This window comes from Amborella trichopoda, chromosome 2 (assembly GCF_054954075.1).
Source record: "Amborella trichopoda isolate Santa Cruz 75 chromosome 2, AtrichopodaSantaCruz75HAP2 v2.0, whole genome shotgun sequence".
NCBI lineage: Eukaryota > Viridiplantae > Streptophyta > Magnoliopsida > Amborellales > Amborellaceae > Amborella > Amborella trichopoda.
In genome coordinates this window covers 60,833,415-60,905,503 of record NC_142337.1, presented here as the reverse complement: position 1 = coordinate 60,905,503, position 72,089 = coordinate 60,833,415, and the positions used below count along the sequence as shown (strand labels likewise).

General features: G+C 34.0%; 3 protein-coding genes and 1 non-coding gene across 13 annotated transcripts; 1 reads left to right on the top strand and 3 right to left on the bottom strand.

Annotated features, from left to right (window-relative positions):
* The first annotated feature begins 852 nt into the window (after positions 1-852).
* LOC18445161 (uncharacterized) lies at positions 853-10,483 on the top strand. 9 transcript variants are annotated; one of them, XR_016049895.1, is made up of 4 exons: positions 853-1,042; positions 1,670-1,757; positions 1,921-2,053; positions 10,167-10,483. It is a non-coding gene; the product is annotated as an uncharacterized LOC18445161 (transcript). The 9 variants fall into 9 exon arrangements; XR_016049893.1 differs by lacking the exon at positions 10,167-10,483 and adding an exon at positions 1,158-1,251 and having other exon boundaries at positions 906-1,042; positions 1,921-2,304; XR_016049887.1 differs by lacking the exon at positions 10,167-10,483 and having other exon boundaries at positions 854-1,042; positions 1,921-2,304.
* A 14,465-nt stretch (positions 10,484-24,948) lies between these two features.
* On the bottom strand, positions 24,949-26,141 carry LOC18445160 (uncharacterized). 2 transcript variants are annotated; one of them, XM_006855303.3, is made up of 4 exons: positions 25,664-26,141; positions 25,490-25,564; positions 25,305-25,389; positions 24,949-25,175 (listed from the first exon to the last, which is right to left on the bottom strand). In XM_006855303.3, the coding sequence occupies exons 1-4, from the start codon at positions 25,803-25,805 to the stop codon at positions 25,076-25,078; spliced, it is 402 nt and encodes a 133-aa protein (XP_006855365.2). In that variant the 5' UTR covers positions 25,806-26,141; the 3' UTR covers positions 24,949-25,075. The 2 variants fall into 2 exon arrangements, with proteins under 2 accessions (XP_006855365.2, XP_011627384.2); XM_011629082.3 differs by having other exon boundaries at positions 24,949-25,158; positions 25,664-26,060.
* A 6,388-nt stretch (positions 26,142-32,529) lies between these two features.
* LOC18445159 (putative protein phosphatase 2C 34) lies at positions 32,530-39,167 on the bottom strand. Its single transcript, XM_006855302.4, has 5 exons — positions 38,563-39,167; positions 37,496-37,837; positions 34,601-34,718; positions 34,199-34,422; positions 32,530-32,976 (listed from the first exon to the last, which is right to left on the bottom strand). The coding sequence occupies exons 1-5, from the start codon at positions 38,791-38,793 to the stop codon at positions 32,695-32,697; spliced, it is 1,197 nt and encodes a 398-aa protein (XP_006855364.1). The 5' UTR covers positions 38,794-39,167; the 3' UTR covers positions 32,530-32,694.
* Positions 39,168-61,076: 21,909 nt separating this feature from the next.
* LOC18445158 (putative galacturonosyltransferase-like 7) lies at positions 61,077-63,588 on the bottom strand. Its single transcript, XM_006855301.4, has one exon. It carries the CDS (start codon positions 62,552-62,554, stop codon positions 61,418-61,420), a length of 1,137 nt encoding a protein of 378 aa, XP_006855363.1. The 5' UTR covers positions 62,555-63,588; the 3' UTR covers positions 61,077-61,417.
* Between the last annotated feature and the right edge of the window lie 8,501 nt (positions 63,589-72,089).

The window sequence follows — 72,089 nt, the reverse complement described above, 5'->3', positions numbered from 1 at the left end:
TCCACTTTAAAATGATCTACAATATAAGATATCAATCGTTTTGTTTGTTAATCACATTATGGATGTCCTATTTCCAAGAAATTATTCGTTCAAAAAAAAAATATTTCCAAGAAATTAAAAATAAAAATAATAAAGTAATCGTTAACTTATGAATTGAGATGCCAAAACTTGGTTTCAACTTATTATAGCCAAACAAGGGATTTGTTATATATTGGGATCTTCCATAAACTACACAAGCCGCATTGTTTCAAAACTAGATTTTCAATACATAGGTTTATTTATTATACGTATAGAATTTGTGAAAGATGCAGTTTCTATAAGGCCCAGGCCTTATAAAAAAAATAAAAAATAAACTAAAGCCTCACCACAAAATCTCATTCGCAAAATACTTAAAACATAAAAAATATCTATGATGGCTCTAAAATCGATGTCCACCAACACTTGAAAATAGACCGTCTAGATCATATATTACATTATACACTATTTTTAGAGCTTAAATCGTGCTTTTTTTCTGGGCATCCTAATTATGCCACAACTACAATTTTGGTGAATCATGAGGTCAGGTTTTACTTTTTTATTAAATAAAATCTAAGCTTTATTTGAACCTTACCGTATCCTATTGGGATATGCATAACTACATAAAAAAAATCTACATGCGATGCGGAATTTGGGCCACTTGACAAGATGCGGTGGCATTTCGTCCCTTTCAGTTAATTTACATTTAGTTCGGGACGGCCCTACCCAGCAAACGACATCATTCATGACTCTACTCGACCTACTTTACAACCGTCGTCATCCATGACCCTACATGCCTGTTATAATTTATTAATTTGGCATGGGTATACCATTAACAATGATAAAAATTCCCATGGGCAACGCCTTAAACATCAAATGAAATGCTAGAAAATTCACAGTGAGGACGAAGAGTATATGGATATAGAGAGACCCGTCACCATGGCAAGAAATGGAGAAGAACCTCGCTGTCCTCAAGAAAACGAAACAGAAGAGCAGAGAGAAAACGAAATTGACCCGACGGCCACTGGTAAGCTGCTCTCTCTCATGGATACATTGGTGGGAAGCGGTTGCAATTCTCTCTCATGTGGGGATCGGCTGCACTCATAAAATAATGGCTCTCTTTCTCTCTCTCATGTCTTCAGTGAGTTGGGATCAATGTTCGCAAAATCGAACGGTTCAAATCGAAACTGGTCATTAGTCGGTTCTAGTTTCAGCTGGTTTTAGTGATACGATCAGGTATTTTTCTAAAAATCAAATAATTTAATATAAAATCTCAAAAAATAAGAAATTTGTTTGTATTCCTGAATGTTTTGGCAAAAAATGAAAGTTGTTTTGGTCATTAAAAACTATTTTTACATTTTTTCATCTTTGTTTTTTGAAAAATTTTAGAAAAAACCTTAGGCACAAATCGAATTTTTAAAATTCATTGTTTTCACCAATTTTCAACGATGATCATACTTTAAACATACTTTTTATTTTTTTTTAATTCCTTTATATTTAAATTTTTTTAAACACTTTTTTGACCAACCGAGACTTGTCCAATTAAGCCAGTTGAGCCAGCCGGTATACTTATTATTACTGCCCTTAGGCCGTTTTCCCAGGCAAGCACAAGTTGGGATTAATGGAGGTAAATAGGGGGTTTAGTTGTTTTCAGGGAGGAGGTGGGAGGTGGACTTGACGAGCGAGATATCGGAGGACGAAGAAGATCTCATAACCAGGCTCTACAAGCTCTTGGGTGAAAGGTCTTGCTTCTTCAATCCAAACAAATATAAGCTTTTTATCTGTTTTTTTTTCTTTTTTTAACAAACTCTCCCAACTCTCTATCTATCTCTAGGAGAGCTTAACGAACCAGAAATAAGAAAGAATCTCTTTCTCACTGAGACGTATGAAATAATTGAAAGTCAGGTGGGATCTGATAGCTGGGAGGCTACCCTGGAGGACCAAGGAGCAGGTCGAATCATTTTGGAGGGCCAAAACTGGGAGAGAACATCAAGAGCAACAGCCCACCTGCAACCCCGAATGATACTCCCATCTCGAGGTCGGTGTCGGTTATATGAATCATGTTATGCAATTCCACTTTATTGATGGCGGTTTTCTTAATCATGTTCCTCCATGTAACTGTCTGAATAAATCTTTACTGTTTAATTGTCCTTGTGTACTGCATTCTTGCCTTTGATCTTGTGTACCTGAAACTTTGAGTCACGATTTGCTTTTTTTTTTGGTAAAGAGAATAGTATCGGTGCAGCAAGAAGGTAAAATTACTTTGAAATGGATGGCTCATTTACACCACGTCCCGTCCTCCACCGATCGTCACTGAAATGTCCTCCTTTGTTTCTACTCTTTGTATCTAGAATCCTTGGCACCGCAATTCATCCTATCTTTTTTTTTTACTTAATAGCAAGATAGCTATGATTTGAAAAAGCAAATTTATGGAAGAGCACCAATTATATGTTTCTTCGGGAGCATAGTTTACATCTACTCACTTGGGTTTTTTTTTTTGGTAATTAACTATTCACTTGTTTGAAGACCGACTTCGGAGGATCTTTTTAACCTAAAATTTTGAATCACTAGACGATTATTTATAAAAAAAAAAAAAATTGAAATTTGCAGTTTCTAACGCTTAGATCTCATCATCTAAAAATTGTATGGTCTCTATTCTATCTCGAGGCACTATTTTTTCAATTGCATAGAGGGTGCAATTAGGGATTTTTGTTATTGAGGTTAACTTTTGGGTAAAAGATGATACATCCCCAAAATTTTGAGTCTTAAAATTAATTTTATGTGGGTTTTTATCCTAGGGAGTAAACAAACAATACTCCAACGGGACTTATCTCTTTTTTGAAAAAAGTTTATTGAAGGTTGCAACCTTATATGTAGAACTACGGATACACCTCAAAAATCCATCGGAAAAGGTAGTTTTATTATTGTAACACCTTTTGATTGATCATCTCGACATCGAGATGTATGACCATGAAAATAAAAAGATTTTTAAGTCTCATAAATAGTTCATTTTACAACATATTATCTACACCGCCCATTTTCAAGATTTTCATATGTTTATAGATCTATTTGATTTTAACCATTTTTAAAATTTAAAATTTTATAATTAAATATAAAAATAGATTTTGATATAATCCTAATAACATTTTATATCAAAATTATATACCATGATAAAGTCTGAAGGTGCATCTTACCTCTACAGCTACGGATTTTTAATAGATTGTGGTGTTCCCTTTTCAACACGTTTATTATGGTATGGATGGAAAAAAAGATATACGGGGAGACGACCCCCGCCATGTGGACCTTTCTTCATTGTTGCCCACCTGTTCGCATTTTCAACACTAGATAGAAATCCCATAAGTTTTTTTGCCATATATATTAGTAAGCGCCTACCTGGTATTACCAAAACCAAAGAGGCGCGTTGTCTATTGTTTCTTATACCAAATAGCCCAACTTCCTAAACTGTCTAGCGTTATTAAAATCATACCAATTATACGTAATTATTATTATTTAATAACTATAATAGAATCTAACTAATGTAACTAATTTTATTTATTTTTATTTGTATTTGAATGCATTTTATTCTTCAATGGATTTTTTTTTTATCTTTTATTTGATATTTTACTTATTTTGTCTTTTAATTTCTATTCTAATATATATATATATATATATATATATATATATATATATATATATATATACTACAAAACGCGTATAGGCGAAAATGAATAGTGATTTCGCCTACCCTCATTACCATCCAAACTTTATTGCATGGTCATAATTATCCAGTAGTATTTTATTTTTTATTTTGTATTTTACTAATCGGAATGATCTGAAATTTGGAGCGTATGTACATCTTAGTTAGGTTCACCTAATAAAAATATGAAAAAAAATAATTCGTAAAATATAAATTGACCATATATTTATATTTTATGAATTATTATTTTTTATATTTTTATTAGGTGCACCTCACTAAGATGCACTCACTCCAAATTTCAAGTAATTTGAATTTGAAGAAAAACAAATGAAAATTGAAAAACTACCAGATAACTGTGACCATGCGATGAAGTTTGGATGGTGATGACGGTAGACGAAATCACTGTTCATTTTCACCAATAGGCGTTGGGAAGAGTTTTTCTATATGACAGTTCATTTTCACCGATAAGCGTTGGGAAGAGTTTTCCTATATATATTATATACAAATAATAATAAATAGAATAAGAAATAAATAAAATTAATAAATTGCATAAATTTTATTATACTAATTAAATAGTAAAAATTTAAATAATAATAATAATAACTTATAATAGGTATGGTCAGTGTTTAAAAAAACGTCGAGTCGAACCGGACTCGCCCGGTTCGACTCGGGAATCGCCATGGACGGATCGAATCGGCGAAAAAAATGGGAATCGTCCGGTTCTAGAGAGAACCGGATGATTCTGCACAGTGACTCGTCGATTCACTGTACGGAATCAGCGAGTCCGTACAGTGAATCGGCGAGTCCCGTACGGAATTATTATTATTATTTTATTATTATTATTATTATTTTTATTTTATTATTATTATTATTTTTTTTTTTGTAATCCATGATAGATTTTTTTGTAATACTTGATCGATTTTTTTGTAATCCATGATCGAATTCTTTTTCTTTTTTTTTGTAATCTATGATCAAGTTTTTTGTTTTTTTTTTTTTTTTGTAACCCATGATAGAATTTTTTGTAATCCATGATCGAATTTTTTGTAATCCATGATCGAAATGTTTGTTTTTTTTTCTTGTAATCCATGATCAAATTTTTTGATTTTTTGTTTTTTTTTTGTAACCCATGATAGAATTTTTTGTAATCCATGATCGAATGTTTTGTAATCCATGATCGAAATGTTTTGTTTTTTTTTTGTAATCCATGATCGAAATGTTTGTTTTTTTTTTTGTAATCCATAAACGAATTTTTTGTTTTTTGTTTTTTTTGTAACCCATGATAGAGTTTTTTGTAATCCATGATTGAATTTTTTGTAATCCATGATCGAATTGTTTTTTTCTTTTTTTGTAATCCACGATTGAATTTTTTGTTTTTTTTTGTTTGTTTTTGTTGTAATCCATGATTGAATTTTATGTAGTCCATGATCGAATTTTATTTAATCCATGATCAAACTTTTTGTAATCCATGATTGAATTTTTTGAAAATTTGTGATTTTTTTTTTTAATCCATGATCGAATTTTTTTTTGTATTCCATGATAGAATTTTTTTAAAATTTGTGATTTTTTTTTTTTAATCCATGATCGAATTTTTTTTTGTAATCCATGATAGAATTTTTTGAAAATTTGTGATTTTTTTTTTTTAATCCATGATCAATTTTTTTGAAAATTTGTTTTTTTTTTTTTTAATCCATATTATTCAAAGAGAAAATGAGAGAGATGATGATTCTGAGGCCACCCTATCCCAACCATATTATTCACATATCGAGTCCCAACAGCAACAGTGTAGGGATGAGCACGACAGTGCAGGTGAGCATGAAGGATGGACAATCTTCGGGGATTTTAGATTGGGAACACAATAAAACACTAACACTCAGGGATTTGGGAATAGTCAGACACCTGCTAATATCGATGATTCGTTTTTTGATCGAATCAATGAATTGTTAAACAAATTCAATCAATGGCACCAGCGTGACCAAGAAGAACAATAACGTCTATATCATTTTATTTTTAGATCATATGTTACTAATTTTATGCTTTATTGTAGTCCATGTATGTTGATATACTTATTCCATAATAATTCTATGTTTATCCTTTTGTGTGATGTAAATTAAATGCTGAATGGCGGTTCATGCAGGGAAAGAACATATCAATATTCGCATATTCATTCAAAAACATGAAAATTCTTAATGGAGTACCCTCATTTCTTATTGAATTCCTAAAAAAACAATATTTATAATAAATTTTAATAATTTTTTCGGATTTTTTTTTAAACTTTATTCTGACCGATCACCCGATTCTCGATCCAAATCGCCTATTCGCCTATCCAGATCGGTTTTTTGGGAACCCGATCCGAGTCACCGATCCGTTTTTTAAACCATCGGGTATGGTATTTCTATTGGCAGATGGACAAGGAAGTTAGATGTTCGACATAAACACCGAATAGCAAACGTTGCAAATATCTGACAAATCCTAAGTACGATTTATTTTTTTATAACTTTTGTTCAGTATTGGTAGTTACATACAGGCCCTTACTACTACACATGGTTGAAAACTCGCATGATTTCTCAGCTATCCAATATTAGAAATTCCAATATTAGAAATGCCAAACATGTTTTTTGCAATAAAAAAAGGTCGCGGGTGGCGGTGGTCACCGCAAATTTTTTGCAAAAATATGACCATACCAGAATAAGCACATTGAGAAAACCTGTCCATATGTAGTTATCCGTTTTATATATTTCGTATTTTACTTTTGAGATCCTACTTTTATAGAAAACATCATATTATACACAAATTTTGTTAGGATTTAAGAACCTTTTTAGATGCCGAAACAAGATCTTCAAAAGCTGGGTTTTCTCTTATTTGGGTATTTTTTATTTTTTTAATTGTTGAACCCTTTTATTTCTTTTAAAGGGTTGTGATGTCGAAGAGCATGAATGCCATAAATTTAAAATTCAACCGGGTAAATGGAGAAAATTTTAAAAATTTAAATATACTATACGTTCTCAAAAAATTAGACATTAGTGCAAATTATAATATATAAAAATCAATTATTGAAGGTAAGTGCAAATTATAAGATAAAGTGCCCATGTTAAACAATCAAGGTAAGATGCACCTCCAAATCCTCTTGGAAGATGCACTTCCGGTGTTGAATACTCTTACAATGGTCTGAAAATCTGTTTCCACACTAATTATGAAATTTAAAGCTCCAAAATAGGTGTGGATCGAGTAGATCTATAAACACTTTAAAATCTCAAAAATAGATAGTCTGATTAAGGTGTTACAAGATGCGCTGTATAATTTCTCATGTCCATACATCTTGAGGTCGAGATGATCGATCAGAGGCTTTTTTAATGTCAAAACAACATTTTTAATAGATTTTTGAGGTGTGTCTCACTTTTATGGTATAAATTTCACACTTTATATAATTTTTTCTATTTTTATGAACTTATAAATAGTGGGAGGCTGAATTTTATGTCCACAAAGTGGAAAGTATGTATAGAAAAAGCTTATATAAGGTTTCAACCTTATACTATTGAAGTGTTCCTAAAAAATCCTCTAGAAAAGAGTATTTAAACATTAAAAAACTTTATTTTTGATCAATTCGATTTCAAGATGTATGGATATAAAAATATAATAATTTCAAGTAAAAAATAGTACAACATATAACAAGTTATTTGAATTGTCTATTTTTAAATTTTCAAATATTTATAGATCTTGGATATTATTTAAAAAAAATTAAATTTTGTAACTCGGGATGAAAACAAATTTTCAAGTCCTTACAATAATATGAGTAATTATATAATGAGATCATTTATCTTTAGTATAAAGTGGTCACAATTGATGTTGACCACTAGATGCAATATTGGGTAGCTGCATTTATTTTATTGACCAAGCTCAACATCCAAAAAAAAAAAATTCAAACTTTATTATACATCCAATAATTGTGACCTCCTTGTAAGAAGAGTAATGATCCTATAAGACCTTCCCCCACCGATATATGTAGAACCCCAAAAGATCCCTATTAAAATTAACATAGATATCTAAAAAAGTTATCATATAGATGTGAGATTTGATTTTTCTATAGATTCATGCCAAATTTAATGATAATCCTTTGAGGTCCTATACAAATTAGTGGGGTCAAGACGTGGGTTGGTCCTATACAAATTAGTGGGGTCTAAGACGTGGGTTGGTATATTAAAGGGTCTGGACGTGGGGTTGGTATTTATGAGTGGAGGGGAAAAGTGTGACGTAATCTATCCTTTGATTTGGATCTCGCTAGGGTACTGACCCTCCAATGTAGTACTACAGAGACGTATCTATCGCACCCTAAAGAGCTCACTCTAAAGCCAAACGTTTTCACGCCATGTGATGGGTTGGAGACATGACAGGTTACAAACTTGGCTTTTTGGTAGGTACAAATTCCACTCACTAGAAAACAAATGCCCCTGCCTAGTTTCCAACTTTCCACTATATTTCTTCCCAGAGTATTCTCACTGGGTAGGGGTGGCAATCGGATAGGGTCGACTGACTGGGGCTGGGCGGGGTCTATGTTTTGGACCCTACGGCTTGGAGCCAAGCCCCAATGACTTGGACCCGACCAGCCATAAAATATATAAATAAATAAGTATATTAAATAATATATAATAAGTTTTTAATCTTTTAAAAAACTCAATTTGGCTCTGGGTCCAAAGGACTTAGACCCGAACGTAGTAAGTCCATGTCAGTTGGACCCGACCGGGTCTAGGTCGGGTATAAGCTATGAGACTTAGATGAGTTAAGGTCGACTAAGACCCAACCTGACCTATTGCAGCCCCTGTAACTAAAGTCTTTGCCGTGATGCTATCGAGAGAGAGGATCAAAAGATGTGGGGTAAGGAGGGCGTTAGAAGCTCCATTCCCTTGGTAATAGGCTGGGTGCTCGGTCCTAGTCCTACCTAATAAAACCAAAACCTGGGATAAAAAACGTCACCCAAGGGTAAGAAATGCCCTGGCCGGGCCAGCCTTGGCCCTAGCCTAGCCCTTATCCCCAAAGGGCCACACCAAGCTAGGCCGGGCCAAAAACAAATAAAACAAAACAAAAAGAAATAACATGAAAAAAAAAAAACAAAAAAAGTTCGGGCTAAGCCAAACCGCGCTAGCAATGGCCTTAGCCTGGCCCTTGGACTAGAGTTTGTGGCCCAGGCCCGAACTTTTAGGACCAAGTCGATAAGACCAGGCTGGGCCGCCCCACCCATTGCTAACCCTACCTGAGGGCCCCTTAATGAGTATGGCCTAGGGCACAACCCTATATTTAAGGAAGGAAAATACTTTGATAGGGTTGCAATCCTATCAAACTAAATAAACCCTCACCTCATAATTCATGGAAACTTGCAATTGGAGCATTAGAAATCTTTTGCATCGAGCATTAGAAAGCCTTTATATCAATAATGTCTTATTGAGCATTATGGTTATAAAAAAAACGAGGATTTTAAGCTTTTAAAATAGTATATATTATAATAAATTATCTAAACCGCTCATTTTACCTTAAATATAAGTATTAATAAATCCGCAAGAATTATATTATTTTTTTAATTTTAAATTATATTATCGGTATTAATAATTGATTTTAAAACTATCATGAAGATTTCCGTCTCCCAAAAATCTATTTCGAATGAGGATTTGAGATTACGTACATGTACAGAATTGAATAGCCTGTCCACGTTATGTCATCACAATCCATGATGCATAGTTGATTAGGACCAATTATCCACACCACCACTTGTAGAATGACATGTTTCGCTTTTATGTTAAGGGAATTTGTTTTATGCCGGTTGGACCATATATGTACTGCAATTATCCACACCACCACTAGTCGAAATGACATGTTTCGCTTTTATGTTAAGGAAATTTGTTTTATGTCGGTTGGACCATATATGTAATGCATTTATAAGAACCAAATATTAAGGTTTTTAGATATTGAGTTTTGTTTATATTATAAATCGGAGAGATTTTTAGAGGAAAATCCCTCTTATCCATACCATAAATTAATTTTAAAAGTGAGATAGAGTGGAGAAAATAAAATTTTGATATAAGGCCAAATCTATTAAAAAACAAATATATTTGTTCTCATATTAGTGGCAGAACCAGCATCAATCCAAAAAACACGAAAGATTGAATAAAAAAAATCATAAATCTAACAAAATAAATTAAAAATAAGAAAAAATGAGATGGTAAATAAGAACCACGTATATTTCGAACCACGTATGGTCATGTTGTTTCTCCTTTTCTATTATTGCAAATTCTACATGGTATTAAAACAAGCCGATTTGTCAATAACAATTTGTTGCTCATCAGTCGTTTTTTCATCTCTCTTGATGGTGGAGATTTTTTTTTTATGGATATTTCATCCATTGATTTCATGGTGTTGTTGGTGTGCCATATTTCTACATCTTACGTCCCGCTTATTCATCTTACAGTTGTCGTGCCGTTATTGTTGCGTCTTGCATCTTGGAGGGACAATAATCATCTTGCATCTTGCCTCTTGGGTTTGCAAATTTTGCAACTTGGGCGAGATGCAAATTTAGAGGGTATGTAATTTTGCAAACGTGATTTGCAAAGGACACTCGGAGAGTGGGTTCAAAGATGTTTTTAATCTCCAGAAGATACTTCGAGAAGTTATCTAGTACATGAATTGAAAACGGGATTGGTTGTACCACTTTGTTGATTTTGAGACTCAACTTCATTATCTGGTTTACCAAAAATATCTAATTGTAACTTCTATCACCTTTGGTCTTTGGCTGGTTTCGATTGAGGTATTTCCCTTTTTCTTTTCTTTTACTGATAAAGGTAGTATTCCGGTTCCTTTTAGCTCTTGTAATGGAAAACTCTAAATCTAACTTTAACATGAAATTTACAATTGTCTTTTTGAATGGGCTTAATTATTTTGTTTGGTCGAAAGCTGTTTTTCATTCTCTCTTTGGAAAATTTAAACTCGGATACATAATTAGGAAGAAAATCACGAATCTTGATTCCATAACCTCTAAAAAAAATGTTGAGAAATCTTTTTTGATTGCTAATAATGAAAAATATGAAACAAAAATGCCTCAAAATAATGGTGGAGGTAGAGACTCCAACAGATCTACAGCTCAAATCGCAACCATTCAAACTCATCACTACAACTGTGATCATTATCGGTAACCAAGTAACAATAATGACCCTTCCTCCACATAAGATCATTCTTCTCTATTCTCGGACACAAGTAACCCTTCTACTTCTATGTCTTCTTGTGATACTTTTTATTGGATAATAGACTCAGGAGCTACAGATCATATGACTAATAATTTACAGTGTCTATCCAACCTAAAAAATGATGAACATATGAACCTTGTGTCTATCGCCAATGGTTCCTTGATTCCTATCCATAGTGTTGGTAAGACCAATTTCTTCTCCAAATCTCAAAACTCTGAAATTCTTTTTATGTCATCATTCTCCTCTAACTTGATGTATTTTAGAAAAATTATTCAGAGCATAAATTGCAATGTTATTTTCTCTCCCAACTCTGTGAGTTTCCAAGACCGGGCCACAGGGAGGAAGATTGGTGAAGAAATACTGTCTCATGGGCTATATTTATTCAATCAAGAGAATAAGGCTTTGGTTGTCAGTCAAGATAATTCTGATATTAATAAATTGTGGCATTGGAGATTTAGACACCTTTCAGATAAAATTTTGAAAAGTTTAATGTCATCTCTATCTTTAAACTCTCATTCTTATGAAGTCTGTAAATTCTCAAAAAGGACAAGACTTTCTTTTCAGTCTTCTATACATGTTTCAAATGAACCCTTTCATTTGATACATTTTGATGTACAGGGACCAGCCCCAGTTGATTCTTATACCGGTTTAAAATATTTTGTTGCTTCTATTGATGATTGGTTCGGCGCTACTTGGGTATATTTATTGAAATAAAAAACATAAGTTTTTCATGTGTTCAAAGAATTTTCCAAACTGTTTCTACTCAATACAATGGTAAAATTAGATTTCTGAGGACTGATAATGGCATAGATTATGTGAACAAAGCGTTTTCTGAGCATTTATTGAATTTTGGTTTTATACACCAAACATCATGTGTTGGAACACCTAAGCAAAATGGAGTTGTTTAAAGGAAAAATACATATCTTTTTTAAGCTCTAAGGTCTTTGATGTTTCAGATGCATATTCTAAAAATTTATTAGTTTGAAGCTGTTTTAACTGCTTGTTATCTGATTAACAGAATTCCAGGTAAAAAATTTTAAGGATAAATCTCCCCTTGAAATTTTGAAAAATAAAAATATTAATTTGCCTCATTTGCAAGTATTTGGATGCATTTTTTATGTTCATGTGGCTGGGAACAACCAGAATAAACTTGATAGACGTTCAAGTAGATGTATTATTCTTGCATACTCCTCTATTTAAAAAGAATACAAATGTTATGATCCCACAACTAGAAAAATGTATATTTCCGTGGATATTCAATTTGTTGAAACGTAGACTTATTTCCATGACACATTAGAAAGTAGTTTAGAAAATAGGACTCAAGGGGAGTGTTCAAGATGTCATTTCCCTTGCCTAATATTGGTACCAGTGATGTGTTTAACACACTTGGAACAAGTCATGACGATCAAGTCAAAGCTGAAGATATCCCTGAAACGCATCAAACTGGTTTGGAAGAAGAAGACTTCGCCATAGTCGTGGCCCTACCTGATCCCCCCTTGTGCAGGTCTTCTCGTACCTCTCAACCTTCATCTAGACTTTAAGAAATTTATACTTACCATGCAGTTTCTTATCATGTTCAAAATCATATTTCCTATGAAAATATCTCTCCTGCCTATTTTGTTTTTTTTAGTTCTATTTTTAATAATTCTGAGCCAACCAATTTTCAAAATATTATTTCTCAACTTGTGTGGAGGAAGATTATGAAAGAGGAACTTCAAACACTTGACAAAAACCATTTTTGAGACATTGTCAGGCTACCTATAGGGAAGAAAGCAATTGGATGTAGATGGGTTTATAAAATCAAATATAATAGTGATGAGCTTGTTGAAAGGCATAAAGTCAGGTGCCAAATGATTTACTCAAACTTATGTAGTTGATTATAAAGATACTTTTACAGCAGTTGTCCAGATGATATTGCCCGTGTTATTTTGTCTTCACACTTAATTGTGGGCGGTCTCTACATTAGGTGGATGTTAAAAATGCCTTTTGACATGGTGACCTTGAAGAAAAAACCTATATAAGTCTTCCTCTAGGCCATTCTAAAGAAAATGAGAAAGACATTGTATGCAAATTAAAGAAGACATTGTATGGACTTAAACAATCACCTTGCGCATGGTACGCCAAACTCAGCTCAGCTTTGATAAGTATCGGGTTTCTTAAAAGTTCATAAAATTCTTCGATGTTTATAACAAAGGGGACCTCAGGTACAACAGTTGTACTCATTTATATTTATGATATTATCATTACAAATGATAATAAAGAAAGAATCATGCAACTTAAAAATTATCTTCACAAGAAATTTGACATCAAAGACCTTAGTCAACTAAAATATTTTTTTCGGCATTGAAGTAGCACATTCAAAAAAGGGATTCTTCATTCCTCTAAGGAAATATGTATTAGTTATGTTGAAAGAAACTGGAAAACTAGGAGTCAAACCCGTTGACACTTCTATTGATATTAATTGCAAACTTAATTCAACAAATGGAAAACCTCTTGAAGATATAGGCCCCTTTCATAGACTTGTAGGCAGATTGATTTATTTGATTATGACGAGACTAAATCATTAGTCTTGTGAGCCAATTTAAGCATGCTCCTAGATCATGTCATATAGAGGTTGTCGATAGGATTCTTAGATATCTTCAGTCGTCGCTCGGTAAAGGTATTTGGTTGAAATCGAATGTTCACACTAATATTATTGGTTATTCTAATGTTGACTGGGCAAGTAGTCCAATTGACAGAAGGTCCACTACTGGCTATTGTACAATGGTCGGAAGAATCTTAGTTACCTGAAAAAAAGAGAAACAAAATGTAGTTGCTCAATCTCTTGCAGAGGCCGAATATAGAGCTCTGGCTTCTTCTACAAGTGAATTGATATGGCTAAAATACTTATTTCGAGATATGGGGTTTCCAACGGTCAATCCAATGACGATGTTCTGTGATAATCAAGCAGGTATGCATCTAGCCGATAATCTAGTTTTTCATAAAAGAACCAAGTACATAGAAGTTGATTGTCACTTTATGAGAGAAAAGGTTCAGTAAAAAATTATTAGTACTCCTTATGTTCGAAGTGAAAACCAATTTGCAGACGTGTTTACCAAAGCTATGACAAAAACAAAGTTCCATCAGATATTGTTCAAGTTGGGCTCGATTGATATCTACGGACCACCTTGAGGGGGAGTGTTGACAGTTATAGGAACCAAATATTAAGTTTCCTATCTTGTATTTTAAAAGATACTAAGTTTCTTATATTGAGTTTGCTAAGTTTCCTATTTTGTGGGATTACTATTGTAATGTGATTTGTTTCCTAAAAGGCAAGAGTTGTAACTCTATAAATATTTGGTAAACCAAGGTAATCCCGATTAATGAGATACTGGTTTATCCTCCATGGAGGTAGGCACCATTGCCGAACCACGTATATGTCTTGTTGATTCTTCTATTCTATTATTGCAAATCTACAATATGCAGTCTAAAAAGTGTAAAGCATCCATCTTAAAGATGGATACAAGTAGGTGTTCCATCCAAAAACAATCGAAACTAACCGTCTAAATGTTTTTTTACGAGAATTATTATTTTTAGGTGTTAAAATTTATTTATTTTTTCATATTCAAGATCTCCATGTTAGATATTACATGTCCTTAAAAATAAGTCTTAAAATCCATGTAAAAAATATAATTATTAAGACGCCCACAGGAGCACTGCCTTGCACGAGATTTGTTGATTGCAATTGAGAATGGAAAGTGGATGTCATGTTGTACGTGAGGGGCGTTTGACAAATTCTCAGGTGCTGTGGTTTTCACATGTTTGAGAGCAATGAAATTGGAGAAAGTCTGAATTGTTTTTTTCTCCATTTCACTATTTTCTTGAGAAAAGTGGCAGACCAAAGACACCCCATCATTGAATCCCCGACTCTTTTATTCGGTGGTTTGACGACCATTTTATTGATAAATCATTCATTTGACTTCCTTAAGCAATTATTGGGTGGTTTGTCATTTTAACAATATTTTATTATAAATTTTTCGATTTTGGGGAGAGATAGAGTACCCCAATTTTTCAAAAAAAATCTTAACCCATTATTATCTCTAGAGAGAGCAAAAACTTTGATGCAACCGTGATAAAAAGATTGGGCAGTGGCATATGGGATTAGTACAAAATTGGGGCAACAAGTGGCAAAAATTTCATAGATATGTGATCAAATTTCAATATCAACCATACATTATAAGAAACATGTTAGATGGGTGTAGCAAGAAAATTTTATTTAAAATATATATTTTACATAATAAATCAATGAAATACATAACGATCGGTTAAAATAGGCAGTTCTTTGCTTTCCCACAACTAAACAAGTGAAAATAACAATATCACAATTTATCAAACAGGGTTTTCAATTTTTAGACTACCAATTTTCACTTTTTTCCCTGATTCTAAAAAAGTCAGCATCAAGAAGAATTCCGGATAAATTACAGAAAAAGTTATCAAACGCAACCTTATCAATGTCGGTTTGGCAAGCCGCTCCTATCCCTAGACCAAAAGATTATATGGAATCCTCCGGTGCCTGCCTGTTTTAAATTGAACTTTTTGATAGAATTTCTCTTAGATAACCAAAGACCTGTTAGTACAGGTGGTCTTAGGGATTCTCATATAATTTTTTTTATTATGCTGGGCCTTGTGGTGAAGTAAAAGCAAATTTGATAGGACTCAAATTGGGTTGTGAAATATTGGAATTAGGATACCTGGTTGTGGAGGGAGATTCGTTGAATGTTACTAAATGATGCGAAAAAGAGCAAAAGGTTTCGTAGGCTATAGATATCATTTGCTTATATAGCATTATGTTTTTTCATATCTATTAATTGGACTACTTATGTTGCATATAAAATTATAAATAATAATAATAATAATAATAATTTTTTAGAGAAAATATAAAAATTAATCATGAATCTCAATAAATTTTAAACATCACACTATAAAATATAGATTCTTTAAAAAACTCCTAAAATATACAAAGTTGAGTTCCTACTTTGTGGTAAAGACAAAAGAATATTTTCTAACATTCTAAAGTATATAATAATAGTAAAAATTAGTTATGAATAATTATGGATGCATAATAATTCATAAAATTATATTTAAAATTTTGAAGTGATGATATGCAAACTGTAGAAAATTTTAAAAGATTTCTAAAGTAAAATTCATTAATTTAAAATGTAAAATTTTCATACGAATTTTTAGTTGTGGAAATTAGTGTTCGTAAAATCGAATCAAAACAGTTAACGGGACATGGGCCTAGAAGTGGTTTAACCGGCCTAACCGGTAAACCAGCCGATTCAACGGCTCTAATCGGACAAGTCCCGGGCTGTCAAAATAGTGTTGAAAAAAATTTAAAAATACAAAAAAAAATATACTAAAATATGATAAGCATATAAAGAATGATTAAAAAATATCACATCCTTTCTAATGATCTAAATATATATATATACATATATATATATATATAAAATAACCCTATAGAGTAATAAAGCTATAAGTTCATAATGTAGTTTTATAAAACATAATCTTAAGCTTATCTTAGAAAAAGAAACGGTGAGATTAGTCCATTGTTAGTATAGTTGGAATAGGAAGGCTTAAGTATATACAACGAAATCAACTCATGGTATTTACCAATGTTGGCAAAACCCGTTGGGTTTGAGTAATTAGGAACCGGCTAATTGCTATGGTCAGTTTTGGCCGGTTAGACTGGTCAAGCGAAGAGTACTAAAAATAAAAAATAAAATATAAAAAATCCAAAAAAATAAGAAATTTATTTATAATAGTTTTTTAATGTTTCTATTGTTTTGGAAAAGATGACAAGTATTTTGCTATTTTGACCACAAATACTGTTTTTTACTTTTTTTTTCTTTTTAGTTAGATTATTTTTACAATACCACTGGGTAAAATTGATTATTTAAAATCCACTTTTTCACTACTTTTTTAATATCGTTTGAATGTATTTTGTTTAATTATACTTTAAGCACACTTTTCATAGTTTTTTTTGCTTTTTTGTGCTTTTTTTATTCTTTTTAATCTATTTTAGCCCGGCCGAGACATACCCGGCTAGAGATGGATACCCAAGATTCCGTTCCCGGATCGTGTTTTCTAACACGGATAAGAAAGAAATGAGAGAAGACGCTTATATAGAGCAGATGACATGCACGGGAGAGAGTGAAGGTATTTGTGGCCTATTTTGTGATGGAAATCAATTGGATGAAACGGGGCAAGAAAAATAAAAAAAAAACCAATTAATCAAACTCCCTTATGTATAAAAAAAAAGAATTCGTTCTTGGGATACAAAAATATAAAAGGTCTCTTGTTGCACCTCCTTCATAAGTACCAAAATTTTGCATTTTAGTGAGAGAAACATAAAAATCCTTTTTTATAAAGGAAAAAGTTTATATAAGGTTGCAACCTTAAAATGTAGAATTACATATGCACCTCAAAAATCCATGAAAAAAGGTTGTTTTAATGTTGAAAAACCCTCTAATAAATCATCTCGGCATCGAGATATATGAATATAAAAAAAAAAAAAGATTTTGAGTCCCAAAAATACTGCACCTTGCAACACATTATCTAGACCATTCATTTTCAAGATTGTCATATGTTTATAGATCTACTTGATTTTAATCATTTTTAGAGTGCAACACATTATCTAGACCATTCATTTTCAAGATTTTCAAATGTTTATAGATCTACTTGATTTTAACTATTTTTAGAGGTTCAAATTTTATAATTAGAGATAAAAAATAGATTTTAAGATAATCTTAAGAAATTTTAACGCCAAAATTACACGTTTTGATAAAATTTGAAGGTGCACCTTACCTTAATTGGATTGTTTAAGATTGCAAACCACACCCTTTTGTAAATCAAAAGAATAGGATCTTGTATTTTTGAGAGAGAAGAGAAAAAACCTGCCATGATCGTCACAAAAATCGGCCCTTCACGCCCCAGGCACACTCGGTGCTATGAATGTACAATATCATTCTCACCCGTGTTCTAACAATTTAAACTATGAGTATGCCTACACTAAATTACCACTCAATTCACACCCTTTATCTTCAATATGGGACAATAAACGTTTGGCTCTCTTTCTCTTATCTTCAATATGGGACAATAAACGTATGGCTCTCTTTCTCTATAAAATAAAGCTTTAAGAAAACTAAAAAAATGCTATGTTATTTTGAGATACATACGAATATATGATAAATTAAAAAGTACACAAGAATACTTTATAAAATAAAAAATATTGACACTTTGCACAGGGCATCTGGTTCTCTATAAAAGGGCTTCCCTTCGAATATACTGAATTTGTGCCACTATATCTCTTTTATACTTCATACATTTTACGCAACCAAAAATATTAACACTTAGAACAATAAAGCAACGATTTATGCGTCCACCCGAAATAAAACAAAGTCAATGAAAGGGCATCTGGTTCTCTATAAAAAGGATGCAAGTTGACATTCATATACACTGAATTTGTGACACATCACTCTCTTACTTTATTGCAAGCGTGTGCATTCAAACAACTGAGTTTCGTATTTCGATCATCTATTTTGTTTTAGAGTGACAAACGTAGGGACCATCAGTTATTCAGACGGGTATCGTGCAACTGCCTAATTTTGTTTTTATTTTTTATTTTTATTTAACAATGATATTTACTCGAGATCTAAGGTATTTTCGTATTTTTATATTGTGTATAAAATAAAAATTATTTTGAACAAAAAAGTTGATTAAAATAATATAAAGACATTTTGTTCAACTTTTTTATTCAAATTATTTTTTATTTGGTTCAACAGATAAAGAAATTTATAACCTGAATTTTAAATAAAAATCATTTTTAAATAAAATTTATAAATTCTTTTAGGGAAAAGTTTATGTAAGTTACAACCTCAAAATGTAGAATTACAGATGTATCTCAAAAAATGTATCGAAAATGTTGTTTTAATATTGAAAAATCCTCTAATTGATTATCTCGACATCGAGATGTATACATATAAAAAAAGAAACAAGGGTTTTTAAATTACAGAAATAGTGCATCTTGGAACACATTATCTTGACCGTCTATTTTCAAGATTTTTATGTCTTTATAGATCTACTAGATTTTAACGCTTTTTTTAATTTAAAATTTTTTAATTAGATATGAAAATAGATTTTAAGATAATCCTAAAAACAAATACCACAAAAACACATGTTATGATAAAATTTGGAAGTGCGCCTTAATTCGATTGATTAAAGTTGCAACTTTATAGACGCACCCATTCTTTTATGGGTACACGTTTGATGTAAGTAATTTAAACTGTGCCTGTACATCGTTCTCTTTTATTTTAAACGTTTCAAATTATTTTCATGAAAATCAACCTTATACCCTAGAAGTAAGCCGTACTTAAAAAACCTATCGGAAACTGTTGTTTCATTACTAGAAAATTCTTCAATCGATCCATCTTGACCTCCATCTTGAAACCAAAATTGAATTTTAAGTTTTGGAAATAGTACATCTAGCACACATTATTTGGACCGTCCATTTTTAGGATTTTCAAGTGTTCATAGATCTACTAGATTTGTACCATTTTAACGAGATTTTGAGGTGCACCTTACCGTGATTGTTGAAGGTTGACACCTTATACACACCTCACCCTTATTTGATTTATTATGTATTATCATAAAGGTTTAGGAAAAGTATATAAACAAATCATTTATTTTTAGTACAAGGAGGTTAGAGTTACTCATGCCCATCAAATTTTAAATCGGATGGTTGTAAGTATATCTTTGACGAGCCTTTAAGTTCAAAGATAAATTTTTCAAACTTAATGACACACCATAAACCATCAATAATATCAAATGGTTAGGATTGATTGTGACCTCCTTATACTAATGGTAAATAGTCTCGTATACAAACCCAAAGGTTTGTCTAGTGTATAGGCACCCAAAGGTTTGTTGAGAAATTTTATTGCTCTTGCTATAGTGTGCTGCCCATTTGTTCCCTCGTGTGAAGCCAGCCCTTACTTTTAGAGCCTCAGATTTTGGGATCCGATATTTGAAGAGTAATTAATTGTTTTGCCTAAAATAGTTAATGTACAATAATATGTTCCTGTTTGAGCACGGCATGAACTTAGGATTATATATTCTCCCAGGCACATTCTCCTTGGATAAAACCCATTCATCAGATCCAAAAATTTGAGAACGTAATTTCCTCACATTAGCGTGAGAACTCAAAAAGCAAAATGCAATAATAAAATAAAAAAAATACTTTGTGCTTACAAAACTTGTGTGATAATTGTAAGGTAGTCTCCTCATTATCATAATCTTTTCTCAATTAATTAGGGTAGACAAGCTATAATGGTATGTTAGTCTCCAGAATTATAACTAAAATTTATCAAAATACACCTTAATTTAAAACTATATAACATTTTTATGTTGGTGTAATTTTAACAAATTTAATAACGCATTTTAATTTACTATTTGATGGGCTATTTGAAATTCTTTCAAAGGAACGATGAATAATTTGAAATTGGTAAAAAAATACAATTAAGATGTTATCATAAATGTAATTGATGATCAATCAGTCTCTTACTGTACTAATTTATGTTACCTGGATAATTGATGATTAATCATGAGTCTCTTTACTGTAATAATTTATGTTACCGGGATAATTGATGATTAATCACGAGTCTCTTGCCGTACTAATTTATGTTCGCTGGATGCTATTTCGAGGGATTACTACGGTAAGTATATGCCGCACCATCCGGTGCGGGAGTCCCCATGGAGTGCAATATTCCAAACACGAGGACGAGAGGAGTTTCTTTAATGGTTTTTTTTTATCTCTCATAAAGTTTGAAAACTTAGTGATCCGGATCGGATTTTTACTTACCCTATTCTGATCTTATAATATATCGAGATCCGGCCTAACCCCCAAATTGGTGGGTTTGGATTGTAGATGTTTCAATATCTTAAAAATCGGTGATCTGGATCAAAACCAACCGATTCGGATCAAGTTTTAGCTAGGCCAATTTGGATCTTCTAAATTATCAAGATTCGACTGGTTCCCCTATGGTTACCTCCAGTCCGGCCGGTTCTGTCAGAGAAGACCGGTTGATAACTGGTTCTGGCCCGGTTCCACAAAAGACCAACCGAGATATCCTAATTCCTACATTTATTTTTGGGAAAATATCTTTGTACAACCCATTTTGGTGTACCATTTCCCATTTTCATATACCATTTCCTAGGCTTTTAAAAACTTTATGATGGCATATATCTAGAAAATATTTCTAACCCCTTGTTCCCAATTTACCTATTTTGACAGCTCTTTTTTTTGCTCAAACAAAAATTAAAAAGACACATCTATATGTCTACTAAACCTCTCTCTATACATCTTTATTTTTCTCTCTATACTACTGATTTTTGTTGTTGAGACATTATATATAGAGATAAAGATGTATATGGAGATACAAATTTAGTAGACATATAGAGGTGCCTTTTTAATTTATGTTTGGGCAAACCATGATGAGTTAAAAATGATAAATTGGGTCTAAAGGCTAAGAAGATATACTTTTTTGGGTCTAAAGGATTAAAAGATGATTTTTTAAAAAAAAACCTATGCCGCTAGAAAGTTTCTAAAACCCTCAATGGGGAAATGGTATGTATGAAGATATTTTCTCCTTATTTTTTGTTTTCATTTTTCCTACGTCATATTTACTATATAAAAGTGGTCCCACCACCTATGTATGTTTTCTTCTTCTTACTTCATATTTTATTGTGGATGAGGTTTCTAGGAAGCCTAAGCTATATGAAAATAAAATAAAGCCTCAACACAAATCCTCGTTCGGAAAGCACTTTTGGCAATATAAATCTACATGATGGTATTTACGCTCCGACCTGTGATGATCTTTGGGATGAGATCTGTTCAAATCTTAGCAAAAACTGAGTTATTTTTTAAAAAGGTAGAGAAAATGTATCGTTTGAATTATGGGCTCAGAAAAATCCCATTTCTATACAAATATGGCAAATCCGGTCTTTTTCTGAGTCCACTGGCAGCGCTAGCTCAAAATCCAAATTTTGACCTAAAATGTTTTTAAAATTTAATTAAATCTTATAATAAATAAATTTCTAAAAAAAATAAAATAAAACACATAATCAAATGAAGAAAAACAAACTAAATAAAGCAAAGAAAGATATACTTACCTCTAGAAACCCAAAACCCAGAGTTTCGGGCTTGAAAATGCCGCTCTACTTATTTACACCACCATCTCTCCTTTTTTTTTTTTTACCTTTGCTTGTTGGAATAAGTAGATCTAAAGTTCTTTGACCTAGATCTAGAGTTCTAAGGCATGGGAAAAAGCTGTGATTTTTAGATAGGCTCTACCTAGGCTTTTCTAGGGATTGGAGAATAATTTTCTTAATTTACTTAGGGTTTTGAGATATCTCTACTAAGGCTTTTCTAGGGATTGGAGAAGAATTTCCTCAATTGTCTTAGGGTTTTTGGAATATTTAGTTGAATATGAATTTTGGGATTTTCTGTGATTTTTGGAGATTTTTCCTAATTTTTAGGGTATCTCTACCTAGGCTTTTCTAGGGATTGGAGAAGAATTTCCTTAGTTTTTTAGGGCTTTGGAATATCTAAATTTTGAATATGAATTTTGGAATTTTCTGTGATTTTTAGAGATTTTTTAAATTTTTTTAGAAATTTTCTAAAGGTTTCTTCTATTTTTTGGTATTTTGAGGCTATTTTTATAATCTCAAGAATTTCTAACGGATTTCTTGATCTCCTTTCTTAGTCTCTTTTTTGGGTTATGAAGAGGACGTATTTATAAGATTCAATTGGTGATATTTCTTGATTTTTTTAGAAAATGTTTTGGAATTTTTTGAAATTATCTTAAAGTTTTTGTCTTATCTAATTAAAGAAAACACTTTTACTGCATCATATAATTCATTTACTGTCTCATCAAACACTACTGCATCATGAAGCCACGTCTGGGGCTGCAGGGCCGAGTTGCGGACTGGCTAGTGGCCCGATACTTGGTCTCACAGGGACTAAATTGTCATTTGTTAGATTGTTTTATCCGTAAGTCAAATTCATGTGATTCTTAGACCGTTGGAAAAAATAAATTGTCCTGTGTTAGATCATTTTATTTGTAAGTCGAATTTAAGTGATTCTAAGACCGTTAGAAAATCTCAGACTTTACTTTAAGTTGGCATAGTTTTTGACAATTTTGGAGCAATTATATTGGGTCTAAGTTGCTTATGATTTGCTAGGGTTTGTGTGGTCCTTCAGGCTCATAATCGAGGTTTTTAGAAGTTCACTTACCTAAAATTTCGAAGGGGTATCAATGGCTCTGCAATCAATTTCTGACACCGATCGTAAATTTTGAAACTAAAAATATGGTATAGCTCCTGTGGATCTTTGAACACTTATTTTTAAGGCAAAATGGACTGTCAAGATAATTTAGTAATACACTATTTTTAGAGCTTCAAATCCTAATTTTTTTCACTACCATAGTATTCAATCCGAGATGATCGATTTAAAAGATTACCAATACTTGAATTGCAATATTCGATGAGTTACAAGGTGAGCCTTTATTGATTTTGATGGAGCAGCACCCCTATCAAATCATTTTCGTTTTAGAGAAAGTATGGAATGAGACCATTTATCTTTGATACAATGGGGTCACATTAATCTTAACCATTGGATGTGAAATTAGGTGGCTGCAATTATTCCATTGACCAAGCTCAAACTTTAAAGGAAATTTTTTCAAACTTTGTGACACATCCAAGCTATCAAATTTCTCATCAAATGATTGTAAGGAATTGTGTGACCACCTTGTATCAAAAGTAAATAATTTCATTATATAAAATTTCTTTTTTTTATAATATAAAAGTAACCCACCACCTATATATATATATATATATATATATGGGGTGCGGTTTTTATAAAACAGAGGATCTAAATAAATCACGCTTTCAAATAGTGTCAGGGAAATGTGATTTCATTATTCGAAAATAGTGTCAGATAGGGACCTTGAGGGAAATTTTTAATTGCAAATTTCAAGGATGCATCATTACTACCGAATGAGTGATTTTTTTTAAAGAAAAAAGAGAATTGATTTTCAATTCTTAACGGCTTAGATCTAAAATGAACGGACAGTGATCACATAATTTTCTCTCCCCTAAAGGATGCTATTTTTCTATTTTCTTTTTTTATTTTTATAAATAGTTCATAGGCGGAGCGTATGGGCAAATATGGGTCAAGCAAATCCATTTAAGTCAGTCATTTTAAAGAAGGTCATATTTGCCATTACCATCTTTTATGATTGTTTCCATCCGCTTCTCCAAAATTTCTCTCTACTCGACGATAAAAGAGAGCACTTTTTATTGAGGCGTCAAACTTGTAATACAGGAATGAGGGGCTGTTCAAAAACCCATAAAAAAGGTTTGTTTCAATGTTAGGAAATTTTCCAATTAATTATATGGACTTCCGGATATTGGATATGTAAAAAAAAAAAAAAATTTGAGATTTAAAATAATGCATTTTGTAACATATATTAAGTGAAATGTCTATTTTTATTTTTTCTACATGTTTATAGATTTGTTCAATTTGAGTTTCAAATTTTATAATCAAATTTTACAATTAAAGATGGAAACGGATTTTGAGGCAACGGTAGAAGTTTTCAACGCCTAAAATGCATTTCCTACGTGCCTCTTGCTTTGATTATTTAAAATGGGCTAAAAAACAAGGGGCACCTTATATAAACGTCACCGTATACGTCTCAGTACTATTTATCTTTGGATCACGATTGTATTTTGTTGTGTTTTGTAAAATCTGAGAGTTTGGAGCGTATCACAAAATTTGAAACTTTTTATTTGAATATGTGATTGATTGTTACTAAAAATGAGTGTTGTCTTCTTGTACTAAATATTTGATATTTTTAGACAATTTGGCGACAATGATGATGATGAGGTTATTCAAATAAAAAAAAAAAAAGGAGGAAGTTTGAGGGGTTAATAGGACATCAAAAAATTTATTTAAAAGCGAGGGACTATAGAAATACTATGGTACAATCCCAAAATAGAGGCATTCCCATTTCCCAGGCATTCCATGGAAATATGGTCACATGATTTATTCATTAACTTGGAATGAGGTGCTCCTTCTAGTGGCCCAATATTGTTTGATCTCCTCTGCTGTTCGACCCGGGATTCTCCCTGCAATCAGAGTCCACCTGTAATCAAAAGCAAATAAGAGAGAGAAAATAATATCCCTTTAGCTCCTCAAATCTAATTGTATACAGTTTAGAGAGAGATAAGCTGAACAAAAGGGTAAAGAGAGAGAGAGAGAGATTTAAAACAACCTTTCTCCTAGAAGCCTAAACATCCTGATAATCAGTGCTTCTTCATCTTCTGAAAACTCGAGGGATCGATCCTGGATGGTTTCCTCTGAAACAGAACCAAAAGACCCATGTTAATTTGTAAAACCGATGATGATCCGTTCATCTAGAGAGAGAGAGAGAGATGAGGGTAATTCTCTGTTGGGTACCTTGAGATTTATCTGAAATGTCATAGGATGACTGATCTGATTCGGTCATTCCCATAGCCCCAATCTCCTGATTTCCTATAAAACAGAGAGAGAGTGCATCGTAAGTTTGCAAATCCAAAGATGATCCATTCATCTAGAGAGAGAGAGAGATGAGGGTAATTCTCTGTTGGGTACCTTGAGATTTATCTGAAATGTCATAGGACGACTGATCTGATTCGGTCATTCCCATTGCCCCAATCTCCTGATTTCCAATAAAAACAGAGAGAGAGAGAGAGAGAGAGAGAGAGAGAGAGGGGTTTGCATCGTAAGTGGCCATTTGGGTGTTGTATATATATTTAGACTTTAGAGAGAGAGAGAGAGAGAGAGGGGGGGAGAGGGTTTAAGGGAGCGGCGACTGGTAGTTGAAAGTTTAGAGCAGTAGGTGGGCTGGGAGGATTGAGAATTGATCACTCTCTCTGTCTCTATGAAAAGGAAAAGTTGGTGACCAGGAAAATGATGCTTTCTCAACAGACCATCATTCTTTGCTTTCCGTCAACACGTAGCGCTTCCAACTAAAACGATCGTTACAATAGTAGGAAGCATAGATGAGAAAAAATATCTTATCTTCTCTCACCGCATTATACTCGAAAGTTAGGTTTTGTTTGAATGATTTGTTTCATTTATTCACTATTATGTGCAAATAAAATATGGGGGGTGCTACACGACTCAAAAAATTAATATATAAAAATTAGGCCATTAATATATAAAAATTTAGTTATTGGGATATCACGAATCGTCCATTTGAATCGGGAACCAATTTAAAATGTCTTGGCTTCTTGTTAGAATTGGGTTGGTCCGATTCCCTAAGACTCAAACCCGGTCAGATCGCCCATCTCGTGCCCATTATATATTATTATTATTATTATTTTGCTTCTTTTTTTCTTTTTTTTCTTTTTTTATTTTACCGGTTGTTGCATTGGAGAATGGCTCCCTTCATCGATCCTGACCAGGTTTCCTGATGGCTGGTCGACCCAGTTGATACGGTTTTCAAAAGGAGGGAGTTTAAAATAAGTCATTTTATTTGCTTTTGCGGGTATCAAGGATGATGTCTAGTAGGGTAAAACTACTAAAAAATAGAGGGCCAATGCTTTCGTTTTTATTATTTTGTTTTTTATTTTCTTGGACTCTAGGTTTGTCCCGTCGCTTTGAGGTCATTTAGGAGTCGGTTTGATATCTAAAATATTGGACTGCCCTAAAATTGGGTAGTGGAATATCCTAAATATTGGACATCCGCATTGTGGGTTGTTCTTATTTTGGGTCAATCCAATGTTTTAAACATCAAACCGGCTACTTGAACAATAAACAAAGGCAGTTTAGTGTTTTGAAAATTGGACTACTACTAAACAGAATAATAAGAGGAATATGCTGATCTGATGTTTGATGTACATCTAACCGATCCAAAATAGGGGAACAACCCACATTGGGGACATCCGATGTTTGGGACATCAAACAATCCAACCTTAGAGCGACCCAATGTTTCAAACATTGGACCAATATCTAATTGACATCTCAGATCCCAGACAGCCCTACAGTTGAAGGAATAAAAAGGGCTAAAACAAAAAAGGGAGGCAATGTAGATCCTTAGTGTTAATTGTGGGAAAATATGGAGCATTCCTAATAACACCAATGTTTTCCAATTATTTTTTCCTATAAAATTTGAACTCCAAAAAAAAAATGCAAGAGCACACATATAAACATTCAAAAATCTTTAAATTGGAGGGTCCGGATTATGTATCACAAGGTGAACTATTTTAAAGACAAAATCCTTTTCTATCACATCCATGCATCTTGAGTTTGGATGATGATCAATTGGAGAGTTTTCCAACATCATAATAACAATTTTTTTTGATGAATTTCTGAAGTGCAGGTCACTTCTATTATATAAGAATTTTGGCCCTTATGTAAACTTATTCTCTCCGTATAAATAGATATAGATTCGATATAGATAAAGATTATGTGTATATAATTATAGATTATATAGGTAGATCCACGTGTGAGAAAAAAAAATGAAAAAGAAAAGAAAGGAGAGAAAGAGAAATAGAAATGCTTCCTCCCTTTGTTTTCTCACATAATTGTGAGGTTTGGGGTTCATGTGTATGGAAAGGGATAGGATATTCTACGTGAACGAGTGAGAACTTGGACATTATTGTTTATATTTTAGTTGAAAAAAAGGGTGCGGTTTGCATAACAACTTTAATCAATGAAACTAAAGGACACTCCTAAATTTCATTATAAAATGTAATTTTGGTATTAAAAATTCTTAGAATGCCTTTAGAATTTATTTTTATTTTTAATTATTAAATTTTAAACCCCAAAAGTGGTACAAATCAAGTAGACCTACAACCACATGAAAATCTTGAAAATGGACGGTCCAGATACTATGTTGCAAGATACACTATTATTGTGACTCAAAATCTATTTATTTTATATGTCTATATATTCCGATGTCGAGATGATCAATTAGAGAGTTTTCCAACATCAAAAACATATTTTCTGATGATTTTCAAGGGAGTAAATAGACAATATACTCTTGAGGAAGTATAATATCTTTTGGGATGAAGAGAATGTTTATTACAAAATTTGGGATCAAACAAGTGCGGCAAACATGGTATTTTAGCAATGTGGTTTCATTATATTACTATGATATGGTGATGTGACATCATTCTCCATATATATATATATATATATGTGTGTGTGTGTGTGTGTGCGTGCGTGTGTGCGCGCATAAGGGTTAGCTCTATGTACTAATATTAGGCTTAAAAGAAAGTTAATAGAAGATACAATAACTAGTAGAAAGGAACTTGGAGATTTCTATGAGTATTTTGGATATGAAATCTTGATTACGGGCTATACTTCAAACAAATAGCATAAGGATAAATCCTAAAGATAAAACTCTAAAAAACAAGAGTAAACCCTTGAAGGAAAAAAATGTTTAAATTTCCTAAAGAAGGAAATAAGAGAAAGATCTATATATGTTATAATTGTGGAAAGTTAGGATATTAAAAAAATAAATGTCTGATTAAAAGGAAAATAAATTCTTTAGAAATAGATGATGAAGTCAAACAACATCTCTTTCAAATTATCTTTGAAAATGAGCTCTTAGAGAAATTCTTTTCAGATTCTGAAAAAAAATGGTTATTGGTACTATTAAAGAAAAAAAATTAATTATATCTAGTTCTGGATAGCAGTTATATATATATATATATATATATATATATATATATATATATATATATATATATATATATATAAAGAGGGAGAATCTAAGGTTAGCCCAACAGCTAAGATTGAATCTGGGCCGACTGACGGTCACGACTTCATTTCATAATATAATTTTAATTTTTTTTTTTCAAATCCGAATTACATGAAATTTTAGACGTCAATTCTTCTCAGCAAGGCACACCTAAAATTTTGGATTGAAAAAACTACTTTTACTATAAGTTTAAGTGCGGGCCTGCATATGCACAAAATGAGGTTGCTAACTTATAGAAAGAAAATAGTTTCATGCGGCCTGGATCGCATTTCTACATATGCAGGAAGTATAAAGCATCAATCTTAAAGATGAATGCAAATATGTGGTCCATCTAAAAACAATTGAAGCTAACAGTCCAAATATTTTTTTAATAGAATTATTATTTTTAATTTTTAAAATTTATTTATTTATTTATTCATATTCATGATCTCCATGTTAGAGATTACATATCCTTAAAAATTAAGTTCAAAATCCATCTAAAAAATAGACTTATTATGGCCCGCATATCTACATGTGTGGGCTTGGCCGGCATGCTAACGGGGTCCTTATGTTTTCCCCCTTTTGTGAGTTCTTTATATACAAGTGGACTTTATGAATGAAAAGGAGCACAAGGCACGACTGTAGTAATAGCCAGTAGATGGGCTTGAGCGTTAATGTAGGAGTGGCCCTGTACTGCCGCTTATATTCATTCATGTGCAGCAGGAGTAATTGGTTGGTTTCTCAATTAGAGAAAGCTTGGTTCTTTCTGGGTGGTAAATAAAGTAGAGACAGCTTCCAATATTAAAAATTTGTAACGGTGTCTGCCTGTTGGTTCTAAGTCATTGTCCCACCCATACCCTGGTCTGGTCCATGCCAATTGGAGTTCAGGTTAAGATGTATTTAAAAAATCTGCATATTATACATAAAAGATAAATTTAAGACATACTTACATGGGCCACACATAAATATCTCTGTTCCCGACCAGACCCGACCCGACCCGATTTTGTTAGGGGTGGCCTGGATCCAGAAGAGACTTGGGTAGGGTCTAGGTCCTTCTGGGCCATACATAAGTATCTATGGTTGCCGGCCCAACCCGATTTTTGTTAAGGTTGACCCCGGATCCAGAAGAGACTTGGGTAGAAATGGACCTGGACTCTACTTGATGGACCCAGCCCCGACCAACAGGTTCCACTGGTCAACACCTCTTTGACAACTCTCCCTACTGCAGAATGTAACATTGGTATAATGTTGTTGGTATGGTATTTTTATCCAGAAAAAGCATCTAAGAACATTTGATATGAGTACTTCATTAATGGCTTTGGTCATGGTTGATAACTACCACAGGAACGTTCAAGAACCACTGCATTATATCTCTCTATATAATGGTCAGATTTCTCTCTCTCTACCATTTTCATCATTCTCTCTCCTCTATTACAGCTGCCATTAATCGAATTGGAGATCACCCACTTGGCCGTAAATCATTCATGTGCCCCTTCAAATCAATGAGACCATCTTATATTACTTGAACTGAACATTTCTACAAACCTAAATTCATACCAGATATAAATGTTACGAGAAAGCGAAGAAGGCCAGATATTTCTTTCTGGACTTATTCGAAGAAAATAACATTTTTAATAATCGAAAATTCGTTTAATCGGATTGGAATTCAAATCGGAACTAAGGGATCTACAATTCTTTCCTATGGCTTACGCAATTCGCAGTTTTTGGGTTGATCACCGCTTCAGTCCCAAAGAGTCACTTGGAGCTTCATCTGTGACAGTTTCAAGGTCGATCTACGATATGTATTTTCTCATTCCATGGTCCCTAGTCCTTTGTGCGTTTCCATTTTCTTTTTTTCTTCTTAATTTTTAGGTTTTGTCCATCGGTAAATTGTTTTCTTTCAAAAGAAAAAAAAAGTAGAATTAAAGAGGACCTAAAAAATCCACAGGAAAAGGTTGCTTTAAGAGTGATTTAGGAACGGATCCTAAAATTTTAGATAAAATACAAAATACTCTATTTATATGTAGAAATTACAAAGAAGGTTGGTCAAAGAAGTTTGAGGTAAGCTACTTTTATTGAAAGGTACCAAGTCAATTGTGTGTAATTATTAATTTCACAATGAATATATTTGAGAGAAGTTAGGTGTGGCTACGAATCAACTAATTTACAGGTCAAATCGTTTCATTAATATTAAGATGATTATCTGTTAAATTTTATTTTGTAAGGAACTTCTTTACAAAATATGGTAAGCTTGAACAAGACATAATGGTCCATACTCTTGGTTTTCGAGGGTTAGAAAACGAAATAAAATTTTACAGCCAAATTCTGTATTGCATGCCTAAAAAGTTGAGCCGAATTACAAGACTACCCTAACTTCTTTGGGATTTCTAAATCTCGAATTTAATATGTGCAATTTAATTATTAATTTGACTATTTTTTAATATACTTTTTTGAAAAAGAGTGAGCGAAATGAAACTTAAAATATACCTTTTTCATTATTAAATAAGATTGGTCAACTACCTTATTGGTTTCCCTAAAGTAGTTTAGCCATTTTTGTAATATTCCCCCTTAAAAAAATACTTCTAAAAAAGTCTCGCCCCTCTCTCAACCAAATATACACATTATTTGAATCATCTATTTTTAACATTTTAACGGTTTATAAATCTGCTCAATCTGTATCATTTTTAGAGCTTTAAATTTCATAATTAAATATGATGATAGATTTTCATACCACTAGAAGACTCTCCGGCACCAAAACTACATAATTCAACATAGTTTTAAGGTATGCTTTTCTTCAATAGTATGAGGCTCACATTTATACGAACCATATCCCTCACTAAAATACTTCTCTCTCCTTTCTAAATTGATGTGGCCTTTATTGCATCATTTAAACATGCAAGCTCGTGTGGTAGAATATTGTGTTGTGGGGTTCCTCATTGTAAGCTAGGCTAATAATGAAATGAATCATCATGCAAATTCATTTTTAGAATATGAACAAGGATAAATATGCTATCAACGCTAGCCCCAATCAGGCTGAGGCCTAACCAGGACTTTTGTGGACTGAGCGAAAGAAAGGGTACCACCAGTCCCACAATGTGGCTCACAGAGAGGGTCCGTACGGGTTTGGAGCAGTGTGCAAAAAATTGGCTTCGAAATAGAGTTTCCCCTCATCATAAAAATTTCCGACACCAAAACTACGTTGTTCAACAAAGTTTTGGAGGTGGACCATATTTTGAATGTTTAAGGCTGACACCTTATGCAAATCACATGCATAATAAAATACTATTTAAAAAAAATAAAAAGTCAATTATAATTTTCTTGATCCACCCAAAATATTGGTGGATTATTAATAATCATATAATATAGACAGAAACAAACTAAATGGCTAGGCCGTGATGAACCAGCCCGCCAACTTACATATAACAAGGGCCTATCCGGCCTTGATACCAAGGCTCATATCCGGCCCTTTAATATCACAGGTCTTAAGTTCAAACTGGGCCAAATCCAACAGGCCCCATGTAGAGGCCCAGATCCGACCCATGTCAGGCCCATGAAGACTCTAACAGAGTATCAATCCAATTCTTAAATCTGGTAGTTTAATTTCTAATAGGTGCAAGGTATTTTGGATTTTGAAATGAAGAATGAAGCATTCCAATTATTTAACTCCAAAAAGGATAAAGAAAAAACAAAGAAAACCATTGCAAAATGAGAAAACAGTGAGGTAGAGAGAATACCAAAACTACGGAAGGAGAAAAATAACACAAGAATAGAAAATAAAGGAAATAAGATTGGTTGATAAATACAAATATCTAAAGGCCCACAGAGATTATTTTCTAGTAGATGAGAAACATCTGTTTGAGAATATACCAAACTCCAATTGATTGGGGTTATAAAAGACAAATAATGAAACTGAGAATGGCAGTTGGAAACTCGCCTATTTGCAGAGAAGTCCTTTGCCTATATTATATGCTTTTTCGTTTCGATATCTCTCTACCCTTGAGGAGGAAGCTGGCTTAAATGAGTTAATCTGCTTATTTGGAGATAAAAAATTGTCCAAATAGAAACAGACAGCTGCACAGTCATCCACTGCTAAACCGGGTTTCTTCCAACGCCATGCCTTCACTGCACATTCAACCAGCCTTTTGGCTGCAGTTTCTCTTTGAGGAGAAGAAGCAATTATCTCTACTGCTTCTTGGTTCGATAAAACATCCCACACCTGGATAAACCCATAAATAAGTTTTTAGGTAAGCCCCACAAAAAATAAGGAAAATCATATCATAAGCCATTCGATTGGGAAAATGATAGTCCATTCAGGTCATCACCATTGAATGAGGAAGTACGGTGATGAACAGAAGGCTACACCGTCCAGAACAGTGCCCAATGGTGATGACCCAGTGGACTATGAAAATACAGTTATAAGTAAGATTATAATAGTGTTTCGAATATCATAGGTTAAAACTGGAATCACCCGTTTGAATTGGAACTAGTGGGTGGGGGATCGGGTTCGACAGAACCCCAGAATCATCCGATTCTTCCAGTTTTTTACTTTCTTTTAATTTCTATTGTGTCCATACACCGATACAACTAAGGAATCACCTGAGTCAGACCAGGTGAACCGGAATCAGTTCCCTGGTGATTCAGGGTCCAATTCCATGTTTTAAATGACTGGGTTGTAGGGTTCATTCTCAGAATATAAATTTAAAAATAAAAAATAAAATATAAATAAATAAAGAGAGTAATGCAGAGAAATTTTAGATAGTGGCAGGATGTAACTCTGAAACAATACATTCATGGAGCATAAAACAAGGAACACACCAAGTTCGGAAAGACTTGTACTACAACCTTACAGATGCATTTATGGAAGAATATTTGCCAAAAGAAGGCATCCTCCATTACCTTTGTCCAGTTTGGAAGTTGATGAAAAGGCTGCAAGTTGGTCAGTGGAAAATATCCAATTGAATTATGTCTCCAATGAAAGTTTTAGCTTTTCTTTTCACTTGATTTTCGTCCATCAATGAGCATAATCTATTAAAAGGAACCCCTCCATTCAAAAATCTCAATTTTGCAACATATTTTCTGAAATCAAGTAAGCACCATATCTAATTCTAAAACATTTGATCATAAGTTGCCTCAAATTTTCCAAGTCCACGATGTCCTTTAGTGATTTCTAAGAGCAAACCTTCTTTTGTAACTCAAAAGATACACAATGGTAACAATACACATGTAAGGAATATGGTACACCATAGGGGCATACACCATTAGATGTCATATATCAGTGATGCATGGCATATTTTCTAGCCACTTGGGCATTCTTGACACTTCATATCAAAGATACTTCGAATCATACTCTCATCATACAAACTTCAACAAAAATTTCAACTAAAAAAGATGAAATCAGAGAGATAAAGCAAGAACAAGAAATGAGAAGAAGTACTCACTCCATCAGAAGCGAGGAGAAGAAAGCGGTCATTGTTGGTTAGATGCCTGTAAGTCACTTCAGGCACAGAAATAAGGCCAAAATCTTTGAGGCAATAATCTCCAAAGGCTCTCGACATTGCAAGCCCTGGTGATTCTTCATTTGGCAACCATACCCTATTGACTCCTGGTTCATCAGGTAAACAATATACACGGCCATTGCAATGCCTTATACGTGCTGCCTCCTCTAATATTACCAAATGTAACAAACAGTTAAATGTGTAGCACCATATATGGGTTATCAATATGGCTAACAAATTATATGCTATCCGAAGATCACTAATCAACTCAAATTTGAAATTCAAGACGAGAAGATATATATATATATATATAGAGAGAGAGAGAGAGAGCGAGAGAGAGATTACGAGGTAAATTTGGTTTCAAGTCAACTGTTAGCTGGACTGCAGCCAAATTGCCATCGTCAGAGGTTGTCCCTAACACCGCGCGGGAGTCGCCAACATTTGCAACAACAATGAGATCACCCTGGAATTGAAGTTAAAAAAGCTTTAGAAAAGCATAACTCAAAAGGCAATCCAGTTTCTCAATTGAAGAGCCCCAAAAAGAATTAGAAAAAAAATTGCCAATAAATATTATTCAAACAAGAAAGAAGGCTTTCAATTGTCAAGACTCATTAACATAAACTATTCAACAAGAGAGTAGTAGTTAAGATCCGAACTTCAATGCATCAATGTCCTCAACATAAAGTCAGGGCTAGAAATTCCAAAATTTAAAATTTCTTTGGAGAATCCAAAATTTTCAATTACAACATCAGAACCGATTCACTGTCATATACTCAGTGCCAAGTTACAACATGCACCCCAAACATGTATTCTATCTCAGTAAGTCTCACACCCAAACTTATGGACCTTTTAGAAAATTTTCAACATAAATTATCCTGTCTCTTGAAAGGAGTCTAACTCCATGTCTCTTATAGATAATAGCTTCGGTCCCAAGTGGCACCAAAAATGCTAATTACATATGCAATTTAGAAACACAAACTAACTAGAAGTTATTTAGGTATTGCCTTACAGAATGCCAAACTTCCTCACAAAACCACTAATGCTCTACCATGTAGTCCTCACCATCATCACAATATGGTCAAAACCAAATAGTCCCAAAGCTCTAGGTTCAGCTTGAAGTAAGGAAAGAGGAAGCCTTAACATTACACTAAAGCCAGCACTCACAAAAGCCAGGTACATAATAATCTACAAGATATTGAAATATTATGCATTACATATCCCAAAAGCTCTTAGTTGTTTCACATTTCTTTTTACCTTTACCCGTCTTGCTTGCAATTTAAGCCAAAGCATGGCTCAGATGACCATCTGCTCAAGTGTGGCAAATAGCTGCCTTAAGACCACCCACGAGATAGAGTTATTTCCATCTGTGAACCAAATGGATTTCACTGACTTCATCAAGGTAGTTGAAAATAAGGATACATTAGGTTAGGAAGTTGTGATAAGGAGAGAGAATAAGAATTCCTTTTCAGAGGCTTCGTTGGTTTATCAAACTAATTTTAATAAGGATATTTGTTCCTTTTTTTTTTTTTCCTTAATAGTTATTTGCTTTCGTTGGTTTCTTTTCAAACAAAAAAAATCCAGATATAAATAATGCAGTCCCGCACATATACTTTACCGGAAACAGACTTCACTTCCATCCTCAAAGTTTATAATTTTCCATTGCTAAAACAAAACACCGTAATGACCAGCGTCAAGTAGACATTCCCTCATGATCACTGATTTGTTGTCTAATACTCGGACTCTTGTTGAGATACTTCATGAGAAACTCTTTATTTTAGTTTTTATTTTTTATTTTTTTTTGTTTTTTTCAAGGAAGGTCGACTGTTTTGTACTAAAAACTTAACACGAAGAAAACCAAAAAATAATTAGGCCATCTGCAAGTTGGGGGCTCTGTAAAGCTCTCAAAAAAGGGCAAACCCACACGACTACAACACTCGCAGAGAAACTCTTTTGGAGAAGAAAATATGTAAACAATACCTGAGTTGCTATGATAAATTTAGGGCAGTGATGCTCAACATTGTTTCTCAATATACTTTGGTGAAACTCTTTTGGAGAAGAACATATGTAAACAATACCTGACTTTGCTACGATAAAATTAGGGCAGCGATGCTCAATATCGTTTCTCAATATACTTTGGTTCAATCTTTGGAAAGAGCATAGCAATAATAGATCTGAATGGGCTAAGAAAATGCCAAGGCATCCAAAATCATATTTGAATTATTATCATATGCTACAGAAAGGTTGGCTTGCTTTGTGCTCTCAAGTCCTAATTCAAGTTCAGATACGCAGGAAATGTTTTCTGAAGCATAACTGCCAGCAAGATGGACTTGGACATGTGTGACCATACTCATACATACAATACCCTAGATGTTCAGATAAGCTAGATTGCATAACCATGCAGGAGGCCTGCATTAGCCCTCTATTTCAGAATTTCTGATGGTGATTGGTTTGGAAAGAGAACCAATAGATTAACCCCAAAATATTATCCTCTAAAGTGAAGACATGAAACTGCTGCCCATACTGTATAGGTTGTTTTCATTGAGCCAAGTGTTTAGCTCACCCCAAACTTAATCTAGGACACTTCATTTTCATACGACAATTCATTTCACTGGAAGAGCTAACAACCATATATATTCCAGACCCTGGAAGTGTAACTAGTTGAACTTGAAACTTCAATCCAGTTTGGGGTGGGGAAGGTTTAGATAGAATGTATAAGAATCCTCTAATTAGCAGAGTATCCAGCACCAGTTAGCCCTAGAGAAAGTGGTTACACACTTGTGAGATCCACACGAAAGGGAAAGGAAGTACAAATTACAACAGGATTGGGTCTTTGGTCCTACAAAAAAAATAGAAGAGTAGTGAAACTTACTGATTGAGATTGTACAAAGGATTCTAATATAACACCTGGTATAGATAGCTTGTAATAGCTTTGTAGATGCCGAAGCTAAAATACAAGCCCATTATCATTCCTTAAACAATTTCAACACACTCTATGGTAAACAATACAAAAAAGGGGAAAAAAAAATGAATAAATTATTTGTCACTAGAATTTAAATTGAATGTTATAAAGCAAACAAATCAATTCTCCCTCAAAGCAACTCTTAATAGTGAATCCTAAATATTATTATTCATGAGAGAATACAAATCAAGACCATAAGAACTAATGAATGTACACAGGAAAACAACGATAGAAAAACAGATAGGAATCATAGAGAAGAGAAATCTTTTATTTCTCGTTACCTGCTTGACTATGGTAACTGCAGTTGTACCACTATAGTAGCTATCTATACCTCGATGCCTATGAAGTTCCTCATCAATCAACGCTGAAGTTCTAAGAAAAGACTGCTTCCAAATATCAAATGCTTCAATACAATCCATCCCTCCAAATTTCACATCGTTTCCCACAGTTTTGCAGGGCTTCTTCACATTCGAAGTAAGGTGATTCAAAGCAAGAATCTCTTGCCACTGGCACAGCAAAGTAGGAGGCATCCAATCTCGAACTTTTCTTGAAATGTAGTGGCCCCATGGACCATGCCCATCAAATACCCCACAAAATACCATGTCTTTTTGACAACCGAATTCCTAGCAAACATACATGAAAAAAAATCAAGAAGTACCAAACAAAAGGCTTACTAAAATGCTAATGTATCTTTCATTTCCAAGGACATCTAAAGGGAGACTTGGAACCCATCAATGTAACTCAATTTATACTACTTAGATATGGATTTCACAGTAACATGTATTAAAGTAATAAAAGTAGACATGATTGTCAAGATCTCGGCCGACTTCTAATGAGTGATTTTTATCAAATATTTTGGTGCCTATGGGATTTTTTTTTTTCCTGATCTTCATGAAATATTAGCAGGTGATTCTTCATTCCAAATTTTGTTTCCTAGTATTCTTCGCACCTTTTTTTTAAAAAAAAAATCGTAAGTAACGGCAGAGCTACTCTTACATGGTCGTGGGTAAATACATATAAAAATTGGTAGTCCATATAATTCAATTGTAAGTTATAATGTATAAAACAAGTTGCAACACTGACAAACTAACTACTTTCCATGGATCCAAAACAACAATTACTCAAGAGGCAAGACCAATGCTTATATCCAGGAAATACTTACTTCACAAAAAAAAACTTAAAATTAAAAACTAGATTAAGCAACAAAAAAAGAAGAAGAAAAATTGACATTAGATCACCAACAAATACATGATTATCACATAAAAATTCTGAAAGATATTACAGATTGCTAAAAAAAAAAATTCGAAAATGAGAAATTGAAATTGTTAAAAGTTGTTACAGAGGATACCTCCCAAACTACCGTGCAATCCTGGTTTATCCCTTTCTTTCCCCTCTGTGAAAACACAGAAACATGAGGATTTGAGGAATTGAGAGAGCAGAGGAGCTGAGAGTTCTTCTTGGCACCTCTTGCTAGGGTTTCTGCAACTTCTCTTCCTTCCTCTTTAGGGCACCTCAACTTTTTGTTCTTAACAGAGAAAGATTTCATCACTCCATAATATATGTGTGAGAACTGGTCCATTTTGAGACCCAAAAATTTCCAAAAAAAAATCAAATAGTCATCTTCGTAAAGAAAAAATGGAACCAAAACTTAAAAAATCAATCTTCAGCTGCAAAAATTGGAGAAAAAAAAAGAGAGTAAATCGACTGTTTCATTGGTCAGGTTCCATTGAAGAGGATAGATAAGCAAAAGTTTTATATTAAAACGAGGGTTTTAAAAAATCCAAATTCTGGCCTTTACAAACAGATTCCCTGATTCAGGAAAGAGACTCTCTGCAATTAAACCTCCAAGATAGTAACAAAGTGGAGGCCATTAAAGACTAAAGAGAACCCACATAATTTTTCCTGGACTTTTAAAAGAACACAAAGAGGAGACTGCAAAAGAACTGAACACATGAAGGTCTGAAAAAGCTTTCTTGCTTTAGAGTTTAGGGAGAGAAAGGAAGAAGAGAGTGTTTTCGGTGAAAGTGATGGGAAAAGGCCCACTGCTGCGGTAAGTGGTGAGGAAGCCGTTCTGAACTTTGCTTTCATAAATAACGAAGAGTGACGCGTGGCTTTTTCATTTTATGTATTAATAGTGGCCATCGTCTTTTGTATTCTCCTACTCCCTGTCTTCGCCTTCTTCTGGTGAGAGAATCCCCCTACACCTGTTTCTAGAGAGAGAAAACTTTGACAAGAGCCCCTCCCCTCGTCAAAAGAAGAGAGCGGTTCGTTCGTTCGTTCGTTCGTTCTCACGGTTCATAAAAGAATCGGTTCGGTTCGGTCGTTCTCAAGGTTCATTAAAGACTCGGTGGCGTCTCAACTACTCTTTCATCAACTATTTTAAAAATCCTTGGAACGGTCTCTCTCTCTCTCTCTCTCTACAAACCATTTTAACAACCGTTCTCTCTCTCTCTCTCTCTCTCATATGTCATAAACTAACCGACTCCTTTTTGTAAGCACAATTTAAATGACTCTCTCCCTTTCTCTCTCTTAAAATATTCAAGCTTCCAATATATTACATTTAGATAGTGACAAACCGGATCATATAGTAAAAGTTCAATGGGGTATACACAACCATAAAAAGTCCTACATTTACCAAGTCATGTCCATCGATTTTGTATAAAAGTTCAATGGCGGGTATATACAACCATAAAAAGTCCTACATTTACGAGGTCATGTCCATTGATTTTGTATTGCACACGTGTGTGACCGATATTTTTTACGTCACGCTACTGTCTCATCAATCGGATGCATACTTTTTTTTGTTGAGAACTTTTATTCTTAGTTTCATTTGCCTACCACATTTCATAGATATTAAGACCTCCAACACATTTTAAATCGCTGCAAATTTACTTTTTCCTCGAGTCCATGGTTTTGGAGCTCCAAAAATGGATACGTCTGATAAAAATGGCACGAGGTGAGTTATTTTAAAAACTATTTTTTTATTAATTCATAATTATGGTGGTTGAAAAAATAGATAAGGGAAACTTTTGAATTATTAATCCATCTTGAAGATAAATTTCGGAAGGGTGGATGCATCCTTCTAGAAATGCTCTAGAATAAGTATAATAAATATAAAAAAAATGGGTTGAAACCCTTACAATACCAAAACATTATAAATTAAGTTTGAAGGTATGTTTTTAAATTTTTATATCAATCAAGTATATCATAAAAATAAAAAAAATTACGTTTTTTTCAAATTGCCCAGGGTCGGTGTTGGCAACCTAAAACAATTAGAGATACTTTGGCTATTTTATCCCAAAAGAGGTACTTCTTTCATTATGTTAAGGAAAAAGTTTATATAAAGATGCTACCTTGTAATGTGCAACTACGGATGCCCCTCAAAAATCCATCGAAAAAAGTAGTTTTAATGTTGAAAAACCCTTTGATTGATCATCTCGACATCGAGATGTATGACTATGAAAAATAAAAAGATTTTAATTCTCAGAAATAATGCATTTTACAACATATCTACACCGTCCATTTTCAAGATTTTCATATGTTTATAGATTTACTTGATTTGAACCATTTTTCAAATTTAAAATTTTATAATTAGATATAAAAATAGATTTTGACATAATCCTAATAACATTGTACATCAAAATTATATACCATGATAAAATTTGAAGGGCACCGTACCTCTACACCTACCGAGGCGTCCGTATGGAAACTGCACCCTTATGTTAAAGCGTCTTTTGGGGGTAAAATTATCAAACTACCCCTCGTAGTTCAAGCTTCCCATCATCGAACAAGGGCAATTTGAAAAAAAAATAATATTTTTCGATGATGTACCTATTTGACATAGAAATTTAAAAACATACCTTCAAGTGATATTGTAAGGGGTTTCAACCCCTACAGCATAAAGATCTATGCTTCTCCTACTATCCAGCCGTTCAATTTTGATCAACAGAACTACTCACCGTTTGATCTCAGATCCGACGCCTCAAAGTATTTTATTTTTAGTTTTTTTATAAAAATTGTATGAATATGAAATTTGATACGTCCCATCTTCTCATTGGGGCGCACCTATAAAAAATATTAAAAATAATTTTTAGATAAAATATAATGACCAAAATATCCCTTGAAAATTTCAAGGGTATTTTGGTCATTTTATTTTATTAGAAATATTTGTTTTATGTTTTTCGCTAGTGCGAGTTTAATAGAGGATTGGAAGTCCAAAATTTGGTGTCAAAATAGTTTATAAAAAAATTAAAAATAAAATAGTGTAGAGAAGTGACATTGTGAATGGGGCAATCTTACCCCTCCATTCAAAATGGACGGTTTGGATAAGGGGAAGTATATAAGTTTTATGCTGTAGTGGAAGCATTGAAAGCTTGCCCTTGATATTTTTTCTAACAATAATACTAATAATATTAACAATAATACTAATAATATTAACAATAATAATAATAACAACAACAACAATAATAACAATAATAATTATCTTAATAATTGTGAGCCTTAAATAAGACCAATCGTGTATCTGTACTTGCCCCATTCATCTCAATTCTTTCTTCTTTTTTTTTGGACCAAGGTTACTACTTTTATTGATAACTACAAAAAGAAAATTATATTATCATAGATCAAAAGAGAGGGGATAGAGGAGCCTCCTTTAGTTAAGAGGTCAGCAACGCTATTGGCTTCTCTATAAATATCAGAAAAGGAAATCGAAATTGAAGCACCAGTTACCAAGTCCATCACCTGTAACCACAAAGGCCGGAGTTCCCAAGGGATTTTTAGTTCTTTTTTGCACCATTTAATGACATTCAAGGAATCATCTTTAATCGTGCAGTTACACCCTAAATTCCTCCTTAAAAATATCTTCAAACCACAAAGCAGCGCACTTAATTCTGCAAAATTTACTGTAGCAGAACCTAGCGGACCAACACAGGAGAAAAGAACATTACTAGAGCAATCTCGCATCACGCCCCCAATCCATGCTCATCTTGCGTTTCCAAAAGAGCTACCATCAAAGTTAATCTTTAGGCTTCCTAAACACTGTGCCACCCATATACATCTCGGTCTAGAGCAATTAGAACAAATTTCATAGATCGGCCATCACATCCATTTTGGAAATACCCCAACCCTCTTCATTTACTGACAACCACAGCCATATAGAATATTTTATAGTATGGATTAGCTTATCAAAAAGACAAGCAATCCCTTTAAAAGTTCTTCTATTTCTTTCCTTCTATACCTCGTGGAGAATCACTCCTACTACAATGTTCCATACTACATGTACAATCTTCCATACTCAATTCTTAAAAGATAATTTGATCTGTATTGTTTGTGGAGCTCCAAATTCAGAAATATTATGTAGAAACGAATTAGCAGCAAGTTAAGATGTATTTCAAATCCTAAAACCATTACACCCCCTCGCTACCTCTTCTTTTTTTAAAGTCTTTCCGACTTTTGCTACTTCAAAGAAGCTTCTTCTCCGAGCACGTTTGTCACAATGCGGTACCACCTAAGCGGTGCATGTCCTTTGTGAGGTCCAGGATTTGAATTTAAATTTGAGAGGAATCCACATGAAAATAGGTTGCACTACAAGCCCAATGTATTTGCTCTCGGGGTTTGCGCATTTGGTTATAGAACATATGTATCGGACGCATGTAACACAAAATAAAAAATAAAAAAAGGTAGGGGTGAATTAGCGTTTAAAAAAAAATATTGATGATCTAGACCACCCATCTAGAAAATAATTTGGATAGGCAGATTGGCGGTCTGAATCCGTGATCCCTTTGAGTGAATCAGCCAATAAAAAGAAGAAAAAAATAATACAATAAGAAATTAAAAATAGCAAAAAATTAAAGCTAGACTGAATTTGTTGGTTCTGACATAGAACTGATTGGTCTCTTACATATGGCAGGAACCGAACTGGTCCCTTGGGTTCCTAATCCTAAATTTTGATCTAGATTGACATTTTTTCAAAACCCTAAGGTGCGTGTATGGTGGACCGATGGTGCCATGCCAACTTGTACAGCCAAGGTTCACGTGGTGGTGATTGCATATTATAAAATCATTTAATGTTGATACAGACTCGGTTTGATACTAAATTGGGCCGCTAGGGGAACTTCACAAATTTCAAAAGTCTTTACAGACTTGAATTCGTTCAATACCGAATTATTCGTTGAGTGCCGTATCTCCAACTAATGACAATCTAATGTCTCACAATAATTAATTTTTTTTTTCGAAGATAAATTTGTGGTAACACCTACACCTTAGTCACCTTGTGGTTTTCATTTTCATAACTAACACCACTTCATTAATATCTTCAAAAAAGCTAACTCCTAATCTACTTAGAAAAAAGAAATAGGGTCTACCTTCCCATTGAATTACCCAAGAAAAAAAAACAAACAAAATGGTCTTCATAACGAGCATCACTTAGTCCACTTTTTGAGCTCCAAAACATTCTCTTTTAATAACACACGGAAATTTATATTAATATCCCATTGATTTGCAAATTCATGCATAAAATGTGTCCCCCATATTATATTTTAAGTTCGTGTCCCACCATATGTTTTTTTAAATTTTGTCAAAGCACCTTGAAGTTCCGAATTGAGATCCTTTTCCCTAAAGTTCTAAACCAAGTTCCTACCCAAGTCACATATAAATTTTTTTTTTAATGATATATAGGTCTAGGGCTTAAAGTCCCGAACTATGTAACAGCAATCACAGAAATAGAAAAAGTGATATAAGGTGTCAACATGATATATAAAAAGATTATTTTGATATTGAAAAACCTTCTAATTAGTCATCTCAACCTCGAGATGTATTGACATGAAAAAATAAGGCATTTTGAATACTAAAAATAATGTGGTTTGTAACACATTATTCGAACCCTCTATTTTCAAGAAATTTAAATGTTTATAGATTAGCTTGATCTGTACTATTTTTGGAGTTTAAATTTCATAATTGGGTGAAAATAAATTTTTAGGGCATTGTAAGTTTTTCTGTACCGTAACTATATGTTTTAGCATGAGTTGGAGGTGTGCCTTACTTTGATTGTTTGTGGTTGACGCCTTATATAAAATTACCCGATAAAAAAAATGCCTTAGAAAATAGGGAGTATAGAATTTTTATTTGTCTTTTATTCAAAACATTGTACTCCAACTGGAAAGCGTTGCACACCCTCTTTTCTAAGGTATTTATTTTTGTGTGTATGGTGGCATATGGTGAGTAAGATGATACAACTTCCTAGCCAGGCTTTTTCCAAACAAAACTCAAATGACTCGGTTTGGAACTTCTTGTTTTGAACTAGATTATTACTAATATAATAATTATAGGTGTCCTAGACTACTCCTGTGGATGGTCGTTTGGTCTAGTGGTACAATTCTTGCTATTCGTGTAAGAAGTCGGGAGTTCTATTCTTGCAATGCCGCATGTTTTTTTATATTGTTTTTATTATCAAACCTTCCCGTACTCATGTGTGATCATTATTAAATTTGGTACAAATCTATATATATATATATATATATAATTTTAACTAAAAAAAAAAAATACAACTGACTTGAATCGGAACTTTAAAGTTTCAAGCTAATATTTTACTAAAAAAAAGTCCCTTTTGTCCCTAAAATAAAAGAGAAAATTTTGACATAGAGAATAAGAAGACAGTCCTCAAATTAATTATTTCGACTTCAACAGATATGGATCTTGAGGTAAATAAATTTGAAGCTCTAAAAATAGTGTCTTATAATAGCCTGCCCACTGTCAAGTGTTGAGAGATCCTTCAAATCATTTCATCCTTGAAGTCCATAGAAATTTAAGGTCTTATATTGGTTCCCAGCACCAAAATTGCACTTTTCGTAAGGTTTTTGAGGTATCTCTTACTTTTTAACATAAGGGTGTGGTTTGTACAGAGCGGAGGCTTTAAACAATGAAATTAGAGCCTATTTTCAAATGGTATCGAGAAATGTGGTTTCAATGCTGGAAATTTTTGTGATAGCTTTAAAATATATTTTTGTCTTTAATTATAAAATTTAAAGCTTAAAAAATAGTGTAAATTGAACAGATTTATAAAAACTTAAAAATTGACGGTCCAATAATGTGCTACAAGATTTACTATTTCTAAGCCCAGGCCTTTGTGCTACGATGTATTGCTCAATACTAACCCGGATCTACTCTGCCCCTCAACATACGGCACAGATTTGATTGATCAAATCGTTGTGGGTTTGAATCAAAAGGCTTTGTGATTGGGTTTGAATCAACATGGGTGGTGATCTCTTTCAAAATGATAACAAGAAAAGCATTAGAAGATGATAGAAATGATGCTCTTTTCAAATACAAACCGCGTTTTCCACTATGTGAAACCTCAGTAATTGATCAGGGATAGGTTTCCTTTTAAGAAAGAGAGAGAGAGAGAACCCTTGGGAAAGTTTCCTGGTCCTCAAGTCATTGTTACTTTAGGAGAGGGGAAAGTAGCGAATCTGAAATTGACCACAAAGGGCAGAAGGCTTTCTTTTGGTTGACCACGCTTGTTACACTTATTTTTCCAACCACAATGATCACCACCTCAGTTAATAATCAATACAACTGTATGCCAAATTACATAAACCCAATAAATTGCCGAGGGCATCACCAGGGTCTCTTGCAATTATTGAAAATTTTCATGTCTGAATCATAATCGCCCGAGTCGAATCAAGATCATCAGTAGGTTTTTGTTACAATATTTTCCAATTTTCAGCCTATTTTTCATTTCTTTGTTATATAAGCACAACCGGACTCAAAAATCAATGAGCAAGATATGTCGAATCGGACTCTATCTGGCCCTGGCCCTATTCCAATTATTGCAATACTGGTAATCAGAGCCCATAGTCCGGGAAATAAAATGAAAATATATGTTGTCTAAAAAGAAGTAATATGAATTGCAAGATACATTATTATCCTTTTAGATATTTTAATAGAAGAACATTAAAGTCATGGGCAACTCAATCATTGTAGAGCACTGGCTTGGTGATATTGGCAACACCACCACCACCGTCATGGGGTCCTCCCAATCCTCAACTCACAAAATGTCTTGCCTTGGACCACATATTTTCCTTTAAAATACTTGGACCACTTTTTGAGCAATACCAACTAAATTTGGAAGTTGTGTGAGCAGGATCATGTAGCCAGCTAAGGTTACTTGGACTAATGGGTCGTTGTGATAATAGGGTATCCAAAACACTGTTTATAATTTTATATACCTAGTGTATCTCGCATAAAAATATGTTTGGCAATTTTTTTTAATACATAACCATGTTTCTTTTGTAACACGCCAAAACATGGGTACACAAAATCAAGAAAAAAGTTGAATTATCTAAAACATGATTTTGCCTAAGTAATACTATTTTCATGAACTGAAGCTAGCTGCTCATTTTATTAAATACAATTAATTCTACCAAAACATCCCCACAAATTAGAGAGAGAAACTACCTCAATTTTTAAGTTTTAGATAGAGAATGTATCTTAAAATTTTAGCGTGAATATCAAATTTTAGATAGAGAAACTACTAGAAATTTTTTAGAAAGAGAAACTGTCTCCAAATTTTCAGAGAGAGAAACTATCTCAAATTTCAAAGTTTTATAGAGAAAAGGTATTTTAAAATTTTTATAGAGATAAACTATACCAAATTTTAGATGGAGAAACAACCTGGAAATTTTTAGAGGGTAAAAATTATCTCAAAATTTTTGGAGAGAGAAATTGTCAACTATATGAAATTTCAAATTTTTATAGAGATAAATTATCTCAACATTTTTTGGAAAGAGAAACTATATCAAATTTTAATTTTTTAGAAAGAGACACTATATCAAATTTTTTAAAGAGAAACTATCTCATAAGTTCAAGTTTGATATGTTCTTTCTCTGTGTGTGCAATTATATAGCAAACCATGTTACACAATATATGATCCAAGCATGATATTTGCGTAATATGGGTACCATTCAAAACCATCCAAATAAGTTCTGCATGAGTAAACAGGTTTTACATAACGAGGTTTTGATTCAAAACTTGAGTTTGTTAACCTATGGAGTGAAACAAAACCAAAGAGATTAAGACTCCCCCATGGTTAAATGTATTAACTCCATATGCTAGGCACAAAATTATAACGATTTGGAGGGTGTATATCGTGCAATAGAGGGTGATAAAGCGTCTAGTAGTGATGCCAGATTTGCTTTGGAGCGTTTTCGATTTGGTACGAAAAATAAAGCAATTTCGTATTTAGTATGATTTGGATGAAGACTTCGGAATTTTTAAAACAATGTAATATAAGTAAAGTATATATTTATATATATAGCAATATATTCAAATAATAAAATTAAAAAAAAATTCGAAAAAAAAAACATACAAGTTTGTGCTTCGGCCGAAGCTTTAGTTAAAGGTTCCGACTCAGATCGAAGTGGACCAAAGCACATAATTGTATTTAAAAAAGATCGGTTGAAGAGGTTGAATCTGACCGAAGCAAGCTGAAGCTGATGCATCGAAGCTTCACTTCGATCTATGCCGAAAATCCGAAGACTTTGGTCCATTTGGATAAAGCGAAGTGAATTTGATAATATTGACATCCAATCTTACGGGGCAGTTATGCCCATAGATACATACAAATATATATAAACATTCCTTTTAGAACTGGCGACCTGCTGGGCTTTGGTCGGGTCATGGGTGACTCTTGACCCTCGTTCCTCTAGCATCAGCCATAGCCTGGAATGGACGGGACTGAAGAGACCCTTGCCTAGTCCGAGCCCGTGTCAAAACTTTTAGGGACGGGACAGCCTGGTCAGGCTGAGCCACCTGCCCGGTGCCGGCCCTAAACTTTTAGTACAAAAGTGTACTATGATCCCACATGCACATAAAAAGTAATGAGAATTGGCATTTGATGCCACCCAATCAATGGATGAATTGTGATGGATGAGAGAGGGCTAACTGTTGGGTTATGTCATGTCTTAGAGGGTCGCATTATCTCCATCACGTCCAATCATTTGACTAGATGTTGATGACCCAAGTGACTACGGTCTTTCATGGTCATAAGCATCAAATGGTAATCCAATTTTACACATGTCCACCCACATGGTGAAGAATCTGCAATAATACATGCTGTATTTGTGCCTGAAGCATTTAAGCTCATAGGTCATGCCTCTCAGGAGAAGGTTCCCCATTTGCCTCCACTGTTAACATGAAATCATTCATTTCAAATTCACAAAGTCAATGAGATAGAGCCGGAGTCTTGTTTCATGATTGTACTTTTATTGGGTTCCATTTGTTAGCATCTATTGTTGTGCGCGGAAGCTTTGAATCCGATTGGTTTATTTTTTGGCAAATAAAATACAAAAAATAAAACATGAAGCACATATGACAATAATACAAATATTTATGTGGTTCATCTAAAAGGGCTACATCCACGTCCACGGTAAATTGAAATCTATTATACTAATGAAAGTTATATCAAACATTTTGGAACAAACTCCGATAAAAAGACAGTCGAGCAAGCCCTTTCATACCACTACCCCTTCTTTCTCTTTATTTTTGGTTTTTAAAAATTATTATCGACAACACCAGATAAGAGATGTGAGAGCAACGAGAAACTGACTTTCTTTCTAACAAAAAGAAAAACCACCCAAAATCTCAATGGTAACCACTTCTCTACAACAAACAAGCCTCCACCCTAAATCTCAATGGTAATCGTTTCTCTACAAGAAACGAGCATCTCAATCTTCGATAGTCTAAAAGAGGCACCATCACAATGTTTATGTCAAAATGAAGATTTATTCTCTCTAAGAGGAAACCGCATCTATAGGAGGCACTGCCTCCCTCTCTCTCTAAAGGAACCACTATTTTCAAGTGGTGACCCAAATAGAGCACACAAATTCTCTGCATTTTCATCCCATATATATAAGGTTAATGAATAAACATTAAATATGAAACTTTTTATAGATCTTACATATATTTCAAAAGGTCAAAAGATATATCTAAGAGTTCTAATCTTTTTTGGATTTCTATTTCATTAAGATATAGGAATACCTCAATCCCATATAATATTAAAATATCTCAATCCTAGATAAGATGGGATTTTCTAATAAGGGTGATATAAGAATATCCAAATCCAACTACTATCTTTTTTCATGAAAAGTTAAAATTACACAACTATTGTGTTTTGCTACCCAGCAAATTATGAATATATTTTCTCCCTTTTGCTAAAGCTTGGTAGGACACACCAGCTAATAATGCATATATGTTTTCCTGTTTTAGTATAGAGATTAGTGGGACATAGCGTTAGCATTAAAGCGTCTGAGACATCATTTAAAAGTCTTTTTTTTTTTTAATATGTTAACAGTAGAAATGGAGGGTGAGACTTTATGTTCTTAAAGCCGCTTTTTTTATTTTTTATTAATAATAAGTATTTCAGCCTCTCAGGCACCAATCAAGCTCTAAGGCACTTCACGTACCATTTTAAGCTTTATTGCAATGTTTTTCTTTTTTTTTTCTTTTGTTAAGTATGTACAACGTGCTTCCACAAGAGCACAATGTACACTTGGTTACCTGGACAAAATATTGTTTTTCTTTTTTTTTTTTCAATCTAAGATTTTTCTACAATTTTTTTGCCTTTTTTGCAATGCAAGATTTTGACAACCACTTAAGAATCTCTCGAGTTCCATTAAAAAAAAAAAAGAAAATGAGAAGAAGAGAAGAAGAAGAAGGATTTTGAGTACACAAACACTTACATCAAATTGTCCAAAAATTAAGCAGTCTCCATCCAACGTCCAATCTAGGAGTCTTTCTTAGATACATATAGAGTATACTTGAATATATATATATATATATATATATATATATATATATATATATATATATATATATATATATATATATATATATATATACATATTAAAAAAAATTTAATGTGCATAAAGGTCACAATTACTAAAAACCATAAGATGTGAAATCTGATAGCTTGGGTCTGTCACAAAGTTCAAAAATTTTTATTTTTTATTTTTATTGAAATTCCACTATTATCTTCAAGCTAAAATGAGATTACAGAGTCAGAGACGGTAGTCTCAGAAAAGAAGGACCCCCCTTTGGCAAGGAAATCAGCCAACACATTAGCTTTCCTATAGACATGAACAAAAGAGAAGAAAAAAGGTCCAGAGAGGTTCAAAATCTGTAAAAGCAAAGATCTTAACTCCCAAGGCAACTTTTGCTCCCCTTTACACCAATTAATGACATTCAAGGAATCACCTTTTAGAACACAGTAAGGAACGAGGTTTCTCGCCACAAAGATACGTAGGCCATGTAAAAGAGTTTATAGTTCGGCATAATTAGCAGTACGCACCCCAATAGGGCCTGCATACATAAAGATAACATTCTCCAACCAATCCCTAACCACACCTCCAAATCCCGCTTGACCAGGGTTTCCTAAGGAACTGTCATCAAAATTAAGCTTAAAGACCCCTAAATCCAGAGCCGCCCATCTCCCTTTAGGTCTGCACTTAATAAAACCCAACCAGAAAGGATTTTTTAAATTTCTCCTAACATCTACTTCCGATATATCTTGGCCCACTTTGGTAATCGACGGATAAAGCCAAATAGCATGTAAAATCTTCTTCAAGATTCTCTCAAAGGGCAAGCATATCCATCGAACACTCTTCTATTTTTCTCTTTCCAAAACTTCCTATAAAATCACACCTCTCGTAATTTTCCAAATTACGAGCCTAGTTCGTGGTAAAGAACCAGGCTTCATATTTAATAAAATTCCCTCAACTTTTGGCGGCATTACCATCGCAGTCCCAAGCTGTCCAAAAATCCAACTCCAATAGCGATAAGTAAGAGGACAATAAAGAAAAAGATGATCCCCAGATTCCCCATCCTCCTTACATTAAAGACAAATACTTGGCAGTATCTTTCGTCTCTTAATGAGATTATCTACCATCAACACCTTGTTTTGATCTGACAACCATAAAAAACCTTGCACCTTAAGTGGCAAAAGCCACTTCCAAATAATGGCTAATTTTGGCATTGATCATCTCCATCTATCATGAAATAGTAGCTAATGCATTGACTTAACCGAATAGACTCCATTTTTATCTATATCACAAACAACCTCATCAGTAGCATTATGAGGGATATAAACATTATCCAGTAGTCTTAGTAAACCAGAGACTTCAGAGAAGAGGGAATCATCAATCCTATTATAAGGGAGATTGATATTCCAAAAAAATTGATCACCCCAGTGCTCATAATAATTAGAGACTACAACATTAGGGTTATTCATTCTTTGGAAGATCAAAGAAAATGCTTGTTTCAGCGGTAACTTCCCTATCCATTTGTGATGCCAAAAAGAGATATTGCTGTCATTGCCTAAGGTCCACCGAATGTCTCTGTGGATAAGAGCTTTACTAGAATGAATAGACCTCCGGCTTAGGGATATTCCCCTAATCCCATGCTTAGCAACAACCCACATACTAAACAAAACATCACCATGCTTCAATGCAATAACTTTGTACCACATATGATCTTTGAAACTTAAACTCCACCACCACTTACAGAGCATGCCTAGCAACAACCCACATACCAAACCTATCCTCACCATGCTTCGATGCAATAACTTTGTACCACAGATGATCTTTGGAATTTAAAATCCACCACCACTTACAGAGCAAGGCTTGGTTGACTGCTTTAATTTTCCTTATCACGAACCCACCATCGCTTTTGGGCGTCCAAACCCTATCTCATCTAATAAGATGGAGTTTTAGTTCGAGAAAATTTCTTTTGAACTTTGAGTTTGGTCAATGAAATCAATGCAGCCACCCAATTTTACATCCAATGGTTAAGATCAATGGTGACCACCTTGTTCCAAAGGCAAATGGTCTCATTATATACTTTCCATATTTTAAATTGGTCTTTATGTTGAGAAATTGTCTCAAATTTTGGGTCCCAAAACTACTATCGAACAGGAAGTGAATGAGAACAGATTGAGAACTTTTTTTTTTTATAAGGTTACATAAGAATGGAACTTGAGATGTAATGCTATGAAAACCCAACTACTATCGTCTTGACCCAAGCCTAATTCATAATAATGGATTAAGAACTTGTTTTGATATGCTCTCACACCAATGATTTGAAAGAAACATGCTTGAAGAACGAGTTCAAACAAATATTCAGTGTCAACATTGTGTGTGAACTCGAATAGTACCTTCCAGCCTTAGAAAAACTTGGGAGAGATATTGAAGCCACATGCCACTTAGAAGAAAAGAGAGAGAGAGAGATTTTGGTTGGGGTGTGCCCCCTTAGAAAAACTTGGGAAAGATATTGAAGCCACATGCCATCTAGAAGAAATGAGAGAGAGAGAGAGAGAGAGAGACTTTGGTTGGGGTGTGCCCCCTTAAAAACACTTGGAAGAGATCTTGAAGGCCAGCTATGAGAGATCTTGAAGTCCTAGGTGGGGGCTGGGAGATATCTGCTTGTAGCCCTAAGAAAAGAGAGAGAGATAGATTTTGGTTGGGGTGTGCCCCCTTAGAAAAACTTGGAAGAGATCTTAAAGCTGAACTAGGAGAGATCTTGAAGCCCTAAGTGGGGGCTGGTAGAGATCTGCTTGAAGCGTGCCACCTATAGAGAGATCTTTGTGAGAGAGATAAACCTTTAGAGAGATGAGAGAATATGTGTCAAGATTTTACGAGGTTGAGAGCCTCTTTATAGATTTTCTATGCCTTGGGGTTTTTCTCAATTCGTAATGTCAAACCTTCGCTCTAAGGAGAGTTATGGGGTGAGAGATTTGAGTCATTCAACTTTTTGATCTACCATCAAGATTTAAAGAGATGAGATAGAATCTTATCTTCCATTTCCTAGATCTATTCTCATTAAATCTTTAAATATATAAAGCATATATTTTACTTTCTATTTTAGTATATATAATCCTTATTTACTGGATCAAGCGATTCAAAGATTTACTAAATATTTCAAATACTCAACCTTGTAAGTTGGCTATACCCAAAAGATAACCCAACAAACAAGGGGGTAACTATCACCCAATCTTGGAGAACAAGTTAGTCCCTATGGTTGGGGTGTGCCACCGTGGCTACATGTGGCTGCACCCAATCCTATATATTCTAAATTGGGCTCCTATATTATGGAGGGTCGCATATAATTTTAGAAAATATTTTATTTTATAATTATAATTTTTAATCTTATATTTTACTTAAAACATTAAAAAATTAATTTCTCTTAATTTATAAATCCAAATGGTAAAAATAAAATATCAGAATATTCATAAAAATTCAAATAAATATTCTAAAAATTATATATCATAAAATCAATTAAAACTAATTAATTTCGATTGGAATTAGATCCGTTGGATCTAGGAATTTATCAATATACGGGATCACTCCACCTTCAATTGCGGACCACGATCTATCTAGCTTTTTCAAATGGACCTAGTAATTCCCATAACCCACAGTCCACTGCAAAAGCTCATCATTAGACTACCAAAGTCAGGCAATAGTCTAGGGGATGCAATCTCAGTTTATGGATTTTAGGCTCTCCCCTAAAGACAAAAAAAATTATGATCCTCCAGACCATGAAGCAACATGGCTCTATAGCGTATAGGGGTAATCTCTCGTACATGTACATGTTTCACTTTCATTGGCGAATCTCAAAACGGCTATTTATATACATGCCGTATGATGACATAACAATGAGATTTTAGCATTGTCTCTAAAGGCGATTCATCACATGCAAGGGCAACACAATCATTCGGCTCTAATCTGGGCATACTCTGACATCATCAATGGCTAACCTACTAAACCTTCTCGGTAGATCCCTATGCCCAGGCATATTGAGCCGTTCCAAACTCGGTTGGCCTAGCACGTCGAGCTTAGTCCGAGTATCGGCAAATCGCATCTGCCTAGTATGGTCTACAAGATGACCACACTACCACTGAGTTTATGTTTCAATATATAAAAGGCTCATACAAGATCTCATAAGGCCTTAAAGGCCACATAAACCCAACAATACCATCGTTAAATAGATGTGTTAAAGTTAATTTTGATAAAAGCTCTTTAGCGGATCCAGGTCCGGCAGGCTATGGGGGTATTTTCCATGATAATAAAGAAAGTATCATTTGTTGTTATGGTGGTCCATGTAGTCTTTTTATGACCAATCACGTGGGGTTGCTATACCTTTTGCGAGGGCTATAGTGCCTTGCTTTGTGGAGAGGGATTCATTGAATGTTGTAAATTGGTGTAAAAATGTCCCGACCTCTTTGAAAAGTCATTTTGCATGCAGGTGATGAAGTGTTGCAAACTTGCAATCATTTGGAAGCTGTCTTCTTCACATCCTTATAGAGAAGCCAATACTGTGTCCAATAATTTTGCGGAACATGGGTTACCGTGACTGATATTTTGGTGTGGGATTTTTTGCTTTTTTTATTTGGTTGTAATTTTCTATGATTATCAATAAAATAACATAATCTTGTGAAAAAAAAAAGAAAGATAAATAATACATCCTCATGGTGACAAATTTCCCTTCCTTTTTCAAATGGTTAACACGAATATTGGGCCCATGACATGGGCTTGTGGTCCGCTTTGTGACACACCACGAGGGGAGGTTAAAGAGATAAAGTTCCTTTCAAAAATTCAAAGTCCATCAGAAATCCCTGAATACAACAAACATATGTGCAAAAAGAGAAAGCGATTAAGAACATATTTCCATCACACATTTTGCAAAGCCTGTTTTTTTTTTTCCTCTTTTTTTGAACCTTGTTTTTTGTTGTGTGTTTATGTTCATTTTGCAAAGCCTTTTAAAACAACTAAATTCAGAACATGTCGCAAACATTTATCAAATGTTGGATATAATTATGTTAAATGATATATGAGCACTTAGTATCTCTTTCATTCTAGTGATGATCATATATTAACCCAAAGATAAATGATCATGTAAAAAATCAAATATATGGATGTAAATAAATACTATAGGACGTATCTGAACAATCGTTGGATGGTGGTTTCAGGGTGATTAGCCGATCAGGTCATACCCTTATCGGATGCATTACGGTTTATAGAGGCATTACGGTCCGTTTTCATGAGCCCCATCTGATCTCTAGGACCACAATCTCTCATCACCACAATCTAATGACCGTTGAGCCCAAACCATACCACACAAATTTATTTTATACAATCAATACCTCCATTGAAAAAGTTAACAAAAATCAAATCCAAATTGCTAAATTTTTTCATCCCAAAATTGCTAATTTTCATATCCAAAGTCATGCAATTAGGCCATCGTCCTTGAGCTCATAAATGTCACTATCAGCGATGATCAGTGTTGTAAAACCCGAACCAGTGGGGCAGATCATCCCCTCTAAAGATCCATGTTGGATCGCCAATCTAGATAGGTCTAGATCAGTGATGCAAAAAATATTTAAAAATAAAAAAATAAAATAAAATGGTGATTTAGGGGACCTAAGAAAATTTTATACAAGCTTAAATTTTTTTTTTTGAAAAGGGGTTTTGAAGGTGGGGCAAGGCCTACCCTATAGCTTCGCGGAATTAGTTTGATCCTAGCCAATTGACAGTCTAGATCAACGATTCCCAATCTGGATTGCCGGGTTTTAAAACACTGCCTATAACCGCCTCAAACCATACCACAAAGGATGTGCACTCGTAGTTGCAAAAATTATTTTATCATGCTTCCATTTCATACAGAAACAAATGACAAAAAGGCAGCTATTTTATTTTACGTAAGGAAAAAATTTATACAAGGTTGCAGCTTGATACTACTGAACTAAGATACTCTTTCAAAATGCTAAAAAAGAGAGTGGTCTAACATTGGAGAAACCTCAAAGTGGTCATCTCGACCTCGAGATATGCATATATGAATAAGTAAAATTTAAAGTTTTGAAAAACGGTACCTTGTAACAAGTTATTTGGACCTTCTAGTGTTTATAAATATACTCAAAGTGTACTATTTTAAAAAATTTAAATTCCATAACTAGGTAAAAAATATATTTTAAGGTCATTTTAAGATTTCTGACACTCGAACTACCTCTCTAATAAAATTTTAAACATGCACCTTATTTTACAAATAAGGAGGACGCCTTATACAAACGTTACCCTTTACATAAGGGAGCAGTTTGTATGGAGCCTAGGTTCTAAACAATCAAATTAGAGCCTACCTTCAAATAATATCTAGAAATGTAGTTTCAATATTGGAAATCTTTGTGATAGCTTTAAAATATGTTTTTATCTTTATTTATAAAGTTTAAAGGTTTAAAAATAGTGTAGACCGATCGTTCTATGAAAACTTAAAAATTTTGAAAATTGACGGTCCAAATATGCATTACAAAATACATTATTTTCAAATCTTGAAATCTAGTTTTTTGCTCATGTCCATGCATGTTGATGTCGAAATGGTCAATTTGAAGATATTTAAGCATCAAAACAACCTCTTCTAGTGGAATCTTTTAGATAGGCTCTAATTTGATTGTTTAGAGCCTCGACTCTATATAAACTTTTCCCTTTACATAATGGGACCAAGATGTTTGTGACATTGCAAAAACTTTTCCCTTTACAGAATAGGACTGAGGTGTTTGGGACATTACGTAAGGAAGTTTTTTTTTTTTTGGTAGTTCAGAGGGGATAACAACCCCCTCCCGTTTTTTAAATCGTTAGTGATTCTTGAATGTACTGGGTAAGAATGAAAGCCTAGACTTTAGCTAGGGCACAAATGATGCTACCACCTCAACCCCAACCCCATGCTCGATTGCGTAAGAAAGTACAATCTCAATGTGTACAATCTTTTTTATCAACTAAATAAAAGATTCCCAATAAAGTCCAATAAATTGTATGTGTACTTGCGTAGAAATAGACCGTTAGAAAGAACTTGAAATAACACAAATGGAAGAGTAAATTCACCTATGAAATAAGGCGCACCTCTAAATTTTGTTGGAAGATGTAGTTTTTCAATTGGTAACTTTATCATGGTTTAAAAATCCATATTGAAACTTAATTCTGAAAGTTAAAATTTCAAAACAATCATGATATCCAGTTACACAGCATGTAAAATGATTATATAGAGTCGAGGCTCTAAACAATCAAATTAGAGCCCACCTCAAAATTTTCACTAGAAGAAGTTGTTTTGATGTCTTAATATCCTCAAATTGATCATCTTGACACAAAAAATGCATGGACATGAGGAAAAAAAATGGATATCAAGTTTTGGAAATAATGCATTTTTTAACTGTCAATTTTCAACATTTTCCAGTTTTTATAGATCTACTTGATTTACACTATTCTTAAAACTTTAAAATTTATAATGAAAGATGAAAAAATATATTTTAAAGCTACCACAAAGATTTCCAATATTGAAGCTACATTTATCTGACACTATTTAAAAGTGCGATGTACTTTAGTTGTTTGGAGCCTTGATTCTATATAAACCACACCCTTTTTAACGTTAGTTTTTTTTACTGATTTTCATATATCCCGAAGTAGTCCGATAATCATTGGAAGGTTTACCTCCATATTCAAAACACTATTTTCTATTGGATTTGTGAGGTACACTTTACTCCCATAATTGATTGATGTCCATTCGAAACAATCTTTACTACTGCTGAATTATTGAAGTGCACTTTACTTCTCTAGTTGCAGTCTTATATAAACTTCTTACTTTATTAAATAAAGGGGCTCAACGAATGTGTATAGGATTGAGCGAGCATGGAGGCTTTGACACAACGCATATTATTTTCCTATAAAAAAACACCCATTTGTCCAGCTGTAACGTTGCTTTACCAAACCAAGGGTCGCTTTTGCCCAAAGCGGCCACGTCACGCTGCTTTCCCCTTCAACTTTGTTTCCTTGCTAAAAAAGCAAGCCAATGAAGAAAGAGGGGCCCAAAAAAGAAGTAATTAAAATAAACCAGCTTCATAAACACCTAATAACTAACTCTGATCACTGCCACGTGGATAAAAGTGAATCCCGCCTTTGCCTCGGATTCTCTGCCAAACAACAATGTCCCGCTTCTCAATAGAGAATGGGTGGGCCCGCCAGTAACATGCCACCAATTTCCACCACGGAAACAAATTATTTTCATCAATATAAAATGCCAAAAAGATCCACCTACTATATAACGGGCCCAGTGATTAGAGAGTAAAAACCGGAAAACAAATAACAGCGCCAAAAAACAAGACCGAGAATGAATGAATGAATGAATGGTAGGGGCGAGGGGGAGGGGGTTAGGTCACAAGTCCGCTGCCATCAACAAACGCCATGGAATGTCTCCCCCCACCACAAGGGAGGAAGAACATGTGAAAAAGAAGAGCCTGTTACTGTTACAGTTCATCAAAATGCCAAACCAGTCCCAAAATTTTTATGGCCTAACTTCATATTAGTCCCGTGTTCTAACCAACATTTTAAAAGTCAGATCTGCACTTCCACACATCGACTGTTGGATTGGCAATTCAAATTACTTGAATTTAATGCCACAGAAAAATATATAAAATAAAAATTAAATAAATAAAAAATAAAAAACTTCAAAAATAAAAAAAAATTATAAAAAGAAGATTTAATAAGGAACCAGAGTGGGAACCAAACAACCAGTTCGGTCCCAACCGGTAACCAACCAGATTGAAATTACCATGTAATAAAATGCTAATTATTACGGTTAAGAGAGCATTAAAGCTTAAACAATTAAACTTTCCAAATAATCTAAATATCTGGATCCTACAAGATGTACTTCTTGCATTAGAAAAACAATGACCTGATAGGAAAGGGGTCGGTTTGTGGGGATGCTGGTAGCATCCCCACACCCAGTTATCACTTTTTAACGCTGAGTTAACACCTCCAAAATATACCTACCCAATCTATTGAAAAACGAAAAAATTTATATAAGGATGCTACCTTCTAATGTAGATCTACAGATGCCCCAATAAAATCTATCAGAAAAAGTAGTTTCATCGCTCAAACACCCTTTGATTGATCATCTCGACATCGAAATTTACAAATATGAAAAAAAAAAAAAAAATTTCAAGTACAAAAAATAATGCATTTTACAGCATATTATCTACACCCTCCCATTCTCAAGATTTTCATTTGTTTATAGATCTACTTGAAATTTAACCATTTTTTAAATTTTAAAATTAGATACAAAAATAAATTTTGAGATAATCCTAAAAACATTTTACATCAAAATTATATACAATGATAAAATTTGAAAGTGCAACTTACCTCTACGCCTACAGATGCATCGGTATGCAAACTGTACCCAATGAAAAATGGGTAGAGGCCCACTGAATTACCCAAAAACAATCAAACCTGACAATCAATTTTAGTTCTTAATTATAATAGACACGGTTTCCATATGGCGACCCTGCATATTGTAGAAATGCGCCACTGGCACTATCATAATTTTTTTTTAAAATATAATCTTTAACTTGGGATCATGAATATGAGAAAAAAAAAAAAAAAATTTTGAAAACTGAAAATAATAATTACAGTAAAAAAACACTTGAACCATTAGTTACACTTTTATTTTAGATGAACCCCCTATTTACATCTATTTTAAGATAGAAGTTTTATACATACCGCATAGTGTAGAGCATCTATTTAAAGATAGAAGTTTTATACATACCGCATAGTGTAGAGCATCTATTTTAAGATAGAAGTTTTATACATACCGAAATGTGATCCAGCCCGCATGAAACAATTTTCCTTATAAAATTATCCACAAATTTCCTTATAAAATTATCCACCAAGTATGCTCTCAGACGGTCGAAAGCTTTGTCCGGTGACTTTTTCAAGTTGTCTGGCTTTTATGTAAACTTTTCCTCTGATTGGATACCAAGCAAAAAATATGCTTAAATCTAAGTACCAAATGTGAAGTTTATAATATTTCACGGTAGAAAGATATTATTCTCCAGTTTATTTCTCTTGTCCAGAGCACTAAAGTAGCGTACTGCATGTGCCGGAGGAGACGATGATTGAAATTGAGAAAGAAAAGAAGTTCCATAACCTAATGTCTTCTTTGTGGAGAGATGCTTTATGTGTGTCTCAAAATAAAAGAGCATTTCTCTAGATAGAGAAAGTAGTTATCCCGAGAATATTATTTTGGGCGATAAACTCGCGAAAATATTTCACTTCTTCATCTATGAGAAAAGCATTGAGGTAGGATTCAAAAAACCTGAAAGGCATTGTTCATAAAGTTTTCCAATATTTACAAGGAAAATGGTTTACACGGACTGCAGCCCCATCAAAATAAATCCTCACTTTATAATTCATCAAAATTTGGAAATCATCAAAATAAATCCTCACTTTATAACTCATCCAAAATTGGAAGTCAAGAATTGAAAAACCTTTGCATCACTCATCTCAACTTGAACATTATGGTCATGAAAAAACTATTAGGATTACAAAAGAAAGCTTTTCAAACTTGCGTAGCATCCAAACTATCAAATTTCACATCGAACTAATTCTAACCTCCTTATATGATGAGGTAAATGGTCTCCTTAGTATAAAAACCTCATCCTCGGCAAAAACTGCCCCCCAAGAACTAGAATGCAATCGCAAATTAAGCGCTTCTTCCTACACGTGTCAACATTTTTCTCACTACGTGGAGGGTTTTTCTTCAAAAGGAGAAATCGAAAAGCGGCATTCATCAAATGTTTGTTCTCTGTTCTGAAAATACAGTAGGAGTTTCCAATTTTTTGTCTTTCTTTTCCCCTCCTTTCCTATAATTGAATGTATTTTATTCCTATTCTAAATATTCCAATTCATTGTTTCCAAATAAAATAAAATATCGATTTCTTTCTTCTTTTCTTCTTTTTTTTTTTTTTTCTGACGATTCTGATTCATTGTTCACAAAACAAATTGAATGTCGATTTATTTCCTGGAGGTAAGAACAATAAAAATACAACACAAATCGCTCCGGAGTAACAAAAAGTAGGGAATAAAGACGAAAATCGAGAAAGCGAATTAAAAAGAAAATAAGAGAGAATCGAAGTCTAAAAAGAGAGACGAGAGAAAACCCCCAAAATACCCCAAAGTAAGAGGGAAAAAAAAAAGAATATTGATGGCCTACCGGTTGAGAGAAGCAAAGAATTGGGGGTGCCGGTGAGCTGGCGCAAAAGGCCCAATTAGGCTCGACTAGGCTCGCGGCAAACAGCCGTCAAGGCCGAAGTGGGCTCGTAGCACTGAGCCCAAGTGGGCTCAAGCTGAGGCGGCCGAGTAATACAAGTCATAAGGCGCCCATAACGAGTCGAGCGGACATGGCTGAGCCGAGTCAAGTCTTAACCATGGCTTCCCGCTCCCGCTCCAATGGAGCAAGCTCACAGGTCCAACATGTAAATCTCTGCAACTTCCATTGACATTGTCACCGCCAAGACCATGTTGATTCCATCTATGCTCTATGGCCTTAACTTTCCCAGCAAAAACCAATAAAAATGGCGGCAGAGACCCGAGCTCGTAGATCCTAAATCTCCTCTGAATCTCCATCCAATCTTCAATCTTCTTCGTGTAATCAAACCTTCTCCATTTCTGCAAATCCACGACCATAACCCCTGTGTTGAAGTAACAGGGTTTCCGGCCACGGAACACCCTGGAAAACCGTTTTTCCGTCCAAAATCCGGCTGTGAAATATTTGGAAAAATTGGCATGGCAATATTCAGGCGCTCCAACTGTGCTATACCCTAGATCAGTGGCCCAAAGCTTGGAAATGTCATCGACAAGAACCAGGTCCGAGTCAAGATATATGACTCGGCTAACACATGGCTCTAGCATCTCGGCCATGTAATTTCTTGCGTAGTTTAATGGTTGCTCTAGAGCCGAGCGCACTGAACTCGAGATCAGCTTCTTGACTCGATTAGGATCAAAGAAATAGACCTTGAATTTTAAGAGAGGGAAAGTGGATCTCACTAGGGTTTCTAACTCAGGCGCCAAATCTGATACCAAGAAATGGAAGAACACATCTTCAGGACAAGAAGCATGGCGTAAAACCGAGTGGATCGCGGCCATTGATCCCCTAAGATACTCAAAATCCAGAGTGATGGCAACGTGAACCAGAGAGGGGTCGCATACCAGCGTAGCCGAAAATCGGCCGGAACTACATTTTCTAGGGGCGGCGTTCTTGAATTCCGGCGCCCTCTTGAAGGTGAAACCCAACGGAAAACCACCTAGGTGAAAACTGCTATCCAGAAGAGCTGTTTCAAGAAACCGCCTTTGTGGATCGAAATGAGATGAGCGTATAGCTTCAGCAGGAGGAAAAGGAAAAGACTGGAGAGAAGGAGCGAGGATCACCATTATCATGGCCGCCGAAGCAAAGCCAGAAAACCGAGCGAGCCAGAGCATTTCTGGCCGCCGTTTTCTTTTACTAATCGCCGGGAAACAAGAGGTAAGGAGGAGGGGGAGCAAGATTCCGGCCCTCTTTGAGCTATCCAGCCTTTTTCGAGCCAAATTTTCTCCCTTCAAAGCGAAAAAAATAGACGGTGTACGTTCTCTATAGAGGAAGGGATGAGTGAGAAAGTCGCCGGCAAAATGTGAGTTATAGAGAGTATTCCGGCGAATCTGCCATGGAAGAGAGCAGGGAGAACTGGTGCACGGAAGTGCACTTCAGTCCTATGCTTCTCTCTCCTCTTTTACATCAATGAGAAGAAGGCGAGAGCGATATACAGGAAATTTGCGCCATAAAATTTGGAAAAATAAAAATAAAAGGGAGATAAACAATGGGAAAAGCGGGTGGCAAAATTATGGTGGGAATGACGGAAATAGCCTCGAGTTTTCCTGCGCGTCTCTGAAATACCTAGAGGTTGCCTGAAATATCCCATTGTAATCTTCATCCTCGCCCAAAATTTCCTCTCAATTTTTAACCGCACTTTCAAACGAAAGTTTGGACTTGGAGGCCCGAAATTTCGTTCGATTTTGCATTTATTTCGTAATTGTTCGTATGTAGTGAACACTGTAGTAGAATTTATGGCCAAGTTCCATAAATGGAAGACTGACCGAATTTAGGCGTGGACTACGAAACGAAACATAAATAACACTTAACACAAAAACTACATTAGTATATAACAAAAACTGTAAGTAAGCTATAAGATTACTGTTTGAAGAAAAAAAAAAACACAAAAGAGACCCAGATCACAATTAACTAAAATAAAATACGGACCCAAATAAGTAGAATAGTAGTCCATCCAATATATTATGTTGTATACACCAATCAAGTACAAAATAAAATTAATCAAAATTTCTTTATATATAAAAAATGCAACAAAATGTTTAAGCAAATTCGAATCACACATTGAATTTTTAGCAGCATAAATTTTTAGTATACAAAATCTTTAAGCAATTTTGAATGTCACACAAAATTCTCTCTATAAGGATGCACTAGGTCAATGAAGCAAAAAAAAAATATTTTTCATTGGGTTAGTCTTCTAAGGTATTATATGGATATATAGGATTGTTTTTGTATCTTATTTTTTGGGGAATATATTGTTTGTAAAAAAATTTTAAATTTTTAAAGAAAATTATTAGTAAAATGTTTTAAAAATTTTTACTTTAAATCAAGATTTTTAATTTACCACTACCATGAATTTGCTTATTTTTTAATAGAAATTTAATAATATTAAGTTAATGAAAAAAGATAAAATACAGGTTTACATCGGCTCCATGAAAAAATGCGAATTTTTTTAAAGATTTTTGAAAAACTTGATTTCTCAACATATTTCAAAAAACAGTGTTTTTTTTTTTTTTTTGCTTATTTTATTCTTCGTTTTTATTTGGTCTGACCTCGATAGGGCTAGAGGCCCTAGACCTAGATCTGTTTTGCCCTGATTGCGCGCCAGGCTTTGGCCCGCCCTCTATGGAGCCGGCCGAGAACCCTGCGGTTGCCAGCCATATCGACGTGAACATTCAAATCTCGATTGAAGAGTAAATGGAAAGCGAGCAATTAGGATTCCGTCGGATATGGCCTTTTCGGGCCGAGATTTCGGCCGTAATGTCAATTTCTCCAGAGCGCACAACGGCAGTGTACAAGTGTTGCAGGGCACCTGCGCATGGTTCGAGGTGGAGCAGGTGGCGCAGCATCGTCCTACCTACCCGGACTCGTCAGTCATGGACCCCTCTGCGCGTTAAAACGACGGTTACGATCAGAGGGATCGGAATTCATGCTAGAAATCCAGGCCGTCCATCACGGGATAGAAATGGAAATTCATGCACATGTGTCAAAAAATAATTTTACCCGAAAAAACGTTTCAAAAAAAGCCAAAAGGACAGGGTGAGGATTCAGATATTTGTGAAATTTGATGGGGGAAGCAATGTGCGTGTCGGTGAGGAATCGGGGTAGTTTAGTCATTTTAAACGCATCGTAATCCGCTGTAGGGCGGCACAAAATGCCAGAGCCAATCCGGTTATAGAGAGAGAGAGATCCCAAAAGAGTTTTGGAATGGGAAACAAGGTAACAATTTGTTTTTAGAGAGAGAGAGAGGGGGCAGCTCATTCAAGGTGCTCGTTCTCCACCGTACGATCTTACAATGGACGTCATCAGAATCGGAAACATGAGGATGAAATGTAGAACCGAAACGTGTAGGGATTCTCCGTACGGATCCCGTGACACAAAAGTCGTGAAATTTGGGGAAGCGTAGGCGTCGACTGCGCACAAGCAAATGGGTACGAAGACAGCTTGCCCTGCAATTCAAGTGTGCGAGAGAGAGAGAGAGAGAGAGGGACCCTTTGGTTAGTGGGGAGCCAATCTGTCACGGGGTTATTTAAAGAAGGAGGCGCATGGGAACCCTCGATATCCGTGACCAACTGTCCTACGCTTTCCTACTTTTCCTAGCTTTCTTTCTTTTTAATGATCATCATACATGTGCAGTACGTCCTTTAAAAGTCATTATACTCCTGCGGGAGAAACGGTGGATTTGCTCCCCCGGGTGAAATCCAGCTAAATTTTCAGGATGTATATCGTGCTCCCTCGTGACCATAGGTTCGCAAAATCGAACCGCAAGGTTTAATCCGTCGATTCAACCGTTCTAACCGTGCACGCTCAACCGTTCTAACCATGCACTCTCAAGGCTATAAAACAAGTGTTAAAAAATATATATATGTACAAAAAAAATCTTTTAAAATGTGAAAAATTTATAAAAAATGATTAAAACCAAACACGGTTGAAAATTAATAAAAAAAATAGATTTTAAACTATTTTATATTTTTAATAATTATTTTAATTTTTTTAAAAAAATATGGGACAATATAAAAGTGAGTATTAATGACCAAAACAATTTTTAATCTCTACCATAATAATGTAAAGAATATTTAAAAATATATTAGAAATCAAATTCTTTATTTTGTAGAATTTATATATTTTTTTTAATTGTTTTTTTTTAATACCGGTTAACCACCTTAACCGTCTAAAACCGGAACTAGCCGATTCCAATCTAATTGGACGGTTAGCGGTTGGATCGGGCGATTTTGCAAACAATAATTTCTACTCTCTTGGTGAACCATTTAAGAACTACAAGATAATTATTCTCATTAAAAAAGTATGAAACTTTAGTTTTATAACATTAAGCTCTCACCTATAAAATTGGATGGTCTCTATTCAATTTCAAAGATATTATATTTTTTAGTGTTTAGAGAGTACAATAAAGAAATTTTTTTATTAAGATTAATCTATGGGTTGAAGGTGTTCCATTAGTAAAAATTTGAGGTCCTAAACTAATTTCTAGGTGGGCTTTATCCGATGGAGTAAATGGATATTTTATTCCCACGAAATTAGAATATCTTTGTATTTTATTTTATTTTTTTAAGAATATCTTTGTCATTAATTTTAGGATCCTCTTCAACCATACATTAGCTTCAATAAAAAATTTCCTAATGGCACCCTCTCATCAGATTAATTTCAAGTGTGAGAATCGGTCGATAAAAATAAAAAAATTGAACAAAAAACATAATTGTTAAAAAATAATAATATCTACAAACCAATGAGTCCATAAGAATTGGCCATGTTCCCAATTCCAACATGGAATATGTCTCGATCGATTCCCAGTCTGGATTCCCAATCTAGATTACCGTAGACAATTTTTATATTATTGGTTAGAATGATGGTGTCGTGTGGCTCACTCTATTCCAGTGAAGTCTCCCTCCAAATTCCTAGATTTGGCTCTAAAATCTACTATTATCAAGGATTTCGAAAAAGAAACTTGTAGTAGGAGTATCTTAAATTTAAACTTTTACTTTAAATTATCTTAAAATTTATCTTACAAAAAGTCCATTGTACATCAAAATCATTTTTGTCTCCTAAATTTCAAAATAAGTGATCGTAAAAGTTCAAACAAAACAAAATTATCAGATTTTGTGACTCTCCCCAAGCTATCCAATTTGACATTTAATGAGTGGGAATGGTTGTGACATCTATACAGATAATCCCTTATAGTAAAACTATAAATATTTAAATTTTGTTTTTTCATTGTTTTTAAATTTTTATCACACATTTTTGAAAATTATTTATTTTTAAATTTATTTCCTTTAATTCATGATCGTGGTGATCAAGCTTATAACCTATAAATTTTTGCTTATAAAATTCAATTTAAGATCTACTTTTGGGAACTCACAAGTATATTTTTTCTCTCAATTCTCAACTAAAATTAGAGGAATTTTGACGAAGTTGAGCTAGAGTTTGAAAGAAACTTTGCAAGATTTTTGAGGTGAGAGATATTTGAACTTGGTAGAAGTTGGGCACCTCTAAAATTTGGACGGATCTAGACTGTTGTAAGTTTCTAAAAGTAATAGAAGTGCAATTGGTATGTTAACCCAGCCCCAAACAATTGTTCTAAGTCATATGTCCTATAAAAAAATTTATCATTTGGCTTGAGCCACTTAAGTCGAGCCCAGTGATAAAATTACCCAGCTTCTTCTAGGTTCTAAATCTTGAACAAGAACAAGTATGGTGTTAATATCATATAACTTGAGCACATACAATTATAAGAATTTCCCTACTTGTTGAAGGTTGCAGAGGAACACTTTTGGTATCTCTTAAAAAGCAATTGATGAGAAACCTAAGTGAAATGACATTTTTAAAATAACAATTCATGACAAGAATGACTACAACCATCTGCCCCTATGGCCTCCATATCCTGGACCTTCCCTATACCCCATAAGTGCCAAATTACCCTTGACAGTAGCTGACATTTTGTGAACTTTAGTTTTGTAAGGACACAGTCTTTTTTTTTTTTTTTGGCTATTTATCAAATAATAGATAGTGGAACTTCCCATAGTGTACCATATAGATCGCATATGTAGTCTATGTTATCGATCTGAAGAAGGTGATGACCTTAATTTTTGTTTTAACCCGTCCTAACACGGATAAAGGAGCTGGGTTATCGTAAAATTTTGTCAAAACTTATCATGAATCCTGAATCAACAGATGATGATGAAGTAGTCTAAATGTTAAAAAAAAGAAAAAAACGAAGATGTAGTCTATGCTATAGTCTCTTGGATGCTTTGTGAATGTGACAAACAATCATACTTTATGAATACTAAATTCTATTCTAGGTATACGTTAAAGAAACATGCTATAGTGTAAGGCTGTGTTCATTACTTATGCTCAAATGTTTCTGGCCCAAAGCATTAAGCGAAAAGGAAAATGCCCAACATAAAATCATGGAAATTCCTAGAGATACATCGTTGCCTTTGTCGTGACCATCTTTCCTAAACCCTATGAGGTAGGGTTTGGTTTGTCAAGCTGCGTGTATTTTAGGGAACCCACATTCTAAAATCTCTTTTAACGATGAATTTTATATTGAAATTTTGCCGGTCTATAATCCCGGTTACCATGATCATAAATGTGAAAGAATAAATATGATGTCGAATCTCAGATCCTAAATCGCTTGAAAACCACCGAGTCATAATAATCTTTCCTTATCCTAAGGTATAGTTCTCATCTCACTTGAAAACTTAAGGGAGAATATAAAAAAGGGGGCTGAAACCCTAAAATATCACTGAAGGAGTAAAAAGGATTATAAATTACACTCGATTTTGTCATTTTTAATTTTTTATATCAATCGGCTATATCCTAAACACACACTAGAAAATTTTCCAATGGCGCCCTATTTGATGTTGAGAAATTAATTAAGGGTATTTTAGTAATTTTACCCCAATTATCATTCAGTTAGGGTCGCTTCAAGGGTAAAATTATCTTAGTATCCCTAATTGTTTGGGCCTTCCAACACTAAATAAGGGTAGTTTGAAAAAATTCTATGTTTTTATCGAGGAAGTACCTAACTGATATACAAACTTATAAGCATCTACCTTTTAAGTGTAATTTGTTATATTTTGACTATTTAGTGATACTGTAAGCAACCCCTTTTTTTTATATATTTTCCCAAAAATTATTTGGGAAATAAAACTGATCAATATGTGCCAAATAATGGAGCCATAAATGTATGAAGGACAAACAATAGTGGGCCATTTTGTGATCCTGTGCTGAGTCAATGAGATCTTTGTAGGCTTCATGATACAGATCATGTGTTCATTGAGAGCATGGTGTGCTTTGGTAAGGTTCCATGGTGCCAAAAAATTTGTACTCTTTTAAGTCTTAAGTATTCTTGGGCACACGTACACGCTCCAAACAAAAGTCACTTATTTCAAAAGGAACGCCAAGTTGAGGTTTGGTTTGGTGGTTACTACATGAGGGCACCTGCATACGGTCTAGTGTTTTGGGTCTTACCTAATGTACTCAAATAATTGGTGCCTTCCCGCATCAGTGTATTATAAATTGTTCGGCGGGTCAGGGGCTGCACCAATTGTTGTGCGGGCCTTAACATCTGCATCATCCAACTTCAAGATAAAGTTGTACCGTTTAAATTTAACACAGTGGCCACACCCAGTATTTTGTGTGTTGGACCCCAGTGTTCGTAAAACCGACCGATCTAATCAGTAACCGTCTGGTTAGATCGGAACTGATTTTGGGCGGTTTTGGTGATCAATCGATATTTTTAAACTTTAGATACGATACTACTTCAAATTTATATTGCATATATTAGGATGGTTTATTGGTTATATGTGAATCATGTTTCGAATCTTGCTATCTCTCTTTTAAGCATTTTTGCGTTTTTTCTTTTAGGCAATCATTGCCTACCGGAATCTTAAGATTTTTTACGTTTTTTTTCTTTCAAGTTGTCCCACCGGAATCGAGTTTGAAACATGTCATCTATTATTAGACCCACTAACCAATACATCATTTCCAACTTAGTGACAAAAAAAATGGCCTATGTTATATATAATTTAATGTTTTCTTCATTTTCTTTAAAAAAAAGAATTGGTCAAGTTGATTTTTTTAACACTATTTTAATATTCTTTATATTATGGTAAAGATTAAAAAAAAATTTGGTCAATGATACTTTTATAGTTTCCCATCTTTTTCGAAAAATTTTAAAAATATCCCTAGGCACAAATCAATTCGTTAAAATTCATTTTTTTCATTAATTTGTAACTTCATTTGAGTGTGTTTTGCTTGATCACATTCTTTATATTACTTTCATATTTTAATAGTTTTTTTTTTGTACCTTTTTAAATTTTTTTAATACTTTTTGATCGTACGGGACTTGCCCGGTTAGAGCGGTTGAATCGGCCGGTTTACCGATTAGGCCGGTATAATCGCTTCCGGGCCCATGTTCCATTAATCATTCCAGTTCGATCTTGCAAACACTAGTTGGGCCCACATAAAAATGTGAACCTCAATATAATTAACTAATTTTTTGAAAAATAAAGGTTAATCAAAATGACATTACTTTGTCCAAATAATGTTGTAGACAATATCAGGGATGGTCTAACACTGCACCATATTTTGATTAACATTTTTATGTTACATTGTAGCTCAGGATCTCAAGCATTTTATGCAAACATAAATTATACTCCAAAAATCCATGACTAATATATGATCATTCCACCTAATCACCGAAAAAGCCGAGATGAAATTAAGCCTAAACCAATAAAAAAGTTTAAAGATTGTAATAGTTGTTACATAAGAGACACAAATGAACGTGTCATAGTTTAGTAGAGTAGAGGTTTATGGGTGATTTTCTGTTTATATGATAATGGTACAATCGATTATTCTTATTATTATTTTAGAATAAATGGTACAATCAGTTATCCACAAAAAAAGGTGGGCATTTGGTAATTTGTAGGTGAATAATAGTCCGTAGGCCCATATGTTGATGTAATAAAAATGGATGAAAGAGACTTGAAAATCCAAGATATTGTAAACATATCCAAATTTCAACATCAATGACTTGAAATGATTTTTGGCACCTAAATGATAGTTGACACCTAAGCTTAAAAACAAGAGAAAAATAGACATAGATTAACATGAATACAATGAAATGTGTTGGAACTCATGTGTGCCTATAAGTGCGTCTTGTGTTTATAAGCATTCCTTCTTTTATTAAAGAATGCCGTTTAATATCTCCCTTTATCAGCGGTAAAAAGCTCCTTTTACCCATAATAAAAGTAGAACTCAAGACATCATGTTGTAGAATCCATTACCTTGACCACCAATGCCCTGGGTCTATTCCCGTATCTACCTTATGAATTCAGACCAGTGTTTGAGAAAACACGATGTGAATTGGGAATAACAAATCCGGATTGGGTTTGGTAGGTGGATGATTCAATCCTAGATCACATATTTTATTTTTTTATTAATTTTTATTCTCAAATTAATAGCAGTGTTTTTAATAGATGGAGAGGCAATCCACTTGGCCCATCCATCTATTAAAACACTGCTTCGAAAATCAGATGCAACCATCCTAATCTAGAACTTCTGTTTGTGTGAGTGTCTCCAAGGGCCAGGCCTTGGATTTTAGGGCCGGGTCCAAACTTCAGCTAATCGGTTCGGTTCTAGTATAATTTTTGCACTAGGAGGGGTTGGGCTTGCCTCGACTCGAAATATTTAAAGCTCTCATCATGTCAGGTTTCAAACCTTAAATTTTATAATTAAAGGTGAAAATATATTTTCAAGCCATTATAAGAACTTTCAACACTGAAATTGTATCTTTTGGTAAAATTTAGATATAGGGTAGGTTGAGAATCCTGGTGTCCTTTGTTGTTGAAAGAATTGAGAGAGAGAGAGAGAGTGTGTGAAAGAGTGTTGCCCATTTGTTAAAGATGGATGTAGAAAAATAGTGGTTCCACCATAACACATACGGGGTTAAAAATAGGGAAAATTATAAATACCTTTTAATTTTAAGTTTCTATGCATCCTACCCACTAATATTTTTCTATTATGCATTGAACCCAAACACCATTTTTTATTATATTTACCTTCCAATCAAATAGACAAAACATTTTGATTTCAAAATGCATTTTTTACTCTCTCTACCCCTTCTTAACATATTTTTTATATTTCTCTCTCAAACTCTCTCTAGTTACCAAAAAAAACTCTCTCATCCGTCCTCTCTTTCTCTCTCCATTAGTTTCTCTCTACCCTCCCTCACTCTTTCTCTCTCAACCTTCCCTCACCGTTTCTCTCTCTATCTATCTTTCTCTCTCTACTCTCCTTCACCATTTCTCTCTATCTATCTTTCTCTCGCTACCCTCCCTCGCTCTATTCCTCTTCCTCTCGTCCCTCATTCTTTTACGCTCTACCACTCACAAGCCCATAATGCGGTCCGATATGTTTTTGTGTCAGATTGAATTTTTTTTTGTGGTTCAGCACAAAAAAGTGCTAAACTGTAAAAAAAATTTCAGTTCGGCACAAAAAAGTATCGGACCATTCCAGACTGCATTATGGGCATGTGAAATTTAATGGAATCCAATGTGGTACGGTACGTTTTTGTGTCGGACCGAATTTTTTTTTGCAATCTGGCACAAAAACGTGCCGGACTGCATTATGAGT

Bases quoted from the DNA above. Each gene is read 5' to 3' on its own strand.
- LOC18445158 (XM_006855301.4), bottom strand. From the start codon at position 62,554: ATGCTCTGGCTCGCTCGGTTTTCTGGCTTTGCTTCGGCGGCCATGATA.
- LOC18445159 (XM_006855302.4), bottom strand. From the start codon at position 38,793: ATGGACCAGTTCTCACACATATATTATGGAGTGATGAAATCTTTCTCT. The intron at 37,838-38,562 runs GTATCCTCTGTA...TATGTTTGCTAG, and splicing joins ATTGCACGGTAGTTTGGGAG to GAATTCGGTTGTCAAAAAGA. The intron at 34,719-37,495 runs GTAACGAGAAAT...CTTCAATTCCAG, and splicing joins CAGTTACCATAGTCAAGCAG to GGTGATCTCATTGTTGTTGC.
- LOC18445160 (XM_006855303.3), bottom strand. From the start codon at position 25,805: ATGGCCACTTACGATGCAAACCCCTCTCTCTCTCTCTCTCTCTCTCTC. The intron at 25,565-25,663 runs GTACCCAACAGA...TCTGTTTTATAG, and splicing joins CATTTCAGATAAATCTCAAG to GAAATCAGGAGATTGGGGCT. The intron at 25,390-25,489 runs GTACCCAACAGA...GTTCTGTTTCAG, and splicing joins CATTTCAGATAAATCTCAAG to AGGAAACCATCCAGGATCGA.